The sequence below is a fragment of the Setaria italica genome, chromosome V, assembly GCF_000263155.2.
Source record: "Setaria italica strain Yugu1 chromosome V, Setaria_italica_v2.0, whole genome shotgun sequence".
In the NCBI taxonomy this organism is placed as follows: domain Eukaryota; kingdom Viridiplantae; phylum Streptophyta; class Magnoliopsida; order Poales; family Poaceae; genus Setaria; species Setaria italica.
Genome location: NC_028454.1, coordinates 8,754,870 through 8,814,277, shown reverse-complemented (window position 1 = coordinate 8,814,277; position 59,408 = coordinate 8,754,870). Strand labels below are relative to the sequence as shown.

General features: G+C 45.0%; 9 protein-coding genes across 16 annotated transcripts in view; 3 read left to right on the top strand and 6 right to left on the bottom strand.

The window, feature by feature from the left end:
• Window positions 1-952, bottom strand: part of LOC101786065 — a 4,580-nt gene extending 3,628 nt beyond the window's left edge. Inside the window, exon 1 of the mRNA XM_004968168.4 lies at window positions 726-952. Within this exon, the coding sequence (XP_004968225.1) occupies window positions 726-834 (109 nt within the window). The 5' untranslated portion in view covers window positions 835-952. The remainder of the gene's footprint in view (window positions 1-725) is intronic.
• A 3,287-nt stretch (window positions 953-4,239) lies between these two features.
• On the bottom strand, window positions 4,240-8,817 carry LOC101785132 (glutathione hydrolase 3). Of its 3 annotated transcripts, none has more exons than XM_004968166.4 (7): window positions 8,176-8,816; window positions 6,085-6,603; window positions 5,757-5,992; window positions 5,373-5,640; window positions 5,143-5,280; window positions 4,766-5,051; window positions 4,240-4,658 (listed from the first exon to the last, which is right to left on the bottom strand). In XM_004968166.4, exons 1-6 carry the CDS (start codon window positions 8,665-8,667, stop codon window positions 4,803-4,805), a joined length of 1,902 nt encoding a protein of 633 aa, XP_004968223.1. In that variant the 5' UTR covers window positions 8,668-8,816; the 3' UTR covers window positions 4,240-4,658; window positions 4,766-4,802. The 3 variants fall into 3 exon arrangements, with proteins under 3 accessions (XP_004968223.1, XP_004968224.1, XP_014660807.1); XM_004968167.4 differs by having other exon boundaries at window positions 4,240-4,655; XM_014805321.2 differs by lacking the exon at window positions 4,240-4,658 and having other exon boundaries at window positions 4,676-5,051; window positions 8,176-8,817.
• A 1,091-nt stretch (window positions 8,818-9,908) lies between these two features.
• LOC101784339 (inner membrane protein ALBINO3, chloroplastic) lies at window positions 9,909-14,971 on the bottom strand. 3 transcript variants are annotated; one of them, XR_215172.4, is made up of 12 exons: window positions 14,455-14,971; window positions 13,644-13,754; window positions 13,478-13,552; window positions 13,294-13,354; window positions 13,025-13,098; window positions 12,843-12,947; window positions 12,308-12,415; window positions 12,116-12,219; window positions 11,081-11,224; window positions 10,876-11,005; window positions 10,568-10,732; window positions 9,909-10,314 (listed from the first exon to the last, which is right to left on the bottom strand). XR_215172.4 is itself a non-coding variant. In XM_004968164.4 (12 exons), the coding sequence occupies exons 1-11, from the start codon at window positions 14,806-14,808 to the stop codon at window positions 10,628-10,630; spliced, it is 1,371 nt and encodes a 456-aa protein (XP_004968221.1). In that variant the 5' UTR covers window positions 14,809-14,971; the 3' UTR covers window positions 9,909-10,327; window positions 10,589-10,627. The 3 variants fall into 3 exon arrangements, 2 of the variants coding, with proteins under 2 accessions (XP_004968221.1, XP_004968220.1); XM_004968164.4 differs by having other exon boundaries at window positions 9,909-10,327; window positions 10,589-10,732; XM_004968163.3 differs by having other exon boundaries at window positions 10,589-10,732; window positions 14,455-14,970.
• Window positions 14,972-21,194: 6,223 nt separating this feature from the next.
• On the bottom strand, window positions 21,195-23,947 carry LOC101783934. The gene is made up of 2 exons (XM_004968162.4): window positions 23,787-23,947; window positions 21,195-23,438 (listed from the first exon to the last, which is right to left on the bottom strand). The coding sequence occupies exon 2, from the start codon at window positions 23,158-23,160 to the stop codon at window positions 21,547-21,549; it is 1,614 nt and encodes a 537-aa protein (XP_004968219.1). The 5' UTR covers window positions 23,161-23,438; window positions 23,787-23,947; the 3' UTR covers window positions 21,195-21,546.
• A 2,926-nt stretch (window positions 23,948-26,873) lies between these two features.
• On the bottom strand, window positions 26,874-30,565 carry LOC101783244 (very-long-chain (3R)-3-hydroxyacyl-CoA dehydratase PASTICCINO 2A). 2 transcript variants are annotated; one of them, XM_004968160.3, is made up of 9 exons: window positions 30,418-30,565; window positions 30,190-30,301; window positions 29,274-29,292; window positions 28,380-28,468; window positions 28,005-28,058; window positions 27,624-27,704; window positions 27,412-27,493; window positions 27,277-27,325; window positions 26,874-27,173 (listed from the first exon to the last, which is right to left on the bottom strand). In XM_004968160.3, exons 1-9 carry the CDS (start codon window positions 30,486-30,488, stop codon window positions 27,098-27,100), a joined length of 633 nt encoding a protein of 210 aa, XP_004968217.1. In that variant the 5' UTR covers window positions 30,489-30,565; the 3' UTR covers window positions 26,874-27,097. The 2 variants fall into 2 exon arrangements, with proteins under 2 accessions (XP_004968217.1, XP_004968218.1); XM_004968161.4 differs by having other exon boundaries at window positions 27,624-27,694.
• A 980-nt stretch (window positions 30,566-31,545) lies between these two features.
• LOC101782441 (geranylgeranyl transferase type-1 subunit beta) lies at window positions 31,546-39,704 on the bottom strand. Its single transcript, XM_004968158.3, has 20 exons — window positions 39,357-39,704; window positions 38,121-38,196; window positions 37,995-38,053; window positions 37,764-37,903; window positions 37,171-37,226; window positions 37,017-37,093; window positions 36,872-36,917; window positions 36,583-36,707; window positions 36,288-36,355; window positions 36,115-36,202; window positions 35,872-36,011; window positions 35,395-35,401; window positions 34,763-34,914; window positions 34,522-34,633; window positions 33,275-33,382; window positions 32,746-32,799; window positions 32,505-32,575; window positions 32,300-32,381; window positions 32,108-32,204; window positions 31,546-32,006 (listed from the first exon to the last, which is right to left on the bottom strand). The coding sequence occupies exons 1-20, from the start codon at window positions 39,510-39,512 to the stop codon at window positions 31,936-31,938; spliced, it is 1,785 nt and encodes a 594-aa protein (XP_004968215.2). The 5' UTR covers window positions 39,513-39,704; the 3' UTR covers window positions 31,546-31,935.
• A 3,161-nt stretch (window positions 39,705-42,865) lies between these two features.
• On the top strand, window positions 42,866-43,853 carry LOC111257310. Its single transcript, XM_022826628.1, has 2 exons — window positions 42,866-43,012; window positions 43,326-43,853. The coding sequence occupies exons 1-2, from the start codon at window positions 42,866-42,868 to the stop codon at window positions 43,851-43,853; spliced, it is 675 nt and encodes a 224-aa protein (XP_022682363.1).
• Window positions 43,854-45,092: 1,239 nt separating this feature from the next.
• On the top strand, window positions 45,093-49,010 carry LOC101781761 (very-long-chain enoyl-CoA reductase). Its single transcript, XM_004968157.3, has 4 exons — window positions 45,093-45,283; window positions 45,433-45,472; window positions 47,789-48,543; window positions 48,628-49,010. Exons 1-4 carry the CDS (start codon window positions 45,215-45,217, stop codon window positions 48,694-48,696), a joined length of 933 nt encoding a protein of 310 aa, XP_004968214.1. The 5' UTR covers window positions 45,093-45,214; the 3' UTR covers window positions 48,697-49,010.
• A 3,242-nt stretch (window positions 49,011-52,252) lies between these two features.
• Window positions 52,253-57,615, top strand: LOC101780826. Of its 3 annotated transcripts, none has more exons than XM_022827124.1 (5): window positions 52,253-52,481; window positions 54,121-54,375; window positions 54,653-54,729; window positions 55,131-56,349; window positions 56,673-57,615. In XM_022827124.1, the coding sequence occupies exons 2-5, from the start codon at window positions 54,219-54,221 to the stop codon at window positions 57,293-57,295; spliced, it is 2,076 nt and encodes a 691-aa protein (XP_022682859.1). In that variant the 5' UTR covers window positions 52,253-52,481; window positions 54,121-54,218; the 3' UTR covers window positions 57,296-57,615. The 3 variants fall into 3 exon arrangements, with proteins under 3 accessions (XP_022682859.1, XP_004968211.1, XP_004968210.1); XM_004968154.2 differs by having other exon boundaries at window positions 55,131-56,496; XM_004968153.2 differs by having other exon boundaries at window positions 52,253-52,684; window positions 55,131-56,496.
• The last annotated feature ends 1,793 nt before the right edge of the window (window positions 57,616-59,408 follow it).

The following is a 59,408-nucleotide window of genomic DNA, read 5'->3' as shown; positions in this document are numbered from 1 at the left end:
ACATCATGATCTTAACCACTCAAACTCCAGAGCACACATATGTGCTACAAATGTGTCATCCTTTCTATTGGAATTAGTATTTCTTAATTGCAGATATCGGCATCAGAGGATAACATTGTTGCTTTTCTGCCAATAAAATCATCATACAGCATAACAATCTATGCTATACAGATGGCTGCAACAGAAGAGAAGTCCTGATTTTAAGGTAAGTTCAAGAAATTGACTAACATAGCTGTCGGTTTTTGAAAGGATAACCATCTATGCTATGCAGATGGCTGCAACAAAAGAGAAATCATGATTTTAAAGCTAACTTCGAAAAATTGACTTAACATAGCTGTCGTGATGTACAACTTGTGGTACTCAGCGAGAGTAGCACAAGAAGGAGGTCAGCACTCAGCAGGTCCATGTTCCTTTCCTCCTGTCTCGCCGCTGCCGCCGAACACAGCACGGCCTCACCACGGTGCATCCGCACGGGACTCTAACCGCCGCGCATCTCGCCTATCCCCACAGGCTACAGGCACCCCCGCTCCCCCTCCCCGCCACTCCTCTTCCTCCCGCCACCGCCCATGGATCCTCGTGAAGCCGCGAAAGCCCACGGTACGCGAGCCATTAAGCCTCAATCACCCGCGCCGAGCAAAAAATGACGGAAATTTCAGCGACCCTAACAGCCCCCGGGGCACGAAACGGACATCGCAACAAATCAGAGCAGCGAGCGCCCCCCGAGCCCCGCGCAGGGATTTCCAAAAGGCGAGCCCCGGTCGGTACCTTCTGCAGCTTGCGCTCGATCTCGAGGGAGAGCGCCTCGAGGCGGTCGGAGGAGCCCCGGCTCCGCATGGCCGCGGCCGCCGGAGGTGATCGCCGGAGGGCGGGGAGGGGACGCGGTGGGCGGTGGCGCGGTCCTGCGAATTAAGCGGTGGAACTGGTCAAAAAAAAAAAACTGGATGGATATGGATAGCGGAAAGTGGACACGCACGGGATGGGGAGGCCCGGATCTGCTGCTGCTGCTGTCACGCTCGGGGACACGTGCCAGCCGTCGGATCCGCGGCGCCGGGTTGCTCTCGCCTTGCTGTCGGTCGCCGGTGATGGACCGATGAGCCGAACCATCCAGAACGGGCAGCCTCCGTCTGATGAGTGAGTTTGTCAAATTTGAACGAATTTGGGCGAGAATTTAGAGTCTGTTTGGGACATCCGCACGAAAATGTGATATGCAGTTTAGTGATTCTTGCCTCGCCCACAGGTTGGAGTTGGACTGCGCGAGGAGAAGCGCATCCGGCGACAAACCACTAATGAAATGAAATGAAATTTCGATTCGCTTTTTTTCAAGTAAAAAAAATGTTGAATTGCTTTTGGTTACTAGAGTCTGTGGCCCGTGGGCCGTACCATATATATGGCAAGGACGCGGCGGCCCACGGTCCATGGATCACATCCGTTAGGCCCATACGTAAGATTGGGCGGCCCTATCTACATGGTTGATGCAGCTGGAACAGGCCTTGGGCCACGAGCCCACGAATGCATCTCCCTCCTGGACCACATTGTGTGGCCCAGTAAAAAATTCACAAAAAAGAAGTTCAGAGTATAAGAACACAGTCCCCATACTTTTGGGAAAGAGAGATCAAACTTGGAACCGACTCCATCGAGTTCGAACTAGTAGAATCATCAAAATTCTGTCATCTTTGGCTCACTGTCCGTGTGAATGGACAAGGGCAATGTAGTACTGCGTCCTTCGTCGGCGCCCGCCTCCGCTGCTCGCGGACCACTGCGTCCTCGACTCCCCCGACGGGCTCCTCCTCCTGCAGCGCGACGCGGACACCGCCGTCCGCCTCCTCCACCCCTTCACCGGCGACCTCCACGAACTCCCGCCTCTGACGTCCCTGATCCCGCAGCTCGACCGCCGCACGGACCACCGGCCGCGGCTCGACGCCAACGAGCACAAGGTGCAGTCATTCCGCCGGATCTCCGCGGCCGTCTCCGTTGCCCCGACGGCGGGCACCGTCACGGTCTTGCTCGCGCTCGAGCACATCTGCCGCTTCGCCCACGCGTCCACCGGCGACCGGAGGTGGACGCTCACGAGCTGGAGCGAGAACCGCGTGGCCAGAACGCTGGGGTTCCATGGCAGCCTGTACCTGACCTGCTGGGGCCATGAGGAATCAAGCATTCTGCGCCTAGACCCGCCGCCGCCACTCGTTGACAACGACGGCGTGGAACTACTACCGCCGCGGACCATCGCCACGGTGCCATCCAATGCAACCTGATGATCTTGCCGCAGCTGGTGGAGTGTGACTCGGAGATCCTGGTGGCACCGACACATCTCCCGTTCACACCTCGTGGTTGCCAGGCTCACTCACCGACCTCCTCTCCGGAGAGCCAGCCGCGCCAATGGCGAGCATCGGCGAGCACTGCCTCCTCTTCGGCATGCGCAGTCTGGCCGTCTCCTCCGGGGGACTGCCTTCGGTCGCCGGCAACTTCATTGTTCTCTGTGACCGCATACCAGATCGCCTGATGCAGTACAACCTCGGCGACGACACCTTGTCGCCGGCGTGCGACGGGGACATCGTTAAGAGCCCCCCGCCCAGTCCCCGCAGCATTGTCCACCACCTCGTCGCCTGCTGCTACCGCTACTTCTGGAACAAAGGCCTGATATATTGCTCCAGAACAAAGCCTTCATGGGGGACGAAACGCAAGTGGCGGTTGGGGGGCTTGAGCTCTCATCAGTCTTTGGTTGCTTGAAGCAGGAATACAAATGCTTCCTTGCTGCCATTTAGAAATTACAAAGTCTGTTCTGGAATCAAGGAAATTGACATGTTGATTCAGTTTACTTCTGATGTAGTACTGTGCTGTGTTTATAAATTGAGCATATGTATTTATTTTCACCAAAGAAACACAAAAATATTGGCTCCACATTGTGCTTGTTTCCTAGGACAATGTTGTATGACACCTCTGTCTTGCATCTAATTTCGAACAATCGAGCTCGAACAAGAATCGCCAAAATTCTTCATAACAACATCGGTGTGATTGACAACTGATACCCCATCTGGGCTCCTTTCATCGGTGCTTCATTCAGCCATGCCAACTTCACCAAGTGACCAAGAATACACGGTGTGCCACTGTCAACTGTCTGCTGTTCAAATCATCAGAAATCTGGGCATGGATGGACCAAAAGGAGCTAGCATTCAGTATCGTTGAGGGGGTGTTTGGATACGAGGTGCTAAACTTTAACAGTGTCACATTCGGATGCTAATTAGAAGAACTAAACATGAGCTAATTATAAAACTAATTGCAGAACTCCGTGCTAATTCGTGAAACGAATCTATTAAGCCTAATTAATTCATCATTAACAAATGGTTACTGTAATACCACATTGTCAAATTATGGACTAATTAGGCTTAATAGATTCGTCTCGCGAATTACACTCCATCTGTGCAATTAGTTTTGTAATTACTCTATATTTAATACTACTAATTAGCATCCAAACATCCAATGTGACGAGTGTTAAACTTTAACACCATGGAGCCAAAAAGGCCCTCAGGAAAAAGGAAAAAGGAAACCATGCAGGGTGATCTGAATGATCACAAAATCATAACTACTCATCATAGCACTACTCATCATGCCTGGGCTAGCAGCCACCGTCGCCGGCCGCGATTGTCCCGGGGTGCTCGAGTCACTTCTTCGCTGAAGGGAGAGGGTGGCGGGGGAAGAAACGAATGAAATGCTCACCCCACTGCTCTCTGCAGCGATGGATCCACGGGCAGTTCTTCTGGTTGTTTGATTGATCACGAACCAAATCCATTCGATTGTCAGGTCCGGCAGACGGAGAAACAAACGTTTCATGGGATAGCTCAGATCCACCTCTCATGGCGCCATGGCGGAGGTAGCAGCCACCGTCGCAGCATCGGGACAGGTGCGCGGTTGCGGCGCAGGGTCCCACGAATAGAGACGACGGCCGCGCAGGCTGCCGTGTCCCGGAAGGCGACGACGCCACCGTGCCCGCCTGCGTGTGCTCACGCGCCCCCGGCTTCTCGCTCGGCGCCGATGGGCGCGACGATCTGCGCGCGCGTATTGCTGCCGGATGAGTGAGGAGTCGAGAGCTCGTGCTAGGGCTGCAGGGCCTGTTCGAGGGGTGGTTCTCTGCGCTTCCGGATGGAACAGGACGTGAGGAGGGCGGCGGCGGCGGCGGCGGCGGCGGCGGCGGGCGCCGGTGGACCGGCGGGCATCGAGCTGGCCCGAACGAATCAGGGGTCCTTTCAAAAATTATGCGTTCCGGAATTTTGCAAATGTACCCTCAATCGGATCGCGATTCAAATAAGGGGCATTTCGTAAATAATTAATCCTACAATTTACAAAAGGACCCCAATTTGGATCGTGACTATTAATCGCGATCCAAACAGGGGGTATTTTGAAAACAAATCCTGGGCGGCGCCGGAGCAGCTGACGAGGCCACGCTGCCGCCGGCCATCGGCGCTAACCCCGCGCAAGCCTTCGTCGATACTCTCTCGCCTACGCCTCGCCGTTCCCCCTGCTCCCCGCGCGCGCCGCTCGAATCCAAGCTCCTACGGATGTGCTGCTGGCGCGGCGGCAGCGGCGGCTCGGGGGGTCGGGAGCTGGAGGCGGCTAGCCTGGGCCATCTCTTGCTCTTTCGTTGCTTCAGAGGAGAGACGCTGCTGCGAAGAGATCGGCATTAACAGCGACTCAGAACCAGAACCAGCCTGTTGATCCTGATGACAGGATTCGTGTGAATGGACAAGAACAATGCACGATGCGGACGTACATGGAGGAGATCGACGGAACCAGCAGCTAGCACGGTCTCACAACCCCGCAGGGCTGCCGTCCTTCCTGGGGTCGCTGACGGCGGTGAGCCTCCCGCGGAACACGCCGCCGCCCGACGCGGGCGGCTCCGCCAGCTGGTGCACGATGAACTGGCACACAGCCCCCGAGTCCGTGCTCCGCAGCCGGTGCCCCCTCTGCTCCAGGAACGCCTTCGCCCCGTCGCTCAGCGCGATCACCTCGCCGTCGACCGCCGTCTCGTCCTCGTACGTCACCACGTTCGGGATCAGCTGTGCAGGAAGAACGCACAACGCTCAGGAACACACGATTGCATTTGTCACTCTCTCGTCGGAGCAGGGATCAAGATTCAAGAGGCTGTACCTTGTGGTAGACCCTGGGCTGCTGGACGGCGGCGAGAGGATCCATGCCGACGATGAAGTGGTTCAGGAAGACCTGGGTCACCGTGGCGATGATGTTCGTGCCGCCGCTGCCGCCCACGACGCCGGCGAGCTGACCGTTCTGCAGCGACACCACATGAGGTCCACAGCTTTCAGTATGGCATCGAGACGTGTCGGTGTCGGGATGTGTCCAAGCTAGATGGCACGCGATACCTTGAGAATGATCAGTGGTGTCATGGAGGACAGGGGCCGTTTGCCCGGCGCGATGAAGTTGGCCGGCGCCGGTGGGAGATGGTCAGGGGCGAGCTTCACGGCGGGGACGGAGAAGTCGTCCATCTCGTTGTTGAGCACGATGCCCGTCGACGGCGACAGGACCTTGCCGCCGAAGTAGTAGTTCACCGTCGTCGTCATCGCCACCGCGTTCCGGTCGCTGTCCACCACGCACAGGTGGCTCGTGCCGTGGTCATCCAGCTGCCTCCACCTGATCGCCGAGGCCATCAACCACAAGAGAATTGCATCAATCAGTGCTCTAAAGACCCTGGCAATCAGGACTCGGGAGATGTTGTGAAGGTGCAATTAAGAAGGACGCGTGCATACTTTGGGAGGTAGTAGCCGGGAGGGAACGTCGTGTTGTCGGCGATCCTCTGCCGGATCCTGTCGGCGAACGGCAGCGACAGCATCTCGGCGACGTCGCCGGTCACGTTCACGAAGTCGGGGTCGCCGAGGTCCATCCGGGTCGCCAGCATGTGCTTGATCGCTTCGATGAGCCGGTGGACGCCGAGGAACCCTTTCAAGAACTCGAGCGACTTGTACCCACCCAACACGTTCAGTATCTGCAACGACCCCAAGTGAGAAGAAATCTTGTAGACAACCAGTTGGAGGCCAAGATCAATTCGAGCTCTGCAAACAAGGGCACTGATCTGACCATCGCCATCCCGACAGTGCCGCTCGACGGCGGCGGCATGCCGAGGAAGGTGTACCCCATGGCGTCGGCGCGCATGGCGTCGCTCACCTCCACCCTGTACCCGCTCAGGTCCCCCGCCGTCACGATCCCGCCCGCCGCCCTGACGTCGCGGACGAACGCCTCCCCGACGGCGCCGCCGTAGAACGCCGCGGCGCCCTCCTCGGCGACGCGCTCCAGCGCCTCGGCCAGCGCCGGGTTGCGGCACGTCTCGCCGGCCGCCAGCACCCGCCCCGCCGGCGCGAACACGGCGCGCAGGCCGGGGTCGGCGAGTACGTCGGCCTCGCTGAGCTTGAGCGCGCGGGCCACGTACGCCACCACCTCGTAGCCGTCGCGGGCGAGGCGGATCGCCGGCGCGACGAGGTCCCGCCAGGGGAGCCGGCCGTACCGGGACCACGCCGCGTGGAGGCCCGCGAGCTCCCCCGGGACGCCCATGGCGAGCGCGCCCTTGTACTTCGTCGTCGGGTCCGCCGCGTACATGTCCTGGTGTTTGGCAAGCACAAGAGCAAGTTTTGCAGTTGCAGTAAGAACAAGTTGCGAAATTTCACTGCTGTTTGTTAAAATTTCGTTTCTTTCTCTTTATTTTGGAATTTGTGAAAAATTTCAAACTGCTGAAAATTACTGAAAACGGTAATTTTACTGATAATTTCAAACAGAGCTTGTTCTTCAGTTGGAACAGCAAAATGATCGCAGTGGTCTAAAGCCGTCCGACAATATGATGGCAAACAAGACAGGCAACTGACTTGCCAATTGCCATCCTCCGATCTCTGAAATTCTGGTTGCTGGGCAGGGCAAATAATTTTGCAGAAAAGCTAGCACATGCGAAGCACTCCTGGAGATGTATGATAAAAAAATGCTAAAGCATTCCCCTGATCTCTGATCTCGCGTGCAACCTTCCATTCTGAATTTCTGATGGATTGCTTCAGACTGCGCTGCGCTGTTCGGATCTTGGGTCATGTTTAGTTCACTCCAAATTTCCAACTTTGACACTATGCAAAAAGAAGATTCCCCACCACATCAAACTTGTGATACGTACATGGAGTACTGAATGTAGACGAAATCAAAAACTAATTGCACAGTTTTGTTGTACTTTGCGAGGCGAATCTTTTGAGCCTAATTAGTCAATATTTGAACAATAATTCACAAATACAAACGAAACGCTACAGTGTTGCTACAGTAATTTTGGTTGCCCAAAGTTGGGCAACTAAACAAGGTTTTGGACGTGCTTGGGACAGTTGAACCATGTGTGGTGTGGCTATAGTAGAAAAATTAAAAAAAAGGCAGATCACACTCGATGAGATCCTGATGGCCTACTGTCTGGATTAGTGCTCTGTTCGCTTCAGCTTATCAGCCGGCTTATCAGCTACCAAACATTAATTTTTCTCTCACAATAAATCAGCCGTTTCAGCTTTTCAACCGGCTTATAAGTCTAACCGAACATACCGTTGGTTTCAGATGAGATTTTGCGGCTAGTTTTTAAGTGATGGGATATAGGCTTTTATGAACTACTATTAACAATTCAATGATGCACTTATACCTGTATATACTAGATTATTATTTTCATGAGAAAATAAGTTTCCTCACCATCTTCTAAATACGTGGGAAAGCTATGTATAGGAAAAATATATAAAAATCGGAATAGCATCTATTAAATCTTAATGAAGTTTTTTTTGAAAAAAAAACAACCTGATACCTAGCTCTATTTGTCCATGATTAAGTTTCTTATAGTTTGATTCACTATGATTTTTAAAACTTTGCTTTTTAAGGCAATGCTGCGAAGCAAAAAAAAAACCTCATAGTAGTCATCTACCACTTGCGGGAGCACGGCTGGCCCACCAGACAGCGACGCGCGCACAACCAACCGTCCAACCCAATCGGACCCAACTAATGCTTGCCAGGTGTCACGCGGCCCCACATGTCATGGACTGGAGCAGTTCGAGCTCGCGGTCGCATCCTCTCCTTACCGGCGCGCTTGCTGCCGCTGCTGCTGATTGTAACAAGGACGAGTAGGACGGGGTCGTGATGCCGTGATGGTGATGGGGGGCTAGGACGTACCGGCGTGGCCGCGGCCGGCGCGGTCTCCCTGGCGTCGAAGGCAACGGCCTCGCCGGAGGCGGCGTCCCTGACGACGATGAAGGCGCCCCCGCCGACGCCGCTCGACATCGGGTGCACCACGCCGAGGCAGAGCGCGGCGGCCACGGCGGCGTCCACCGCGTGCCCGCCCGCCCGCAGCGCCGCCGCGCCCACCTCCGAGCACCGCGCGTCGTCCGCCGCCGCCGCGCCCACCCCGGATTCCACCTCGTGCCGGCTCCGCAACCGCGCGCCGGCGGCGACGGCCTTGGGACGACGGGCAGCAGCAGCGCCGGCGCCAGCGTCCCGGCCGGAGGAGCTCAGGAACAGCATCAGGACGCCGGCCAGGGCGAGGAGCGCCGCGGCGATGGCCAGCGCGGTCCACGTCCGGCTGCTCCGGCGGCCATGGGGAAGGTCCTGGGAGACCGTTCCGGTGGCCCCGAGCAGAGGACCCTTCAGGCCGCCACGCGCGGCCATGGCCTGCTCACGCCTGGGAGATTCCGGCCGTTTTTCCTGGACAGGACGTGAGCGGGGGAGAGGGGAGGGATTGTGGGATTCTTGGATGGCGACTTGGCGAGAGGCGGAGCCGGAGAGCTCGGTCGTTTGTTCTTGGCGGGGGCGAGCTGCAAGCAATTATATAGACAGTCCGGCCAATGAGACGTCTCTGTTAGCGCCGATTTTTTATCTCTCCCTCTTACAGTCACACTCTCTGAAACGGCGCCGTTGAAGAAGAGGCTGATCAGTTTTTGTCCATAGTTCACCTCACCGATTAAATTAAACGCGCAATTTGTAAGTTGTATAAGAAGATGGATCGTGATGTGATCTTACCCCGTGCGATTAGCGCCTTTCAGCAGCGACAGACTGGCGCTAATAGAATAATAGGGCACATGCGAAGTAGTGTTAAGAACTGACCACAGGCTCTGTTTGCAAATTGCAACTCGAGAGGTGCACGTGCGGCTGGAGTAAGTTTTTATTTTACCTATAAGTAGTGTTTCAGAGCATCTTCTTCTTTTGCCTCCGAGAAGAGCTAATGCAGCCTGCAGGATAAAAACAGATGGAGAGCGAGTGGTGCCGCCTGCCCTGATGCGAGGAGCATCCGACCGTGGATGGATGAAACGAAAACGACCTGCAGCCGAACCTGCTCGATCGCCTTCCTTCCTTCATGGCATGACGTGATGCGAGGGACGAATGCGAATCATGAATTAGGCGTGCGGTGATGCTGGGATAACGTGTGTACAGTACATCCCACGGACGTGATGGAGTGCAGGCGCAATGCAAGTGGCCCATGCAAGTGGCCAATGCAAGTGGAATGCACTACAAATTTGAGGGCACTATGCGGGAAAACGATGCTATTATTTGTGCATCAAACGACATAAACAAATGCTCGAGTTGATGAAGCTGTCGTGCGACGGAGTTCAGGTGCGGCTGGATGGACTCGGTTACGACGGGACGGGAATGGAAGTCGTTGTTGCCTCGGTCAGGTCACGGTCCGGTCCGGGACGGGGTGACGGCACGGCACGGACTACGGTGAATCTTTCTTGCACGCCTCGCCGGCTCCTCCTATTCCCTTGAGCGCACCAACTCTTGGGGTCAGCCTTTCTTTCATTCAGCTTCCTAATCGAGTCCATACTGTCGCTGCTATCGCGCGGCCAGAGATCAACACAACAACTACTTCACCAAAGCTCATTTCCACAAGTCCAGTTTTTTTTTCCTCAAAATACAGTGCCAAAAGTTGTATTAAAACTCATTTAATTTGTATGACTGGATGGTTGTGAGCTTACGCAATATACCCCCCCAAACAATGGTTTAATAGGTTACATGAGAAGAAAAGGAATGCATACCGATAGTCTGGAATATCCAGATTCGGCCCAATTTGGGAACCCAGCTTACAGCATACACGAGTATCTCTTATCTACTTCTACAGATCCTTTCTCTCTGCTTGTCCATATACTCGACTCCTGTTCTCCTGTCCATTACCCTCTCAAAGCCTAGCATATACTGAGCATATACGTGTGACCCCCAGAAATGGCCTATTTGTCAGCACCTCAAATTTAGGCCTCCAAGAGACCATCAAAATTGTCTGCTGAGATCAACTGTGCCACTGAACTGGTCAACTGAATTAACCTGCAACAACGAACTATTATTAGATAAGACTTGGGGAGCCATCTTGCTCACTTTTCTAGCACAAAAAAAAAATCAAAAGTACAACTGTCGGTTGTTTTTATATGATTTGGATGCGATCATTAAGTATTTAGTAAGAGCTCCAAGGAATTTTGAATTTACTGGAAAAAAGACCAGTAAGGAACTAGCTATCAATTTTGCAAAACGGGAAAGTTCAACCCTGGTTCTTTGTGACATGCTTCATTATGGGGACTACCTGAGGGTCAAGAGCAGTTACCAGTTGCAACAAAACTGACATCCAATTAGGTTGTAACGATTACTGCACCATGCGCTTCCTTTTCGATCTTTTGCCCTTCTTCCCTGAGTAACTCGGAAGTTTCTTGTCACTCCCAGTACTGGATGCTTTCTCCACAGGTCCTCCCTGTTGCAGGTTTACATGAGTAACACAGGAGGAACTTACATTTTTCAGGTGGTGTAATGGCAAGGAGGATTTTCCAATACAATTAGCCTCACGATGTCCTACTATGTAAAGATATATAAGTAACTGAAAAGGGTCAAGAGTACCTCCTCTGTGGTCTCATCATCTGACTCTTCATCGTCTGAGTCATACGTTGATGCCGATGCTTTTGAATCTCCTGCAGCAAGTGCTTTGTTGAGTTTTCTCCTGTTCTCTTCTTCTTTTAGCTCCCTAAACCTGCTTGCCAGATTGTATGTGAAAAATGGAACCAAAACAGAAAAAGTCTAAGTATTAAAATGAAGTCCAGAGCACCTTTCCCCAGCTGGTTGAGCATTAGAGCGTTTTGCACGTCCCGCTGTAATTATTCCGCTACCTCCCTCACTGACTGCAGGCTTTGCTCCCCCCATTTTCCGTAACCACACCTGCTGGGCTGTGCTGAGGACATTGTTTGTAAACCTAATGAAAAAATGGAAGTCAATACACGACGATAGCTGTGGATTCTATATACATACATATACTAAAGTTCCTAAATTTGGAGGCTCCTCATGCATCTTGGGCCCACGTGGGACCCACATATTGTTTAGGTGGGACCCATGTAGGACCCACACTCTTCAGGTGCGACCCACGTGAGACCCACATACAATTCAGTAGGACCCACACACTGTTTGGTGGGACCCACGGTAGTATTGAGTGGGTCCCATGACCTTTTCTTTAAAAATATATATATTAAATTTTAATCGCTGGCAGTTACATTGTATTAAAAGTATACAATATATTTAATTTTTACTATGTATAAAAACAATAACTAAACTTTGTATACTACATTCACTTATGGTAGTTCTACTACTTTTTGGACTTTGCTTTCAAATCATAAACATGCAAAATATGATTGAATCATTCATTCATTGCTAATTTTATTTTTATTTCTATCAAAACTAAGAATCAGTGTAACCTAGCACGTCAATCCGTTAGTCATATCTACTAACACCCAAAAGACAGTAAATTTCTATGAAAAAATTATACAGTGCTCGAATAACCATTATGATAAAAAAAATGTTTCAATTTAACATTGGATGCGATCAATTTGATTTTAGATTATGTTTCTTTATTTGGTTCAATGCGATGCTGCTTTGAGCATAGTAAGATAACAATTCGCATTTCATCACTATTTCAGGTTAATCTCTTCCGTATAGGCACGCATCGCGCGCCAATCTAAATAGTTTAATTAATCTTTTAAGAATTAAGTGAATAGGGAAGGGGTCATGAAATTGTGGGAAGCAACCAGCGCTGTAACTTGAAATAAATACGAACACATATGAAACTAAAAAAGATGACTGATGCACATACCAATAAATGGACAATCCTGATGGCACTGATAAAGAGAAATATCCAATCATAAATGGAAGAAATTTCAAAACGAGCAGGCTGGTTTTCTGTGATGGGTCATCGCTCTGTAGCAGACCACAGATTGGAAGTTAAACCATAGCAGTGTACAATTGGCAATATGCACAATGAAAAAGTATATAGGGAAGCATTCACCTGGGGTGGCTTCATTATCTCCATAGAGACAAACTGAGAAGCAACAAGTAGCACAGGCAACACAAGATAACATATTGTGTCATGCCAACCTAATGGAGGATGACCGTCCTGCATAGTTTGTTTGTAAGGTTAGAGCTAATTTTAGGATTTTAGCATATCTGCATGACCATTGCATTCAGGCTCTGAGATACGGGAATAATAAATTGATAGAATGTGATCCTATACTATCCAAACAAAAGTAGTTTGCTGCATGACACTATTTCTGTCACAGTATCAAAGAGGTAATGGAATCTGAATTAGGGAAATGCATATGTCAAAGCTTCCTGAGTTCCTGTTGCCTGAGTGCTATCCAATGTGTTCCCTATTTGGCTATGCAAATAAACATGCCACTGTTCCAACACATTCCTTTGACCTAAACCTGGCTAAATTTTGTGACATGGCATTATGATCAATCAAGTGCAATAGACCAGCCTTTTTCTCAGAACCAGGAATGAAATGACTAATTGGTATGTTAATAAGAGATCAATTTCAATACCACAAATGGGAAGAGCCATGAAATCCCAGCACCACTTTGCCGAGCTGCAATTGTTGTAGGGCCTCCCAATGATGGAATCCAGAAAAATCCTTCTGTCAACAGCCCCTTCATGTCATATAAAAGACACTCAGTCCAAAAAGCCACTTAATCAAGCCAGCTTCAAGGAGTTGGACTTAACTTACCTCATTTGCTACATTTGAAAGGGCTTGGTAAAGACCAATCCAGACAGGTATTGTTGCCAATGTTGGAAAACATCCTGTCAGAGAAAGTGTAAGATCATGATACTATGTCATAAACGCATGGTTTTGTATGGCAGCAATGGATTCTATCAGAAAAACAATATGTAAAATACTCAAATGACATGATTCCTTTTCAGCAACCAAGTACAAAGTAAAATAGCAAAAAAAAAACTGTCAGAACAGTATGGTTTAGGAGGGAAAATTCAAGCAACCTGCTAACGGGTTGACTCCAGCTTGCCTATATAACCGAGCAGTCTCTAGCTGTATCCTTTCCTAATAAGAATTATATAGAAGCAGGAAATCAAAATACGCAAAGAATTAAGTCTGAAAACGTAAGGCTAAAAAAATTGTAAAAGAGCATAATCAATGAATCAAATTTGCAACAGCTATACAAACCTGGTTGCCTGCATATCTCTGCTGGATTGCCTTAATCTGCGGCTGCAAATTCTGCATCGCCAGAGTTGATTCCACCTGAAATAGACGAGTAACTCAGCAATCAATCCACGAATTTCGTAAGAACCAGACGTGGGGCGATTTTATTCAGATTGGTCAGAACATTCACCTGTTTTTTGGTTAGAGGCAACGTCGCAGCCTTAACAATGATGGTCAGCAGAATGATTGCAAACCCATAAGAGTACGGCACATGGACTGCTGACAGACCATCCTTGAGCACCTGTATGGTCAGGCTTAGATTGCATCAGCATTTCAATGCTTTCAGTATTGTGAACATTAATGTTCTAGTAAGTCCTAGTTAGTGAAAATAACAGTACAACACCACATAACACTTAAATTCTAGCATTTTGTGTCAAAAGCCTTAGGGGCTAAATGCCTACACATGCATGTGGAACTGCTTTCAGAAATCAGAATAATCACAGACCCGTATGGCACATGAACTGCTGACAGACCATCCTTCAGCACCTGAATGATGAGGCTCGGATAGCATCAGCATTCCAACGCTTTCAGTTCAATGAAACCTAGTATCCTAACTAGTGAATTGAGCATGGAACCACGTAAGTCTGAAATTCTAGCATTTCCTGTCAAAAGCCTTGCGCTAAATGCCTAAACACGCATGTGGAACTGCACGGGCTTCCTGAACACCCATTTCCATGTCAAAGCAGCCCTAAACAATAAAACAACACCACAAACTGGTATGGGATTGGCAAGGTCCATAGACGACGAGAGCATGGAAGCGTAAAGAGCAGCGTACACACCCCCAGTCAACAGTCATCACTGTTACTAACTGTCCAGGCAGTTGCACTTCCATAACCCATACTGAAGTCATACCTCGGGCACACTCAATTCTCCCAGAATCGCCGTCAACCGTGAGACTGGCAACAGGCGCAAAGGACCACCGCTGATTACGCAATCATTACCTTGAGCACGACCTCGAGGGCCTCGGAGATGAAGCCGAACCAGCCGCCGTTCTTCTGCACCGCCGTCACCGCCTCCCCGGCGTCCCCTCCTCCCGCCGCCGCGTCGGCCGCGACGACCGCGGCGTCGGCGAGCGTGTAGAGCGCGGCCTCGGCGCGCTCCAGCGCGGCCTGGAGGTGGGGTCCCGCGAGCGAGTCCAGCCCGTGGAGGCCCGCCCTCACCGCGCACGCCGCGGCGCGCCGGCGGCCCCCGCGCCGCAGCCGGAGCGGCGGGAGCAGGCTCGCGGCGCCGGCCCCGCCGGCGCGGGGCAGCGCGGGGAGCAGGGAGGAGGAGGAGGAGAGCAGCGCCTTGGCCATCGCGGAGGGGATGGCTCGGGGAGGATGAGGGGGTTTAGGGTTAGGGTTTCATGCACGGGGGAGGGGAAGCGCGTGGCCGGGAGAGGAGGTGCGGTGGCGGTGGAGGTGGAGGTGGGAAGGGAAGAGGAGCTGCTGAGGAGGTGGAGGTTGTCGTTGGAGGAGGAGAGGAGGTGGGGGACGTTTTATCCGCTTCGGTGCTCGTGGACTCGGCGCACCACAACTATCGGTTCGTTCAGAACTGATTTTTAGTTCAGTGGCATTGCTGTTCCTCTCTCCACTTTGCTCCCCACTCCATTTCTTCTTTCTTTCTTTCTTTTTTTATCACCGATGTAAATGCGGCAGCTTTATTTTTTCCCAAAACATTTCTTTCTGTGAAATAAATAAAGTCAAACCTTCTCAGTTAATCCGGTTCAATGTACTTCTTTAATCCCTCCAATGCAAAGTAGGGTGTTTGAATCCCGAGCTAAACTTTAGTCCCTGTCACATCGAATGTTTAGATACTAATTAGGAGTATTAAACATAGACTATTTACAAAACTCATTGTAATTAGGCTTAATAGATTCGTCTCGCCGTTTAGCCTCCACCTGTGTAATTAGTTTTATAATTAACTCATATTTAGTCCTAATTTAGTTCTCCTAATTAGCCTCCGAATATTCGATGTGACACGGACTAAACTTTAGCTCTAGAATCCACACGCACCCCTAAATCATTTTAGGATTCCTACCGGTCAAAATCCGTATTGATTGATATGCTGAAGTTTATTTTGTTGCTCATCATGAAAAAATACTTTCACAATGTGCAATTTTTTTGTTGAGGTAGTATTTTTTTAGATATTATTAATTAAAATGGCACCTTGTATTAGACCATTTCAATATTTTATTAAATGGTTTGTTGTGGGAGCCTAGAGATAGTTTACCTTTTTCTAATGTCAATTCATTGAGGCAATTATCTGTTTCTTTATGCAATGGACACATGATACTATAACAACAATATAGTCTCAATTCTAAGGAAGTTAGGGTAAGCTAGAGTTGAAACCCAACAAGAGCCACAAATCAAGGTTCGGGCACATAAATAGCTGTTTTCCAAATACTCCTATCCAGAACTAAATCTTTAGATATATTCCATCCCTTCAAATCTCCTTTTATTGCCTCTTCTCATGTCAATTTTGATCTTCCTCTGCCTCTCTTCACATTATTGTCACGCCTTAAGGTTCCATTACGCACCGATACCTCCGGAGTTCTTCGTTGAACATGTCCAAACCATCTCAGCTGGTGTTGGATAAACTTTTCTTCAATTGGTGCTACCCCTTACCTGTCACGTATATCCTTATTTCGGACTCGATCTCTTCTTGTATGACCCCAAATCCAACGCAACATACGCATTTCCGCAACACTTATCTGCTGGACATGTCGTCTTTTTGTAGGCCAACATTCTGCACCATACAGCATTGCAGGTCTAATCGCCGTCCTATCAAACTTGCCTTTTAGCTTCAATGGTACCCTCTTATCATATAAAAGTCCTGATGCTTGGCGCCACTTCATCCACCCCGATTTGATTCTATGACTAACATCCTCATCAATATCCCCATCTCGTTGTAGTATTGATCCTAAATATCGAAATGTATCCTTCCTGGGCACTACTTGGCTTTCCAATCTGACATCTCCCACCTCATGTGTAGTAGTGCCAAAGTCATATTTTATTTTAGTTCTGCTGAGTTTAAAACCTTTTGACTCTAGGTCTCCCGCCACAACTCCAGTTTCCTATTTACTCTTACTCGACTTTCATCAACTAGCACTATATCATCCGTGAAGAGCATACACTAAGGTATATCCCCTTGAATGTCCCCTGTTACCTCATCCATCACCAAGTCAAATAGATAAGGGCTCAAAGCAAAACCTTGATGCAGTCCTGTTCTAATCACAAAGTCATCTGTGTCGCCATCACTTGTTCAGGCTCTAGTTATAACATTGTTGTACATGTCGTTAATAAGTTCAACGTACTTCGTTGGGACTTTATGTTTGTCCAAAGTCCACCACATAATATTTCTTGGTATTTTGTCATACGCTTTCTCCAAGTCAATGAAAACTATGTGTAAATTCTTCTTCTTCTCTCTATACCGCTCCATAACTTGTCTTATTAAGAAAATAGCTTCCATGGTTGACCTTCCAGGCATGAAACCAAATTGGTTCATAGAGACCCATGTTATCTTTCTCAAATGATGCTCGATAACTCTCTCCCATAGCTTCATAGTATGGCTCAACAACTTAATTCATCGGTAATTAGTATAGCTTTGAATATCTCCCTTATTCTTGTATATTGGTACCAATATACTTCTCCACTCTTTTGGCATCTTGTTCGACTGAAAAAATATGGTTGAACAACTTGGTTAGCTATACTATGGCTATATCCCAAGGCATCTCCACACCTTAATTGGGATACCATCTGGACCCATTGCCTTACCACTTTTCATCCTTTTCAACGCCTCTCTCACCTCAGATTCTTGGATCTTCCACACAAAATGCCTGTTGGTGTCATCAAAAGAGTCATTCAACTGTAAGGTTGTGTTCTCATTCTTACCATTGAACAATTTGTCAAAATACTCTTGCCATCTATGTTTGATCTTATTCTCCTTTACCAAGATGTTCTTCATTTCATCCATAATGCACTTAACTTGGTTGAAGTCCCTCGTCTTTCTCTCACGAACCTTAGCCATCCTATAGATGTCCTCCTCTCCTTCCTTCGTACCTAATAGTTGGTAAAGATCCTCATACACCCTACCCTTTATCACACTTACAGCTCGCTTTGCGATTTTCTTTGCCTCCTTGTACTTCTCTATGTTGTCCATACTTCTATTATGGAACAAGTGCCTATAACATTCTTTCTTCTCCTTAATTATCATTTGGACTTCCTCATTTCATCACCAAGTATCTTTTATCTACGCTTCTACCCCCTGGTCACTCCAAGCACCTCCAAGGCCACCTTCTGAATACAGTTTGCCATCTTCTCCCATATATTGTTTGCGTCCTCTCCTTCCTTCCAAGGTTCCTTTTTTATTACTCTTTCCTTGAAGACCTCTGACATCTCCTCTTTCAGTTTCCATCACTTTATTCTTGCAATCTTAGCTTGTTTATCCCTGCGTACGCGCATCTGAAAACGAAAGTCCGTCACGACAAGCTTATGTTGAGAAACAACACATTCCCCTAGTACCACCTTGCACTCCAAGCATGCCCGCTTATCCTCTATTCTTGTGAGGATAACTACTAAAAGTCACTAAATGGGGCCGTCTCTTCCTAAAGAAAGTGTTCGCTATCATCAAGTCAAAAGTTACTGCAAAGTTCAAGACTTCCTCTCCCTCCTGATTCCTACTATCATACCCAAAATCTCCATGAACCGTCTCGAATCCTGCACTTGTTGTACCTACATGCCCATTAAGATCTTCTCGCTAGAAGGTACAGTTCTAACCAGACTATCTAAATCTTCCCAGAAAAATCTCTTAGTACTCTCATCGTGGCCTACTTGGGGGCATATGCACTAATTACGTTCAGGACCATATCACCAACGACAAGCCTAGTTAGGATAATCCTATCCCTTTGCCTTCTCATGTCCACCACTCTATCCTTGAGACTCTTAATCAAAACTCCCACTTTATTTCTATTTGCAAGTGTCCCTGTGTACCAAAGCTTGAAACCGGTATTGTCCACCTCCTTCGCCTTCTGGCCCTTCCATTTAGTCTCTTGAACGCATAAGATATTTACACGCCTCCTAGACACTACATCAACTAAGTCTCTTAACTTACCTATAAGAGACCCTACATTCCAACTACCTACACAAATCCTAGTTGGTTCAACTAGCTTCCTTGCCCTTCTTACCCGTCGAGAGAGATGTGAAGACACTCGGGCGCCGATGTAGCGCGCCACTAAGGAAATGACGACCCGATCCTTACTCACTTGACACCATATCCAAATCGTGACACGACACGTCACCAAGGGGGAGACGACCCGGTCCTTGCGCATTTAACACCATACCATGGTTTCGATATGGCGCATCGCTAAGAGTGTTACGCCCCAACGGATTTCTCTTGGGTTTCATCTCCATTAGAATGGCTAGGTTTAACGTTAGCTCATCAAGCCTATCACAACCCTCGGGCTTGGGACCTGCTATGTTGAGACAACATAGGCGGAGTTATGCAATAGACACATGCGCAGTAAAAAAAAATCAGCGCTATTACTCGTGGTTTTACTAGACAAGTTAAACCTCGCCTTCAAGGTTGTCGGGGATAGATCCCCAGTACCCGCAAGGAAGGAAGAAGACGGACTCCTACTAGGATTGCTCTGTAATCCTACTAGGACTCATACCATGTAATCCTATTAGGACTCATACCTTGTAACGGACTAGTAATCCCGCCCCTCTGAAGTATATAAAGGAGGGCAGGGGTACTTAGATCGGTAGACCAACAGAGGCGAAGACCTCAGAGAACCACAATAGAGGACCAAATCCTCAATACCAAACAACACCCAAGTGCAGGGCGTAATATACAATACCCAAAACAGGACGTAGGGTATTACGCTACTCTGGCGATCCGAATCTGTATAAATATGTGTCTTGTGTCCTCGCTTTTACCATTAAGTTACAGGTCCGGCGATTCTCCACCAACCAATCTATTACCTCGGGATACCCCTCGGTAGGTTGCCGGGTATAAAACACCGACAAAGGCTTCAACTTACCATTAGTCAAAATATATACACGTTTATTATGCTTTTACATAAATAGTTTCTACTCAAAATTGAAGTTTTTAAAGACTTCCTCACCTTCCATTGATGAACACGGGAAGTACATCTTTGCTTTTATTCTCATATTGATTAGTGCCAAACATTTTATAAGACTCCTCTTAGGACGTGTTTGGTGGAAATTTGGCTTTTAAAAACCACCTTTATAGGGTGCTGGAAAAGCTAGTTTTGTAAAAGTTGTATTTATGCATTAATAAAGTGTATAATACATATAGTACCCATCAAAATAGCATCATCTAAAATTTAGCAAAAAGCACATCCAAACCTGCTTTTGGCTTATATATAAATAAAGCTTTCGTTTCTCAAAAGCCAATTTAAAAAGCTAGTTGTTTGTTTCAACTTAAAGCTTTTGGCTAGAAGCCAAAAGCTAAAAGCTAAAAGCTAAAAGAAATATGGCCTTAGTATTAAGGTGACTTTTCAAAAGTAATATTTTTCGAACACGCAAAAGCTTTGCATGTCAATTTTATACGAGAAAAGACCGCAGACGGATGGAGTACAAAGCGTTAAGGCTACCGCTAACATGCCGCTAAATTGAGGCTATTTTACACAGGATCAAAAGTACGCTTAAAGCTAGTTACAAGAATCTTCTTACAAGGCATGACTAGTAGAATTAATAAGAAACATATCGTGGCAAATTGGATTCCGTAGCGCATGGAGCGTGTCACAGCAAAAAAAAAAAAAGCTTTCAATTCATCCACAAATATTAACTAAAGAGGGGGATTGTTATGAACTTGATACAGTAAACAGTTAATGATTACTTCAAATCATCAAATGTTTAACTGGAAAACCAAAATGTTTCAGGATGCCGAAAGACTCGGGTACTCTCAAAGCGACACGCATCTCCCTTCTGAGTCCTGAAGAATCTAATACTAATTGGCGCTGAGCAGAAAGGCATCTGTCTTTGCCAGGTTACACTTGCTCAGAATCTTGCTTCAGAGGTCGTATGAGCTACAGTAGTTTGCTGCTGGCACTTGATAGTTCTTACTTTCAGCTCTGGCCTCTGGGCACAAAATCCAGTCCCAGAATCGGTGCCAACTCGGAGTTTCTGAATTCAGCAAAAGATGGTCGAATCTGACGCGCCGACTGGAAGCACAAACTAGGCCCGTTTCAGGCTCTCGATCTGCCATTCTGCCACCCGGGCATCCACTCGCCTCCGCGGAAGCTCCTGGCCACAGAGAACCACCAGCTGCGAGCATATTCGCCGTTGCTTTCTCCATGCCGGCACAAATCTCCCATGGGAAGAGGATCATTACATGGCTCTCTACTGGCCACACGAAAGCCTGAAAAATATCCTGCTTCTCAAGTAGAGAGAGATCTTTCTGCAGCACAGGTTAAGGCATCACAATTCACAGCATTCAGGTTGTCCACAAAATTACAGGTCGGGCTTACCTGAAAAAGGACGAGACCTGTTAACTGTTTGCAAAAGCACAAGTCTCTCACCAGCAGTTCAGTACCATGGTAACCAAGATTCAGTCGAAATGATGATGCACATATATGAGTGCATCAATCATGAATACATCAACACATCAGATACTGATTTGGTTTCGGATGAAAGCGAGACAGCCACATTAAAACGGTTAAGGCAATGATTACAGACAATTTGTCGAAATCGACTGCGCGATTCCAAACCTCACAATCATAGGTAGTAGACATCAACATTATTATGGCCAGATCATCTCAATATACACAGAATCTTAACTAGCCGCCTTTCAGATAGTCAAGGAGATCACCAATATAGTGATGGGTAACAGAGGTACAGAGGGGAATTAACGGAGGTAAACTTTTGCCTAAATCACCAACTTTTATGGGGGGAAACAGAAGTTCATCAACTTATAACTACATGTTTAGCAGCAAAAGATGATGGATTTGACTGATCCATGGCACGACCTGTTACATTCTGGTATCTCATGGCAAGATACCAGAAGATCTATAGGCTAACTGTTCCTCTCTTCTATGATAAAACAAGATCGTTGTCGCCAAGGTGCGGGGGCCTCATGCACACCTGAACTTCATGCTCCTCTGGTCCAACCCGGTGCTTTGGAACCATGATTTCTAGTCCAGTTCCTGTCTCATCATAATACGCCTCAATCTTTGCATCTTCTGGAATCCGGGTGGCCAGAGGTATCTCCCTCACAAACTCGCCGGGAGGGCAGTGCTCGGGGAAAGGGTCTGTCAGCTTGAATGTCCTGTCATGCCTCTTGATAACGGGCATACGGGCGGTGCTCACGCATGTTATCTTCACAATGCCATGAGTCAGCGTGTTCCTCCAAGTCACCCTGACACTGTGTGGGTCGGAGAAGAGCATGCTCACCACGATTAAGTAACCTTCATCATCCTCATATATCGTCTTGGCAGCAGTGACAGGCCCGCTTGCATGTTTTGCAACACCAGTGAACTCATGCATCCATGATGGCTCGCCAGTATGAGCTTCTACCTCTTGCTCTCTGTCAGAACACGAATTGTTTGCCATCACACAGTCCTCCTCCACACCATGGCCAAAGAAATCCTTGCGCCGTTTGGCACATTTGGGTGAAAGGTCCATCCCATCATCTGATGATGGTGGAGTTGATAGGTTGAGACCTGAACCATTCAGTCCCTTCTTGTGACTATGAGATCCATGTGCGGCACTCTTTGATGCCGGTGGATGTGGCCTGTCAAGTTCAAAATCAGTGCTCGGAAGATTCCTCCATGACTCAAAGTCACTGGCTTCAGATGGTATTGAGAAATTAAGTTCCCTGCCTGTAAGTTCAGCCCACCTCTTCAATTCGGCTTCAGGAACTGCTGATAAATTTGGTGAGACCACAATTTCAATCCCATGAAGGCACTGCGGGTTTGACAGCCCTCGGTAATGCTTTCTCTGCATGCGGTGTGACCTTGCAAAGCCCTTGTCAGCACTGAATGGGAAAGAGGGCTCCCCATGCTTGGAATGCCCATTCATGAAACTCCGGAGCTGCATCTTGCCAAGGGCATTGTCAGGCCGCTCCTTGAAAACCCACATGTACATGTTCTCCATGTCGTGCTGCACCAGGAAGACATCGAGGCGGAGGTCAGACTTGTCGAAGCCCGAGATGCACCCGGACGCGTCTCGTGTCACCTTGCCCTTTGGCTTCTCCACAAGCGCAGGCCTGAAGTAGTGATTGAAGAAGAACCATGCACCCCAAATGCTGTCTCCTCGCTTAGCACACTTCCTCGCGCCGACACCGACAGTGGCACTGCCATTGCCAGTCGACTTTGGAAGTGTAAGCACAACCTCAGATTCATAGTTATGTGTTCCAAGAGTGACATCAAGTATCTCGAACGCGTCAAGGCTCCACGATGGAGGTGGCTGGGAGGGATCTGCAGAAAGCGGGAGGTTGATGTCTGGCGCACCAGGGCGCGCCGACTCACGCAGAGGAATGACGAAGGGTTCCCTGTCACCACCACTACCAACCCCATTGGTGGCACCGCCGCCACCGGAGGACCCAGTGGAGGCCGGGTGCGAGCCTGCAGGGTCCATGGAGAGGCGCGTGCAGGGGTGGCTGTTGCTGTTCTCCATGGAGAGGGAGGTGAGGAGGGGCTCCCCCATGGAGAGCTCCCTCCTCTCCTTCTCCTTCGTCCTTCCTATTGTTGCCTACTTCTCAGCTACCTCTTCTTCTTGCTCTGTCACCTCCTGCTGGCTGCTGCCCCTTCTCGCCTGATGCGCCAATCAAGGTTCACCACGACCATGGGAGGCCCACGGGTTTTCCGCAGCCTCGTCTCATCAAAGATGGAGCTCTCTATCACCAGTAGATCGGGATTTGTGGTGAGAAACCCCTTCTTCGGAATAAAATTGAGATCTCTCAGGCCAATCTGATAGGAACAACCCTGAAAACGGATGGAATTGAAAATTAATTTTCACCCTCGTCAAATTAACACTGACAACTGCATAGGAATCAACATCTAAACCGCGGAAACGAAACGAAAATTTCCTCTTTTCTATCGTTAGCAACTCGGAGTTTCTGCCACAAGAACTCGATAACTATTTTTACCAAATTGAAACAAAGGAACAAAATTTCTCCAAACCACACCAGATAAGATCTCGAAAGCCCCACTATCCAACCAAAAATTTTCATGGGATGGTACAAAAAGAAAGGAGAGGAAATAATAGATGGGAAAACAGAGCAGTAGGTGGGTCGGGGGGAGGAAGAAGGGAAGTCCTTGCCCTGATCTAACCTTGGGGGAGGAAGAACCTTCCGGAAGCCCCTTGTTTCCCCGGGGAGAAGCTCTCCTGCGGGGGCTGCGGCGTCTCCGCCCGAGCTCTCGCCGGCGACGGGGAGGGAGAGGGGTAGGCCGGAAGGGGAGGAGGAGGAGAAAGGGGAGGACAGGTAGGGAGGGCCCAGAGAAGAAGAGGCAACAGGGGTCCGGGGTGTCAACGGGTTTCGGGTCCCGCAAGTCCGTTGCGGGTCGCAACCTGCAACCGCGTTTCCGTTTCGTTCCTTCTCCTCCAATCCAAGGAACGGTGCAGGTGGCCCTGGCTGGATCCTCGCTAAAATCCACGGGAAAGTCATCAACCCCTCGTAGATGCGAGCGAGGGCCTTGTTGTCCAACTTTGGACAACCAAAATTACTGCAGTAGCACTGTAGCGTTCGTTTGTATTTGTGAATTATTGTCCAAATATTAACTAATTAGGCTCAAAAGATTCGTCTCGCAAAGTACAACAAAACTGTGCAATTAGTTTTTGATTTCGTCTACATTCAGTACTCCATGCATGTACCGCAAGTTTGATGTGATGGAGAATCTTCTTTTTGCATAGTGCTAAAGTTGGGATTTTGAGGGAACTAAACATGACCTAGGTAAACATGGCCAGGTGAACTCAAATCATGATCTTTAGCCACATGACGTGTTATCATTATCTTAAGACAAATGACGTATCATCATTATCATATTTCGGTGTTTGGATCTACTTAGAGAGCGTGAAAAACTTGAAATTGTTGCTATTGAATGTTAATAGTCTATGATGCTGTTAGCTAAATGTCAATTAGCCCCTCTTCCGAATGCTGGGATAGGTGGATAATAATGGCAGGTAATTCCTCGAAAATTTCAATGAACAATGTGGTCTTTCGCGATGAACAAGCTGGTAAGAGTTTGTCGTAGGATTGTTAACAATCTAGGCTTAAAAGCTAAAATTTAAAACGCTGACATATTTATATTAGGTAGAGCCTTTTAAACTTACCATCCACAATCTCTAGATGATCTAAACATAGCCTTAGTTTATTTTCAGATTTATTCGGTTATTGTTAAGCCTACCTAGTTGATAATAATTGTAAAATATACTTATGCTACCATCTACATTTGGAATTATAATGTATGAACTGTAGCATCTTTTGCATTTGACCATCCCTTCCACATCCGAATTCTAAGAATGTTGGACCTTCATTAGGTTTAATCTAACGGCAGCTCTTCTTAATTATTTGTTCCTCTTTTTTCTTCTCCCGCCATAAACCTGGAGAGTAGCCCATCCATCCTCCTTCTCTTATCTTTGCTGCCATATCCATCACTGCTTTGGACGCATTGGAGCGAGTTGTACTCATCCAATGATGGAGGCAGAAACTTAAAATTTACCTTGTTAATTAGAAGTGCTAATAGTGTTAAAATTTAGACAAAATTTGAATTTCTTAGTGGAAATTTGCATGGCTTGGGGAGGGGGGCCTATGCCTCCACCACTGTACCCATCCTGACCCACTCCAGTACTATCATCTGCCACCCTGTCAAATGACATCCGCACCGCCCCACTGCCTACCCACCAAATGCTTTGGTTGCGGACACGACTTCCTCTCCCATCCTTAACTTTAAAGTCAACATCTTCAAACCCGTAACTATTACCAAAAGAGATAGATAAGATAGGATGGATCTACTAGGATCATGGAGACGAGGGTAAAGTTCATATTTCGCCAGCGATGATGAATCATTGGGTGAACATGGGGAAGGAAAAAAAACTAAACTACGATATGGACGAGGAATGGCATATCCGACCATGGAATAGCATTTTGGATAATATATAATAACCAGATTTGGTGTCCATTTTATTCTTGTTAGTGTGAGGATTATCACTTTTGAATCTTCAAGTCCGGCTACGGTTCTTATTGATGTAACCATTAACTTTCGAACCCTAACATGGTTCTCTATTAAATATTAATCGGTGTACAACTTCGGCGCAAAGCATGATAATGGTTATAAAACTGACATGGATCATGGTTTTGGTTGATATGCAGAACTGTGGGCAGTGCAGCAAACAGATTACAAAATGTTAAGAGTCCATGTCAGGCAGACTTGACTAATAAAAATCCACGTAGACGAAAACCACCGCGACATCAGCCAAAAAAGTCGAGGCATACTATTTAGTACGTAAAGAACTTTCTTGTTGTGGATTAATTAACAAATAATGAAACCGGAGCAAGACATGAAAAAACAAAGACTAAACAAACTGGGCTTCTTCCTATAGTACAAAGTTATTACATCATAGTTAATTTCTTAATTAGGCAGAGATATCCAAAGTCCCAGCCGTTGGTTTCCTACACCTGCATCAGGCAGGTTTCCTGAATTCTTTAACAGTTGATGTAGCATGCGGTCAAGTAGATGTAGCCGTTAGTACCATCTCATTGGGCATTCATACGGCTGACATACAATTCAATTTTTCCCATTTTGTTTTCTTATTTTTCTGCGATTTAATCGCACTGGTAAACGATCTCCTCCGCCAAAATTCTTCATTTCATTTCGTATCCCAGCTGAACAACTAAGCCGGCAGCTCAACATGGCACACTTAGCTTGGAAGTGTAAACAGAACACAAGATTTGAGTGGTGGTTAGGATTACGATGCTCACGCACTGCCACTTGAAAAGCATGGACAGGTTGTGACACCAGACGTACGGGCAGGACGATCTGGAAAAGCATGCGCAATTTGCATAAATAAACTGGAGAACAAGTACACCGGGCGAAAAAGGAGTAGAGGCATGCACCACGTTTACGATTTTCCGGCATGCAACTGGACGACGGGAAGGTAGAGAGAAAGTACTGATCGGAAGGGCACATCACATCGTACCTACCAGCTGAAGAAAGATCTCCTTTCATCGGTCATCTCAATCTCTGATCTCTCTGCCTACCCTTACTTATCAGCTATAGATCCTCTCTTTTTACTTTCCAGGTGAGTGAGTAGCCACTGCATGTCTAGTTTGCCTAAAACGAATGGTGACTGTATCCTCTCTTGCTTCTTTCTATTGAGGTATATTTTTTTAAAAGAAACAAAAAGAAAATTAGGCCTAATTCAAAAGCTTTTTAGAAGCAGTGTCCCCTCTTATGATTTTATTTCTGTTTAACAATGGAAAAGCTAATTGATATTCCTTGATACAGCCATGCTCTTAATATTCTAACATTCTACGGTCCATAAGGTTCCTCTTTTTTAGAAGAACTAACATGAGGTGTTGAGTGCATCCTCGAGATACACTGGTTATTGTGGGGCTGGCGAAGCTCGTGCGGAGTAGTATTAGCTAGGTTATGCGGTTTTCGCCTTCGACAAGGCCTTCTTCCGCTGGGAGAGCATGTAACAGTACATGTAGGGGAATCCTGAGAGCAAACAAAAAAAAATGAAACAACAGTGCCATGTCAGATCCTACTTTGCTAAAATGAAGATCACAGAATGGATGTCGGAAATAGTGAGGCAGGGTACCTGGAATGTAGAGAAAGGTTAAAGGAACCCATATTAATAGTAGACTTCCCTGTAAAGTTGTTGCCAAAGTAAGTCAACCTCGTTGCCAGATGAGCAACATGGGCTCCTGGTTTCCTTTAGGTACTCAAAGTTTACCTTCATGTGAGGCATGGCAGTGAAGATTAAGCCAACCTCGCTGATAAGCCCAATAGGGTAGAGCACCGTGAAAGTGGTGTACCTTTAACAAGATGGGAATTGAAAATAACAAGATGCAATCCACGTCAATGACAAATTTGCAGAAACAAAAGGAAATCAGTTTCTCTGAAGTTTGAGTGTAATAGTGGGATGGATTCGGAACCTGTACTTACCTGAGCCATAGGAGCCAGAAAGGTGTAATTCCAAATGCCTCCCTCAAACCAAAGAATGAATATCTGATGACCTGCATTCAACTAGCAAATTTCTATAAACTATACTCTAAAATGAAGAAAATACCAATTTCTTACACCAAGATCATCATGAGGATTTCTTCAAAAAACAGATCATCATAAGAAACTTCAAAACACGACCTCTTTAATTTTACTTTCGGGAACGAACTAAGGGTAACAGTAGGTGATATGATGAACATTTCTTTCTTTTTTGGGAGGGAATAACGGGAGAACTAGAGCCCCACTTGGACACTTGATTAATTGACACAGGGGTCAAAGGAGTGTACGAAGTTATGCTTAACATTTGTTGCAAGTAGTATGTACCTCAGTGATGGACCAGCTTAAGACCAAGGAAGTAATGAGGATGTGAGAATGTGTCTGCAAGACAAACATGCACATTGACAACACATTATTACTGAGAAACTAACCAAATAAGTCTTTACTTAGAAACTGGGGGTACAACAAACAATAAGTTAAATGAAGAAAAAATAGCATTATCTTATATTTTTCTAAGATGCACTTGTGATGTCTACCGGCGGTTGTCCTATGATTAGAAGTTAAACATAATTGACAGTTTACTAGTTTAGAAGTTGACCAAATAACTATGTTTCCTTTTATTCAGCACGTCCTTTCAAATCCAACTTGTCTAATGTTTATGGAATTTGAAAAGATCAAGAGCTAATGATGAGCCGATGATACCTCAGGATAGGTCCACACGATGGCCCAGGTAACTAAGGTTCTTGCACAAACTTGGGTAGAAGTTGCAATGACTGGAGATCTCACAAACCCTTTGAGCAGTTCATGTATCATTGCAGAATAAATAAACGAGTTAAGAGGAAAGAAATATTGTTTTTAAACATAATTGAAACTGACATGGCAATTTCTGAAATTTAATACTTGCCATAGATGTGTTCAAAATTTAAGCTGCTCCTTGTATCATATATTAGAGCATAGATCGAAAGTATAGGCTATCGAGAAAAAGCAATAACAGTTTATGCACTCACAACTTTTTGTTGTGCAGCATTTGAAAGGATCTCTTTACATATGAACGAATCTAGTATATGGACCAACTGCTGTGCAAAATATTTATTTATTTTACTTTTTTATCTAATATTTAAATATTAGTTCTAGGTGGCTTATTATTAAATAAAATACATAAAATGTTATTTTTTTAAAGAATATGGTACATCATAGGACTGAAGTATTTCCTAGCTACTAACTTTTTTCACCAAGCGCCAGGTGCATGTTTTTTTTTTTGAAACAAAGGTGCATGGCTTTCAAGACTCAATAAAAAAGATCTATTTATGCCTCTTTCTTTATGAAGGAAAAGGTTAAAAACAATTAAATACATGCAGTAACGAGTTCTAAGTTATGTTTTTACATTATATTTAAATTTATGTTTTTTTATATCCCGACTTATGTCTGGCCAACTTATTTTCCATTGATGATATACTTTCACGCAGAATTTCTTTTAGAGGCGCTAGGTTCATACAGAAAGCCAGTTAATAAAAATTGCACGAAATAACCACAATTAAGATTAACAAAGGATAGTGAAAAAAAGACATAAATGGGAGAAAAGGAAAAGCCTCTTACCTAGAATAGAATGAAGAATCTGTACTACCAGCGACACCATCACCAGTCAAACACAAATTATTTAGTACACATGTGCAAACAAATATAAAAAACTGAGATAATCCGTAATTAGAAGGCTTCAAGGAACTCTACAAAGTTTCTTCTAGGGCCACAAATATAAAAGATAACAATGAAGTTGGAAGATTGATAGAAACCCTCTCTTCTTATTGTTAGTAAAGAAATGGATAAAATGCTTCAATGGGAATTGTTCTCCGAATATTGGCATAAATACACACATAGATTCTACGGATACTATTGAATATCTTCGTCCCGTACAAAAAATTTGTGCAGCTGTTTTACCAACTCATGCTTGGTCATTTTTTTCACATATTAACTGCAATATTTCCTTTCCCGAAAATATGTCCCGGTGCTTGGTAATGATTGAAACAAATACATTCCAATGACCACTCAGTTGGGCAATCTTGCAGTACCAAAGTATGTAATTGATCCAGTAAGCCTTATAGAGCGCTTTCCTTGGATCTGGTCTGTGTTTAATATTTAGTGTTTAAATCCATTTTTTATGTGCGCCTGTTGGACGAATACATATGTTTATCGTTGGGTCGTCATAGCAGTATACTATACTATACTATACAAAGAAGTTTGTCGTTGGAATATATCTGTCCAAGTGTTACCCTGCACTAGCACATATTTCAAACATGTTACATCGACCATGTGCTAAAGATGGCTGGTACCATATTGGTAAGCTTGATACAATTTTTTTTAATTAAGACTAAAAATTACTGAATCTGTTTACCAAATCTGTGTGGGTTTTTATGTCAATGACGGCAGAGAGTTTCAAATTCTAGATTTTACTTGTCACCTTATCTAGGATCGCATCAAGGTGTTGGATAAATTATATGACTACACTATGATTTACCTCTGTTAGCATTGCAGTTTGTGAGAACAGCAGCGGCAGCTTGACAGCAGCATAGACAGTCTCATGCCCACCGCCTAACAGTGCCAAGGTTGCATAGTATAGCACCTGCGCCCTGTAAAATTCAAATCCGACAAGAGGCCCATGTCCAATCCAACAGACCTCCCACCAATCAAAATGCAAGAAGCGAAAAACAGATTTGGAGCTTGAACAAGCAGAGGAGCAACTGACCATCCGAAGAAGCTAACCCAGTTGTACACGGAGAGGTAGAGCCGCTGAGCCGCTGACCTGCTTTCCGCCATTGAAGAGTTGCAGGGAGGAAGACGCTCAGATGGCCATGGCTTTATTGTGGTGGCTGTGAACTAATAACATACATGAATTACATGCTTCAAATAACTATCAGCAAGTGGCAATTATGTTTGCTGCTACTGATCACCAGCCACCACCCCTGCTAAATCCAAACATGTGACTAGCAAAATTCTTCCGAATAGCGGGTGGTTATCCTGTATTCTGAAATAAAATAAAACGTGCATAGATGCCAAGCCAGGAAGAATCAGTTGAAAAGCATGTGGCAGTGTCCTTGCACTAAGACCCTGTTGACATCAGTGGTCACGTCCTAAATAAGGATGTTTTTTTTGTCATCCAGCAACTCGATTTAAAACGCATTCTCAGTTCAGACTTCAGAGGTTAGCCTGCCACAATGAACAGTAGAAGCTCTGCGGACAATGCCATGCATAAGAGAGGTAAAACACACAGATGCTAGGTTGGTGATCAGAGAGCTCAAGCAATGGCAATGGATACATACAGACGATCGTAGCTGAAGCAGCGGCGATCAGAGATTTGCGCAGCAAGGCCTACATACCTGTCGTTGTCGACCGATTCCTGGGCATTACTGCATTAGGGCGGCGCTTCCGCTGACGCGGCCGCTGCAGAACGGTGGTGATAGGAGTAGAAGCCTAGAAGGGGTGGTCTGAGGCTTAGTGTTAATGCAAGTGCAATTCAGGGGTGCTTGATACGAGGTGCTAAACTTTAGCAGGGTTATATCGGAGGTTCGGATGCTAATTAGGAGAACTAAACATAAGCTAATTACAAAACTAATTGCACAGATGGAGTAATTCGCAAGACGAATCTATTAAGACTAATTAATCCATCATTAGCTAATGGTTACTGTAGCACCACATTGTCAAATCCTGGACCAATTAGGCTTAATAGATTCGTCTCGCGATTTAGACTATATCTGTGCAATTATTTTTGTAATTAGACTATATTTAATAATATCCAAACATACGATATGACATTTGCTAAAATTTAGCAGGTTGTTTCCAAACACCCCCTCATATCCATTCAAGTGTCACCGTCTCAAGACATAAAAATGTTTACTGAAAAGGCAGTAGATGATACTACTGGCACAAGAAGGAAAAAGTTCGTGGACACTGGACAACCAATCATGTATTGTTGTCCAAATCCGAGCGACACAGTACAACAGCACATCTAGCAAGATATATGAGGGATAAGCATTAATCCAAACATAGGCACCAAATCACATGGAAATTCACCCTGTTATGGGCGATTTTGGATCAACAACACGTACTGATCAGGCAATTCATGGCGAAGTTCCATTCCAACCCCCCCCCCCCCCCCCCCCCCCCCCCCCCAATCGCTAACTTCTACCGAAAGAGTTGGAAACTCGAGCCATTAGGTACACATTCTGACATCACACGAGCCCTTCTACAAAGCTCTTGAGCAGCATCACGCAGTCTTGGCCTTCGACAGGGCCTTCTTGCGCTGCGAGAGCATGTAGCCGAACATGTGCGGGCTTCCTGCAGCCATCCAAAGTGAAACAATATGCTTTCTTGTAAGACCCTAATTGCTTCTGAGTGTTGGTATCAAAACGGGCGGCAATTGAGGAGGGAAGGGTTACCTGGAATGTAGATCACGAGGGCAAGAATAGATGTGTAGAGATAATCGTACGAGAAATTCCACTTGTTAGGCATCCTAAAGCTGTATTTCTCTGTCGCCTGAAAATTAGTCACCCATAAAAAAGAAACAGTTAAGAGAGATGGTTATAAGATGATGAATATGGAGCTGTTCATTTTTTAGTTGTTTCCATTACCTGCATGTAAGGCAATGCGGTGTATATGAGGCCTACTTCACTAGAGATACCAGTAGGATACAGGAGCATAAAGGTGCTGTACCTGCAAGCAATCAGTGCCACAAAAATGAAACGAAACACTTTTGAAGGAAAAAGGTATTGATAAAACTCCTCTCTAAATTTGGAGCGAATTGTGAGATGCCTTTTCTGAAGGAGAAGTACTAACCTAAGCCACAGGAGCCATGAAGGTGCAGATCCAAACGCCTCCTTCATCCCAAAGAAGGAGTATCTGATGATCTGCAGTAAACAACAGTTTCTCATAAGGTTACTTTGAAATGCAGAAAATGGTGAAAATAAGATGCTACTATTTAGGTTTTAGCATCATGTGCTTAAGCACTTCATTTTGAGTTGTGAGTTATAGGAATTTCGAGCGAGTATTTTGGAGAATCGCGTCAAGTAATAAGTACCTCAGTGATCGACCAGCTGATGACCAGTGTGGAAACAAGGATGTGGGACTGGGTCTGCAAAACAAGGTCCATATTGTCAAGAAACCAAGTGGGTGTTTACTTTCCATGAAACAAAATTGGAAAAAAGGGATGCAAAAGATAAGAGCACTATTGATCGTTTTCTAATATGCTTGCATATCAGCTCTATCAGGTTAGTCACCAGTACAATGCTCACTCATAGTTACACATTCCATTATATCAGACATAAAACCTACAGAATTGGCTAATGTCGAACTACTTGTCCTAAATGTCACAACATCATCAAGTACATGTGTTCTCTATTTCTAGCAAATGCTCTCAAACCTAGATAGACCATGTCATAATTCAAGGTCCCAGCAAAACAGCCATGCTTCGAAACAGGTATCTAACTTACTGTTCAAAGTTACAAATAGAAGCTGTGAAGTTCATGAACGAAATAATACATGTCTTTATATTTCTACAGAATGGATACATCATATAAGAAACACGAACACTTGCTAGTGGACATTACCTCGGGAAAACTCCACAACACACCCCATGTCAGGAACAACCTGGATCCAATTTGAGGAAGGGTTGCAGAGACTGGAGACCTCACCAGCCCTACAAGGCCGTGCAGAATCTGTCCCACCATTATTGTTGCAACAAGAGAAACATAGAGAGTTAAGTACCTCAAAATCTCCATGTGGCAAGAAATTAAGAAAAAGAACACTGAATATTGAACTATGGCACTAGAAGAAATTTCAGAGTTCATCTAGCACAGAAAAAGCATATCAGTGAAGTGGAATCACCGCGGTATTTTGCTACAGCCCTGAGTACATCTATGTTAGTATGCATAAAAGTTCAATGGATTTGAAGTTCTTTCTGCTCAGAACCACAAGAAGAGAATTTTGTTTGTATCCTTACCCAAACTTCGCAGCGGTAAAATCCTACTAGGGTAGACCCTGACTACAACTAATGAGCTGAACAAAAATTCGCAATTGCGCCAAGTTTATAGCTTTACTGTGTCAGAGCAAGAACTGAAGCGCACAATTATATGAAAATGAACACTAAATCATGAACTATGGCACTAGAAGAAATTTCATACAGAGTTCATCTAGCACAGCGAAACCAAATGGCAGAACATGAATCACCACGGTATTTTGCTACGGTCCTAAGTAACATCTCTGTTAACATACATATCATTTTGTTGATTTGCAGTTCTTTCTGCCTAGAACCCCAATATAATTTTGCTTGTATCCTTACCCCAAACTTCACAGCAGTAATCATGGTAGACCCAGACTAGAGACTACAACTAATGAGCTGAATAAAAATCTACAATTGCGCCAAGTTTATAGCTTTACTGTATCAGATCAAGAACTGAAGTGCACAATTAAATGAAAATGAACACTGAATCTTGAACTACGGTACTAGAAGAAATTTCACAGAGTTCATCTAGTCCATCAAAGCCAAATCACTGAAGTTGAATACCGCGGTGGTTTGCTACAGCCCCAAGTAACATCTCTTTTAACATACATATCAGTTTTTTTTATTTGCAGACTTGCAGTTCTTTCTGCCTACAACCCCAAGAAAATTTTGCCTGTATGGCTGTATCCTTAGTTCCTTACCCAAACTTCACAGCAGTAATCATGGGTAGACCCAGACTACAACTAATGAGCTGAAAAAAAAAATACCCAATTGCGCCAAGTTTACAGCTTTACCGTGACAAAGCAAGAACTGAAGTGCAACACTAAATGCAAATGGAGGAAGAAAAATGCAGACCTCCATGATGGCGGCGGTCTGCGCGAACTGCAGCGGGCGCTCGACGGCGGCGTAGACGGCCTCGTGCCCGCTCTCCCGCAGCGCCAGGACCGCGTAGTACAGCACCTGCGCCCTGCAAGACCCCGAGATCCAAGAAACGCCCCATATCAGACCAAGAAACGGCCAACGAAGCAAAGACGCGAAAGATCCATCAAGAACCCCAAGAACAGCAGGAGCAGGCGGCGGGGGTAAGGTAACGGACCATCCGAAGAAGACGACCCAGTTGTACACGGAGAGGTAGAGCCGCCGCAGCGCCGAGCCGACGCCCGCCATCGCCGGAGCCGCAGTGAGGAGTGGAGGAACAAGACGCCGCGACGGGGATGTCCTTGGCTGCTCCGACAGGGGTGCAGGTGCTCACCTCGCTATAGTAGCACGCCGCACGCACCAGAACGGGTGGCGTAATAAGCTTGGGCGTCTTGGCGGTGAGCTGCACGGACGACCGGACGGGGGAGTTCGATTCGATCTGGCAGCGGCGGGCCAACCACTGGTCGGATCGGATTGAATTTGGAATTGAATTGGGGATCGGATCGGGGCCGATGGAGGACAGGTGAGCCGGTGGGCAGCGGGGGAGTTATTGCCGCTGCAGCTGCATAACTGCCCGCCCGCCGCCCGCGCCAATCCCGTCCGTGTGAACCAGCAATCCTCTGTCACACAGTGCAATGAACATGCCCTTTCTATTTTCTTCCTCTTTTCAGCAGCTCTCCAAGAAAAATTACATCTTTTTTTTATTATCCTCCATGAGCAGTCATCAATCTTTATATTCAATGTCATGGTAATTCTGTGATCAAAACAGTAGTTAATTTTATCCAGAGCTCCAGATGTTTCTTTTTTTACCGGAATTCTGAAAGAAAAGTGAAGAGTGCAAGTGTAACTGAAACATAAAGTAGTGATGAACTATGCTACATGAAGCTGTTCACGTCAGTACTCGAAAGTCATATAATAGTTATGCCAAACAGATGCAAAAGAAACATCGAACATTCGTGTAGCTTTCCAAGTGATAATAAAACCGTTCAGCTAACTCAACTGTCAACAATTAGCTCAACCAACTGGGACGATGACAGTTCGGTTAGCATGTCCATTGCACTCCTTTACAGCCAAACTATCACATATCTTTAGAACACCCAAAACTATTGTTATATGATCTGCCCATCCAAAGAAGCACACTGATAAAAAACAGACCAACTTACTCCATCTGTAAATTACTTCCTCGGCTTTCAGCTGTATAGCCTGTATATGGTACTACATTACAAGACTTGACTTTCAAAAACACTGTATAGACTAATCAGATTCGCTAGAAATGCAAATTTCTACAATGCAGCGGAGAGGATCCCCAGTTCAACGCAGAGGGGTTCGAGCCCTTCCTCTTCCAACAAGGCAAGGGCGGCCAGGCCGTAGTAAGAATGGTAGATGTCTGGGATCCGAATGTGCGGAAATTTTGTAAAGCCTCCATACTGTTGTGCCATCAAACAAAGACCAAGTAAGGAAAAAAAAAGAGCAAACTGACCAATCTGAGAATGCAACTTATAGTTGGCAGAAGTGGTCTTAGGTTATTACAGGTGACTGGCAGGTCAGCAAAAATTCCCGAAGAGCACAACGATCAATCAAATGGTAAGCGCCAATGATCTTCAGTACACCACCAACCCTATCAAGTGAAATGGAAGCAAGAACGTTAGCCAGAGTTCTTGTTGCTTGTCAGGCAACTACACAGATGGGTGAAATATACTTGCCAAAAAGCATAGCAGGTATCACTGGGCTTGTTTCTTCTCCCTTGGAATCCTCCATCAGTCACTTGTCTCTGCACAATAATAGCACAATCACTTTGTAAGGTTCAACAGTGGTAAAGGCGATTAACCTTTCATCGCTTTCTTTTCCATTACTCGTTTTCAAATTCTTTCTCCACCATGGGTAAAAAAGGGCATATTTACACATAGTGGATAAGAAATATCTTATATTGCTATAAATCAGATAAGAGGGCAATTTTTGACAGATAATTGCAGAGATGTGATTGAGCCCAAGTTTAACCTGTAGACACCACTCAAGGAGCATGCGTATGTCAATAGAGGCAGAATCTCGTAAGTTAGATGCCAAATCTTCTTGCAGAAAGCCCATTAGATGAAGAGCTGCAACAGCACAAAAAGTTCCTCCACCTGACTCACTAACGCAAAGACAAATGATTAGAACCAAAAATCCATTGCAAAGTAGCAAGAAAATATTAAATAAACTCAGCTGCCACATAATCAAATGATAACTTCCAAATGTCAATGACAAACAAAGTAGGTAAAGCAAAAAAGGTCAAATGAAAATTCCTTACCATGAGATTCGGAGTCAGGAACCATGCCAAAGCCTCCATCATATGACTGCATATGATAGCAACAAGAATTAGGCATTGCAGCTGTATGTATGGCCTTTGCTATCTGAATGCAAAATGCGGTACGTTTTACATTTTCAAAATCAACCTGGCAGTTAAGAATGTATTCCTTTGCCTTTAACTTGTCCATTCCTGTCCAGTCACCTAGCATTGAGCAGATTGCAGCTGAAAAGACAGATCATATACGCTAAGTTACAACAAAAAGATTCAAACTAACGTGAACAAAGGGCAGTGATCCTCACCTGCACAGTACACAAAGCGCAGGTCCGTTTCTGCACCAATATGAATAGGCATGAAGCTACAAAAGGTGCTTGTCAAGTAAGCCAAGTATTAAGCAAGACATGTTGTTCATAAAACGAAGCCCTCCTAGCTGACTAACAACCAATCAAAAGCTCACTGATAAGCAAGATCATATGCACAGACAAGAACCACCTAGAATGCATGCATCACTCAGATCATAGCATCCTAATATTCTGTCGTGTGGCATCAACTAATGTGAAGTAATAAGAGTCAAGAGAACATAAATTGGGCGCAGAGAAAAAGTTTTTTTTTTTTGAGCGGATCGGCAGGGGGCTAGCCCCCTACCTATTTTTTTCAGGGCGCAGAGAAAAAGTTGAGTGCAGCATATGAAAAAGGTAGCAAACATATATATTCCTGAACCTCAAATACAATCAGGGATGTGAACCAACTGCAGGACATCACAAAAATCATAAAAGAGAATGTAAGGTAGGTGAAGCTATTCTCTTGATAATGTGAGCAGATGTTGGAGCATAGATACTTCCAGGGCCAATGTACAAGTCTAGTAATCATGAGATGGGAGACTGAATCTACCTACCTTCCATCTGGTTGCTGGAGCTTTTTCATAGATGATAGAAGTGCCTTGCTATCAATATTTGCTAGATCATAGCCTACAATCTTCAGGATAGAGAGGGCAGAATAAGTGCTTGCAAGATGACTACCACTGTGGCAAGGTTCCTGTAACAGAGCATGCTTTTAAGATATTTTTTTGGGGGAAAAAACTATCGAAACACAAATGTGAAAATCTAGAAGCATTTGCCACCCATACCTTCACATTAGGCAAAGGAAACTTAGTTGATCCAGAACCACAGAATCCATAAAACAGCCCTAGAAACATATGAATTGTTACATAATGACCATATTGCAGCTGGAAATAATTATCAAGGAAACTTACCATTGTCCTCATCACCATGTGCCTCAGGATGAACTTGAAAAGACAAAACCCATTTGGCTATTTCATCCTTGTTAACCTAAAGCAAAAAAAAGCAGATACACAACTTCTCAATTAATCAGTTTATCACATTACTTCTTACTGAAGAATCAAGGTATCGAAAGAGTACTGTAGGCTACATTTCACTCCTTCAGCTGACTATGCTGAATCTGAGGTTATCATACTTCACATAAGCAATCAAAATTGACTAGGATAGACTTAGTCAGTAACCATATAGGCAGCAACCAACTGCACAAAGCATTCAGGCAACTGATGCTGCCTAAACAGAGACAGGGAAAATTTAGACTACAAGATCGGCATTAAGGGCAATCGCGGCTTGCGCCGCTTTGCTGCTATAGAGTCAACATCACATGGGCTCCATTTGTCCAACATGTATTTCCCATGAATCAAATCACGGTGAACATAGTTCTGACATGTACATGTCAAGAAGAGGTAAACAGTATCCTCTAGTGATCTAGTCTCAGTCACTTGTAACTTGTAAGGCCATAACCACCACGAATAGACTAATTAACTAACAGGTCAGATGATAACATCACTCATAGAAGCCTTCGGAAACATTGAGAAGTCCACCCGGCCATCCATCCGTCCATATAAGTGGTATTCCGCTATCTCCATACTTGCAACCTCTTGCATTTATCGCTATCTTCATATTTGCAACCTCCTACATTTATCATTATGAATGCTACTTGTGCTACCAGTATGAATTCTTCAACTAATTTATTTAATACTACTTGTACTCATTGTCCCAATTTAATGACATTTAATAAATTGCAAAGAGATCTATAATTCTTTCATCTTTCTTTCTGTCACAAGCTTTGGATGTTCCTCTTCTACCTCCTTGTCCTAGGTACCACCTTCTAACCAGCCTACCATCTAAAAGCTACTTTCCAAGAAAATTATTAATTGCTCGGGAGGAGAATGTTATACAGCCATATCCTCATTTCCAAAGGCACAGATCTGCTGCCGCCTGGATCTATGTTACGGAGTATTTTGCATATAAGCTACACTAACTGCGATCAAAACAACCGCCGGACGCCCTACCAAGTACAATCAAGATCCAATTTTTTGCAAGCAGGCGCATCCACTGGAAGAATAAAATTACGAAACATATAAACTTTCGCGTAAATGTTCGAGCGGAACGATAGAAGGCGCGTCGCGGCGGAGCAGGCGGGATCTTACCCGGTCGAGCTCCCGAAGGAGCGAGAGGCCGCCAACGGCGAAGTAACCGAGTGTGAGGTGGTTGACCTCCTGCGAGGCATAGTCGTCGGGGAGCTCGGTGGCCATGGCATCGAAAAACGCCACGTGGTGCGCGCGCGCAAAATCCCGCATCCCCATCTCCGGCTCCTCGTCGCCGCCGCCGCCGGCGGCGCTGCTTCCAAGATCCTGTTTGACCAACGTCCTCGCTTCTCCAGACCCCGCTGGAGTCGGAGCCGCCGCGGCCGGATCCGCTGCCTGACTGCCTTGGTCCGCGATGGACCGATGGTGCCAAGAACCGGGGACCAGCGCCCGGCCGTGCGCGAACTGTTTCGTTAGGACTTGAACTCGCCGCTTCACCGGTCGAACTTGAGTGGTAATTGGGTTGGGTTGAATTCAGGGAAATTTTGCATGCTTCCTAATCCTTACTCACTCAGAGTTTGAAGCAAACATGAGTATAATTTGGATTATTATGCTTCGAGTTTGAAGCGGACACAAACAAACTAGCGGAAGCGTCTTTTCCTACGCTACGTATTTATTCATCAGAAAATCGAATAGCCTGAGTAGATTATCAAAGAAAATAGAGTTCAGTTTTACTTTGGAACTCTTTTGCACATCAATACTATCAATACGTTAGCATCTTTTGTGTATCCTAAGCCTGGAAAACTTACCGCGTGACATTAGACTGAAAAGAAGATCCATTCTGAGCTAGTGATAGAATTGGAGTTTGCAATAATTTTTATAATTTTTTTTGATAGTTCAATTCAAACAAAAATTAATATTATACAACAAGACGAAACTTTGAAAGACAAATCGCAAACATGTTAAACCTATTTTTTTATTTACTCAAGATTATTTATTATCCTCATTGGTGAATGCAGAACCAAAGTGTGTCCATATGGGGGTGGGGGGTGGGGTGGGGGGGTGTTGAGCACCCGGCCCTTGTGTTGAATCCACCCTCAGGTATTTTTGAGAGATTGCCGGTATAGACTCATTATCATCAAATATTTTCAGATTATATGTGATCCATATGAGGCACAGAGGTGCATCATTCATCATTATGCAACATTGTATGTCTAGTTGACAACAAAAGTCTAATAAAAGTGTACGAGGCCCGTACGATTTAGAAGAATTAATCACTGACTATTAGTTACTAAAGTAGCAAAACTAACCGCAAACCCGCTTGGCGGCCACGATTTGTTGGCTGCAGAAGGCAATAAGCTGAACCAAAACAACTGATTCTCCTGTCTAAGGGTGTGTTTAGATGACTTCTAAAACTTGTTTGATCGCAGTACGCCATGGTACTTTCTTAGACCTTTGTTTGTTTTGTAATCTGAGGCTTTGGAATCCCATGCAATTGCGAGCTTCTTAACTAGAATTATAATACATTTCTTTTTATATCGGACTGTATGGGGAGAATTGTTGGTGCTTTAGTTAGACCCGAGCATTTCGAGCCCAGTCCGACCTGACCTGACCTGAGCCTGGTGGGTTTTGGCCTACCCATGCTAGCTACCGGGCCGGACGTGGTCAACGAAAATTAAGCTCGAAGAAAAAGTCGGGCCAACTCAAACCCGTCCAATCAATTAATTCCATTTATTTTTCGAAAAAAAGAAAAGGAAGCTCGAGCCCAGCTCGAAAATTTAACCCGATAATGCCCATGAGGCTATGTGAGCATAAATTTTCAGTTCAAAATAAACTTGACTTTTTTCAGTCCAGACTGAGCCTAGCCTTTCGTGCAGCCTTTCCCGCCTGGAGCACCGTGAACGAACGAATCATTTGCCACAGAGTGTCTCGCGACCGAAAGCTTAGAGCAACTCTAGCAAGGATCCTACACAAGCCCCTACTCAAGAAGTAAGGACCGAGGGCAAAAAAACCATTTCAGCAGGGTCTCTACTCGGGTCCCTAGAGTAGGAAAACACCCAAATCCCCCGCTCCAGCCCCTTGTCCCACGGGTGGGTAGGGAGGCCCCTACTCGGTCATTTCTTCTGTTTGACCCGCGTGCCTTCGTTTTCCTCTCCCTCGCTCGCTTCTACCCCCAGTGCCGCTAGCCTACGACCTCCACCACGGGCTCCGGCCAGCCCCCTCTGACCTCCACAACAACGGATCTGTTGTCACCGCATGAAATTTACTTGTCGGCAGATCGATTCCACCCCCACGCGCACCCCAATAGCCCTCTACCCTCACGCATTGTTGGAGCTCGGGGTCCTCCCTCCGCTGCCGGTGACACAACGTTGCCCAGCTCAAAGCCGCTCATCGCGCAGCTGCAAGAGCGACCCGTCGTGCGGCTGTAACTTGTCGTCGAGCCCCGAGCGCTTCTGCCCCACGCACTGCCGGTCATCCCTTTGCCGTCAATAACCCGGCCTCGAGCGTTGCTTGATTCTTCCCCACGTGTTGCCGGCCTTGAGCTTCTCATCCACCACACGCGACACTAGTGCCGAGCCCCTCACAAGCCGACCCTGATTTGTCCCAAGGTAGTTGTTCTCTCTCTTTTTTTCTTCTATTTTTCAGTACCATTTGTATGTGTGGATGAAAACTTCTATTAACGAGCATATGTGAATTTGAACTGTGAACGCATGAGCTTCTGAATGTGAATGCGATTTGTCCATCAATTTTATTTGTAATGCACCTGATCTCTTTTGATATATCTTAGCAATAGACAATAGCAGTTCTGTATTATTTGTTCAGTTTTTTCCCCATCTATATGTTTAGTAGAACCATGCTACTCTGTGTCAGGCAGAAACGAGTACTCTAGTTTCCTTTGTAGCCACTGAAGTGACTGAACTGAACATCCTAACCAAAAATTATTGGTCAGTTGTTGAACGTAACTGCTAAGTTCAGTTTGGTGAGATTGAAATGAAAGTAGCCATAACTGCACTTCCAGTTTATCTCCACCATGAGCATCATTTATGTTGAGCTTAAGAGTAGTACATGCACCCATTCAATTTTGCTTACTCAATGCGTAACTTCTTCTCATCACCTGAGAAAGACAACTAGTTAACAAAATGTTTACTCCTATTGTCAATTTACCTACTATGTTTTCCTGTTGCATATACCATTGGATAATTGAGTGCTTTGTTCATTAAGTGCCTTGTCAAGTTATAATTCTTAAACTTGCTGAAACTAATGACATTTTCGGATCTGCAATTTTCAGAGAATTGTGAAGATAGTGTTCTCCGACAATGATGATCTCATAGATCAATTTTGGGAGGAAGAGGATGAATATGAGTCCGAATCTGAGTCTGACCATGATGACAATGATGACCTCATTGCAATTCTTATGCTTGCCGACATAGACCATGAGAGGCGCAAGAGGAAGCGTTGAGGTTCAGTCTCTGGATGCTAGGTAGTTCTTAGGGACATATCTAGTGGCAATTTGCGCATAGTGGCTGATTATTTCACAGATCCTCCAGTATACAATGTCAAATTCTTTCGAAGGAGGTTTAGGATGTCAAAAGACCTTTTCTTACGCATAGTGGAGGGTGTGGAGGCACACGATGACTACTTCAAGCAAAAACCAAAATGCATTAGGTCTTCTCGGTGCAGCTGCATTACAAAAGGTGTTTGGATCATTCCGCATGCTTACATATGATGTTCCAGCTGATTCAATGGATGAAGTTGTGAGGATTGCAGAGAGCACCATGGTAGAGGCTTTTCACCACTTGTGCGGGCTATGGTTGAGGTGTTTGGGGAGTAGTACTTGAGGCCACCTACTATTGAGGACATTGTAAGGTTGATGGCTATGAACACTAAGAGGGGATAGCCTGGCATGCTTGGTTACATCGACTGTATGCATTGGAGATGGAAGAATTGCCCAACGACATGGAAAGGACAATACTTAGGACATGTGGATGGGCCAACGATGATCCTTGAAGCTGTTGCATCTGAAGATTTGTGGATTTGGCATCCCTTCTTTGGTCTTCCGAGCTCTCTAAATGATATCAATGTCTTACAAAGGTCACCACTATTTCAGAGGCTAAAATCAGGGACATCACCACCCGTGAGTGCGTGATCAATGGTAACAAGTACACCATGGGATACTACCTTATAGATGGGATCTACCCTACTTGGGCAACTTTTGTGAAGAGCTATAACAATCCTCAAGGGAACAAGAGAGTACAGTTTACAAAAGCTCAAGAAGCGGTGAGAAAGGATGTGGAGAGAGCATTTGGTGTCCTTCAAGCACGATTTGCTATGGTGAGGGGTCCTACTAGATTTTGGGATAAGGACACTTTATGGTACATAATGACATCTGCTGTTATCTTGCACAACATGATCATTAAGAATGAGCGAGACGAAGAAGTGGATTACGACTATAATCAAGATGGTGGTGAAGTGCTCAGGCCAGAGGAATACCAACATCGCCATCCACTTGTAATTGAGAACTTCCTAAAGATACATCTTGAGATTGAGGACAAGGAGACTCGTGTGAAGCTTCGAGATGATCTCGTGGAACATTTGTGGGCACATCATAGCGCTAGCTAGTATGATTCATTGCAGTGTGATCCTAATTTTTTGTGCACCATGTTGCGAGATGATCCTAATTCTATATGACTATGTGTTTTTATGTTTGGAAAAAATAAATTTGAATTTCAATCGTGGTGTTTGAAATTATGAATTTAAATATGGTTCATTTGTATTCATTATAAATATTTTATTTGAAATGTTGTTGTATAAAATAAAGATTATGTGTAGAGTATGTACGAAAATAGAAGAGAAAAATAAGTAGGGGTTGAGAAGTAGAGGCCCATGAAGTTGTGTGCAAAAAGTAGACTTCAGAAAAGTAGGAAGAGTTCCTACTCAGAAAGTAGGAGTCCTGGAGTAGAGATTATTGTTGAAGTTGCTCTTAGCGTGGGCTGACGGGTAGGGCCAAATTTTGGCTCGCATGAAGCGTTGGTCATCTATGCTGGCCCTCCACTCATACGCCCGGAGTGCTTTGTGAACCAGCCAGATCAGAACCCCGCCTTGCCAAGGACTCGGGTAGTGGGCTAGCGTGCGTCGGAGATGGATTATGGCATCATTAATTAATTTACCATGTCATCGTATATGCTGAGGTGTCATTGTATTTTATGTGCACTATAAAATTTGAACTGGGATTATTCTAAGTACAGCAGACGTGCAGGCGGCACCAAGGACCGCGGCCGGCCGGCAAGGACACGGGATCGATGGAGCGGCACGGCAAGAGCGTGCGCGCGCGGGGTCAGTCGAGGTTGGAAGACCGTTGGGCCGCTCGCTCTACTCCCCAACCAACCAACTTGCCAAGCAGCAGCAGTCAGCCTCCCTCCCTGCGGGCCTCTTTACTCCGCTCGCCGCCGATGATGGCCTGCTCCCGTGCACGTGCACCCGGTCCACCATGCACCGGCTGACAATGATGCATCGCATGCTCTACCGTACTAGTTCCGTTCCAACAAAAACATCAGTCTACGGTTCAACTGCAACGGTGTTGCACGATTCGACCGACCTTTTTACCAAGGAGAATGCTAGCATTTGACCTGGATCATCAGCAGAGCAGCTTGAATTTGAACAACAAGTTCACTGTTCACAAGCTTCGCAACTTGTACACCGAGTTTTATACAACTGTACACTGCTCAGGGACGCCCATGGACCCGGTCCACACCAAGAAGTTGAGCCACATAACTCCGGTGGGTCCAACGCCCCCCACCTGCACGCGGGCCCACCCAGCCCCCGCGCCCCGCCGCGCAGCGGGATCAAATACGCCACCTCCCTCCGTCCACTCCCCCTCGCCGCCCCGTCTGTCTCCACCTCCTCTCCACACCTCCTCCTCGGCCACACCGCCACGCCTTGCCTCGCTACTGCTGCTGCTTCCACCAGCGGGAGTGGGCGGGATGAAGGTCACCGTCGTGTCCCGGAGCGGCCGGGAGGTCGTCAAGGGCGGCATCGACCTCAAGGACTCGGTACGTGCTCCCGCCGCCGGCTCTTGATTCCGGCCGGGGGTTGGGTTCCTTTGCCCTGCCTTCCTGGGGGGAGGTTTTGTTTCCTCGTTGGGGTTTAAGATCTCGCGGAAAGGTTTGAATTTTGATTGCCTTCTCGGCCCCGTTTGCAGGCCAAGGTCGCGGATCTGCAGGAGGCCATCCATGCCAGGAGTAAGTGGACTCGCTTGCTAAAATCTAACCTCTTGCTCGCGCTTTCTGCAGTTTCTGTATTCCATTTATGCGTTGCTGTGTTTCATTATGACTTGTGAGGAACAACTCTGTGTGTTCTGGAGTTATGAACGAACTTGAGCTGCTTGCTGTGTGCCAGTGTCGTTGCCAAGTAAGAATCTGTGGGCACTTCCTGCTCTAGTTGCGGCTAGTAATCTTTGCAGGGGTCACGTACAAGTACCTTTTATGCTCTTCCAATAGACCAATAGTTTAGTGCTGCTGTGTTGATTCTAGAAAATATGGGAAGGAAATGATCAAGTTAGCTGCTTTGCTAACAATTCAATCTGTAGCCTAATAGCCTTCTATTCTAGAGGCTTCATGTTACTATAAACCGCATCATTGCCTTTAAAAAAAAAATCCTGTGCGTTCAATTTGCAAACTTTTTTTTTAGCAAATTCTAAGCTTCAGTGATTGCCTGATCTGATGCCCAGTTAAGTGCAGATGCTTCTGTGAGATGGCAGGTTTATCCTGCTCTCTGTAATTTTCTGTGTTTTGGGCACAATAGTGCTTAGGGGTGACTTGGTATGCAGTTTGTGTGTTAGTCTTTCATTCCAGTCTTGCAAGGAAACAGGAAAAGTGAGGGAAGCTGTAGTGGATACATGATGCTTTGCACTAGCATTCATAGGGTTGAAGAGGCTAACTTAGCAAACAACTCGTTCAATACTATGCTGCAGCCATACCCAGCTTGTGATTCAATCCACACGACCACATGTCAACAACTCTAGTTAACCTTGGATCTTTTTAAATGCTTGCTCTCCTTAGTTGCCCAGTTTGGTATGGATTCTTTTTGGGATTTTGGTTCTACAGGTCGTTAGGATCTGTTTAGGTAGGAGGGAGTTGGCCATCAGCATCAACTCACAACCTTTGGCTTTTATTTTTCTTCTCTAAAAAATTGCACACACTTTTGTAACTCGTGAGCTGTGGAAAAAGAAATCTTAAGGGACAAATTAGATGGGAAGAAGTGTAGCTGAGCAGTATTGTTGAAGTTGGTTTTGGGACATGTTCTTGGGTTTTCAACTGTATTTGGAAATAGCTTCCGTACTGCATTCTATCAACGTTCATAATGTTCAGCACTGTTTAATTCAAAGTATGTAAGCATAGCTGTTTATGTCAAAAACACATTTAATAGGAAAAGTATGTACTCTGCAGTTTGCACAAATGCTCTCCTTAATATGGTTGTTCCTCTGGGGTTAATGTAACCTTCTTGCTATTGGTTGACAGAACCAGAAAGTATTTTTAAGATCTACATTCCTTCTTTATACGTTGTTTTCTGTTTTTTCAAGCCCAAGTGCTGTCAGGATTATAATTTCTGTATGTTAAATTGTTAACCTTCTGGAGCATTGTCGATGAGCATAGCCATGTTTACTTCTTGAAATATCACATCTTAGCCTCACATGTGATAAAAGTTTAAGATGCATCTTGTGCCCTTATGGTTTTATTGTCACATTTATAGGCACCGCCTTCTCAGTTGTACACTCTGCATAGTGTAGTAGATCTGCATGTTAGTCTATTTACTTACCATAATATTATCCTGAGGTGGTGTGCACAAGCACTTATTGTTCATGTTGGACCACTAAAGAAGGTTTCCTGGCATGCACCATGTGGTTGGGTGAGACTAGAGTATATCATCATGTGTGGTTATGCAGTGCAGTTTAAATGCTTCAAATGCTACTAACATGGATTGCTGAGCTGCAATATGGCAACTTGCAGTGGTGTGATTATATGCCCTCAACTTTTAAACCTGAATCATAGGGCTAATTTACTTCCAGATTTGGTTGAATGTGTCGGAATAACAAACACTTCCTAAACTGGCATGCAAATTTGCAGCTTGTATACATATTCTAAAGTAGCTTCATGATGCTCTACCAAAGGTATATGAACCAGAAAAGGTGACTGAGAAGGGAGAACTGGTATCTTTCTAAGTGGGTCTAGTAATCATTACAAGATCTCTAAAATTAGGAGTCAGGTTACTGCAAAGCTAAGTGTAGTTTGTTTTATTGGATGCAACCGGATACTGTTTTAACTTCAAGCTTGTACCACTCATTGGTAATATTGAGAATAATGTTATAGTTTGCATCTACTAAAATGTTCTGTGTCAATCTGGTTGGATGAAAGTATGAAACTGTGTCTGGGTTGGATGAAAATATTTGATCATGTATTAGTCTCGTTTTGCTGTCTCCTGGCACACATTCCTCCTAATGTACAGTTTTTCTCTTTATGATGTACGGTTTGCTAACTGCTTGTCTCTGCACAATGCAGCTAAGAAGTATTATCCTGCTAGACAGCGGCTCACCCTCCCTCTTCAACCTGGAAAAGGTGGAAAGCCAGTTGTCCTCAATCCAAAAGCCAGCCTATCAGAATACTGTGAGAAGGGTTCCGGGTCACTGACTGTAGTCTTCAAAGATTTAGGCCCACAAGTCTACTACAGCACACTCTTCTTCTTTGAGTACTTGGGTCCTCTTATCATCTACCCCATGTTCTATTATCTGCCTGTCTACAAATTCTTTGGGTACGAGGGGGAACGGGTCATCCACCCTGTCCAGACCTATGCCATGTACTACTGGTGCTTCCACTACTTCAAGAGGATCATGGAGACATTCTTCGTGCACCGTTTCAGCCACGCGACATCACCTCTGTCAAACGTCTTCAGGAACTGTGCCTACTACTGGACTTTCGGCGCTTACATCGCTTACTACTGCAACCACCCGCTCTACACCCCAGTGAGTGAACTGCAGATGAAGATTGGGTTTGGCTTCGGGATCATCTGCCAGATTGCAAACTTCTACTGCCACATCCTGCTGAGGAACCTCAGAAGCCCAAGTGGTAGCGGTGGTTACCAGATCCCTCGTGGTTTCTTGTTCAACATTGTGACCTGCGCCAACTACACCACCGAGATCTACCAGTGGGTTGGGTTCAACATTGCTACTCAGACTGTAGCAGGCTACATCTTCCTCGTGGTGGCTGCAAGCATCATGACCAACTGGGCGCTAGGCAAGCACAGCCGCTTGAAGAAGGCAAGTTGTGCTTCCCCTGATATAGCTTTACTGACCAATTACCACGCATGTTTCATATCTTTACTGACAATGCTTCTTCTGCAGCTGTTTGATGGCAAGGACGGGAGGCCGAAGTATCCTCGCCGCTGGGTGATTCTCCCTCCATTCCTGTGAAGAGGTGATGATTGCGATTGCTGCTGGCCTGTCACGAATGCAATACCTTCTGCGTTCCAGTGTTCAGAAGAAGTTCCAAGTCATGAATACCATGCAAACATTTGTACTAAATCACGCCTTGTACCAGTGGAACTTCGATTCCGGAGTCTGAAATTTCTAATCCGAAAGATGGATGCTAAATTTTTCTTCGATATTCTGTCACAATGTCATGTGTTCCTGTCGTAATAGTAATACATTGGAAGGTTCATCTGATGTTAGCTTCTTTTCGCCCCCATTTGTCCAAGCAGAAGTAAATGCAAACATAACTTCATTTTGATGCTTGCCATTGCTGTCCTATGATCCTGCATATCTCATCTGAAACTTGCATATCCTGATGCTTGACATTGTTGCCGTCAATTTGATTGCACGGCATACAGGGCAGCTTCATGGCGAATGATTTCTTGCTGATTTTTGCGGTTCCGGTGATGTTGGATTCCTAGATGGCACAGCTATCATGTTGAGTACCAACGACATCTACTTTTGAGCTTGCCATCCTCGTCACCAAGACCAAGCACATAGAATTCTTTCGCAACTGCACATGTGGACGTTCTGCAGGCCCCATTTTGTTTTGCTTCAAGTATGGGCCTCCATGTCCATGGGGTCAATTACTACCAGATCTCACCATGATGAATGAATTGTGTGTCACACAGCTCTCTTTTCAAGGAAAAAATGTTTATTTTTGTGACATTAAGCATTATTTTACGACATTGTTTTGGTACAGATCAATATTAGAATTATATTATGTTCTATGAAGGAATCCCCTATCCCCATACAAACGAATTGCGTAAGACCTAAGACGTTTGGTGGCAGTACACCAATTAGACCGGAAACTTTCTTGCTGACCATCACTTTCGTTCACGGCGTGCTCCCTTGTAGCCGGTCTCTTGCGACCACTGACCCGTACTGCTTGTATTGTCAGCTACGGCTGCAAAGCGACAAGGTAGGAGAGCAGTGACCAGTCAATTGCAGTGTCGTCTCTAACGGCAGCCTTTCAGCTCCGACATCTGTACTGGAAGTTTTCCATGCTCCATTTGACGCTTCAGGTCATCTCAAAGAATCCACAGCCACAAGATCTTAGGATTTTTTTTCTTTTCTTATTTTTTGTTTTTCTTTAGGTTATCGGATGATGAAGGATCGTCGGAGTTTGACCGGGTTGACCGGTTGATCCGGTCATTTGCTTCTGAAACTTCTTTGTGATCGGTACACTGAAAAGTTCAGCTTGAGCAAGATATGACCCTAGAATGTCTGTAGCGATTCCAAGGTTGACTTTATCACATTATATTTCCGTTATGCTCCATCACTGGTAGTAGCAGTCGGAGCCCAAAAGATGCTCAAGCATCAGCATGCCCATCACAAGTAGTCATGGGTAAGTGAGAACTCTTTATGACATCACTAGCTGTGGCAGCGATCTCGAAGCTGACTTCACACGAGAATTTCACATGAGAATTGAGAGTTAGACACATACTTGGTTCACGCCTTTCATGGTCGATGGGAGTTCAGTTGTTGTGCAAAAAGGACTGAAGCTTTCTCATCCGTTTCACAAAACACAAGTAGGGATTCCACAAGAATTTTTGGATGATTTCACTAGAAGTTGGTTGATGAAGGTACCTTGTTTTTTATTTTTTGCGAGGTAATCGTACCTTGATTTCATGTTAACCCTGTTTTATTTTTTATTTTTGCAAGGTAATTGTACCTTAATGCCAAGTTGCAAATTGACACATTTTAGAGAGCCCGGAATATAATGCAATTTATATGGAGGAAGCAAGGGATATTGAAAAGGTCAGCACAAGACCGCCCAACTTTATCCTTTCCTACCATTTTCTTTTATTTCTTTTATTTCATGATGAAGACCTACCTTTGACACTCCAATGATAGCTTCGCAGCCAATAAGAATCAGCCAAAAATCATGCCAAGTCTGATTGGCACTGCTGCAGGCATTGACTAGGTATTTTTACCCTTCACTTGTTCTTCTGAAATCATTACTCGCTGATTTTTTAATTGGGAAAAAAATCTCTTGGGAGGGGTCAAATTCACACAGACATTTTCCTCTGGCCCACCACGATGCCAACGAGTAGTACGCACGGTGAAGTCTACGAAAAGGGGTCTGAATTCAAGGAGGAACATGAGGCTTTGGAACACAAAAGCAAATGGTTTTATCACTCCAAAAGCCAGGCAATAAAGCCCGTTTGGCTGGACGACAACGCGGTTCTATGTACTTTCACCATACCTTGCCTTGCTTTATGCGTTTGTTGGTGTCCTTAGTTTGCTCGCTATGCAGTTGACAATGATAGCCACCATCCCATATATCATCGTCTTTTGGATTTAGTTCTCAGGACAAGCTTAAGTTTAATCACCTAAGCTAAGATGATGCTAGAGCAAATAGATACAGAAAGAGACAAATTTCAATCATAGACCCTCATGAGTTCGTGTTTAAAAAGAAGAATTCGTGAGTTCAGATTAATTTCTATTATAACTTGTTAGATAATTTTAAAAGAAACTATATAAAGTTATTTCCTTTCGATTTCTATGCATAATTCATGCACATATACGTGAACAAGCCGGAACATATGCTGACATGCAGTTTAGTGACCTTAAGATGATGCTATTATTCAAGGGATTGAAAATAACCTCTTTCATGGGGATAAAAGAACACTTCTTATATTAGATCCTGATCAGACGGTGGGTTCTCTTTCTTCTTCATCTAGCTCGTCCGCTGTGTCTTCTTCTCCCCCCGCCATTGCCTCCTACCTTCAGCGGTACACCACAATCGTCACCATCCACGGAGCAAAGGCCTCTCCACTTGCCGCCCCTAGCACCACATGTGCAAGGCTCCTATACCCTCACCTCACCGTTGGAAACGCTCTCTACAACCCTGTCAGTGTTTAAATTCAGCAAGGGTTGCTCAAGGTAGTGTTTTGGTTAACTCGAAGGTAAACACAGATACACGATTTAGACAGGTTCGAGCCGCTAGATTGCGTAATACTCTACGTCATGTGTGTTGGTTGGATTGAATTGCTTTAGAGGGGGTCCCCGCTTCATCTTATATTGCTGAGAGTAGGGTTACAAGTCGGTTGGTTACAATTACAACGAGGATTTTACTAATCCTCGACTAGTTTCTGTCTTTCCATGTAGGCTACGTCATCCTGCGCCATGATATTCATGTCAAATGCGTTTCGGTATCTAATCTCATATTTAAGGTTGTCAAATATTCTGGTGGATCCATAGACGAGTAAGACACACCGCCACTATTCCTAATCACGATCTTCTTCCCACGGCTGATTTATAAAAATCATTCATACGATGATATACGATGTCAAATCACCATACGATATCAAATCACCATTAACGTACAAAGATCAAACCGAAAAGAATCCATATTTTCACCGCCGAATTTGTCACAATTATTCTAGGATTAACCTATATAACAGAAACAACAACAAAATAAACTAATCCTCGTAAAAAGAAATAAAAACCTAACTGTCCAAGCGGCGGAAGTTTTCAACTACCAACACCCGCCATCCAGGCATCCGGGCAGGGGCCGCCACGGACCAGAATTTAACGGAAACCCCCCTTTCATTTCCTCTTCCTCGCTTCCCGGATCCATCCGTTTCTTTCCATACTCAATTCATTCCCGTTTCGTTCCTCACCAACTCCTCCCTCCTTCCAGAATCCAGAGTCTCCGATCCTCGGTTCAAAACCTACCAGATTTGAGTCTGCAGGCGGCGCCGTCGTCGTATGAACCCAAGGTCAGTTTCGGAGGAGAAAAAGCGAATCTTTGGGCCCTTTTTTGCTGCGTGTTTCGCGAATTCTGGGTGGCTGGGTTCCATGGCGGCGCTGCTTTGCGTGCGCGTTTAATCTGTTCGTGGAAAGGCGTCCATACGTTTCTGCTGGTTTCATCGACCAACAGGAGTCGGAGTGCTGCGAACGCTGTCAGCTCACGAGTCTGGAGGTGATTTTGTTTTTCCATCCGTGTTCTTCAGGACGCGTTTTTATTCATCCGTGCTTTGGTTGCGTTTCGTTCCGCGCTGATTTTGCTGGGAAGAGAAGAGATGCCTTTTCTCTTCGTCGTTTTTGTTTGGATCGTAGAGAGCATGTTTAGAGATGTCACGTTTAGGCACTGCCGACTGAAATTTGTTTAGTGCTTTTCATTTCTGTTTGTATGCCCATCAGGATTATTCCCTGCTGCTTATGAATTATGATTGTTTTCGAGTCCTAAGCCTGACGGGTCAGTAACCACTAATTCATAAATCTTGTCACGTTTTTTGGATCCTGTTGGAGACATGGGGCTGAAAGGTGATTTATTTTTATTTTTTTTACCTTTTCATGGTTCGAGGTACATGTGGATTGTAGAGTCATGTATTTGCTCCTCTGAAGTATTTTCTCGCTCTTGGAAAGCATTGAGAAATCATCCTGGTGCCTTTTTTTTCTCCCCCTTGAACTTGTTGAAGATGGATTTCTGGCACTTCATGATTTGATTGATTGATGAAGTGGTGATTATATTAGGCTATTAGCCAGTACAGTTACAAAAGGTTGCCCTTTAATTCACAGCGGGAAATTTCCCTTAGAAGTTGAAAGAAATTATGTAGCTTAGCACTGTTTCAATGGACTTAGTTCTTTATTAGAAGGGTTGTGATGCTATAGTATAGGTTCACATTTCTGCTTTGCTTTCTTTTGCCCCTCAATTTTCAATTGTTAGTAATGTTTAGGTAGACATTTTTATTGTTAACTCATGAGAAATTTACCCACTTCCGTTTGTTGTTTCTTGTGCGTGTTAATTTTCCCCTTTTTGTTGTACTGAGGATGTTTGTCCATGAATTGTATACTGTTAAAAAAGGACTTACAATCACTATTTTCTTCTTTATCTCGGTGGCATATACCTTTCATTCCTCTATAATCACCTAGTTATTCATTAGCAATGGAGACGCTAATCTGAGTATTCATTAGCAAGGGATACACTAACTAACACGGATATGGAAAGATATCTTATATTTGGTCTGTCTTAATAAATGCCTCCATTGCAGTTGGTGGATTTCTGCCTGCGTGTTTCTGGGAAGAGGAGTGTTGCGTCAGCATCTTTCGTTCATTAGTCTAGGAAAAGGTCGAAAAGCCCTGTTAAGATGGCTTTTTTTGCACGTTCATAGATTATGGTGCAAATGATTTTTTTTATGCTACTTTGTGCATTTTGTCAGCATTATTATCTTACTTTAGCTTGTTAATATTGTGGGTTTGGTACTTTGGTTGGAGACCATCTTTTCCTGTATTAAATTTGTCTGGTGCATATACGCCTTTCAATATGGTCTGGAGGCAATGATTTATTCAGGTTGGAAAGGCATTAGGTGTGTTATCTGCGAGGTTGTTAATCAGCGGACAGTCTGTTCATGACAGGTGGGCAAGTTGAGCAAAGCTGAAGGCCTGTCCCTTATTTTGCAAGGGTGGTGCTCATAAGGAACCACCCCTCTTCTTTGCTGGCGAGCAAACACCAAATGGCCCAGCTGTTGCACCACCAGGATTCCGCGTTCTATGGCAAGGAATTACATGGGTGCCGATGGGGCATTCTTCAGTTCTTTGGATTTCGGGGTCGCCTGCGGTCCATGAAGATGCTAGCTGACAAGAAACATGGTCAGCGGAAAAGCAGTGGTGGTAAGTTCTCGAGTCCTTCATTGTTTGATACTTGTGAAATGGACTTGGATATTAGCATAAGGTAGTGGAGTGCAATTGAGAATTCATATATTGGAAGCTGTTTATGTTTGATCATCAAGACAACCTGTACAGATAATGATGCAATGTAAATATAACTGGTTACTATTTCGCTTTTTCAGTGCTGGTATTTATTTGTCATTATGTGGACTTAACCAAAACTGTACTTTGAATTCGTGTGAACAAATAATAATTATAGAAATTATGCTCATCAATGTAGGAGGTAGACGCCGAAGCTGCTATGCGCCATTGAAAAACGAAGACAGTGGCACCATGGATGATGAGAAAAATACTGAAGTATGTCGAATAACCCATCCTTACTTTAAAATCGTGTTTTCCTTGAATAATACTTATTTTTATTTTTCTATGATCTCCTGGTCTGTCATCAATAAACCATCTTCACTTCCTATTTGCTGCTTGATGGTTAAGCACTTAAAAATGCATTGCCGCGCCCTCCGTTTTTTCCCTTTTAGTTCAAATGAGTACTATTTTTTCTGAAACTGTCTGCTTACTATTTCTACGCATTTATTGCGGAGCTGTAAGGTTGGCATTAGTATACACATATATTCTTTGGATACATGCATGTAGTGTTTAATACAAGCAGTATATAGAAGTGCCTTCTAAAACTACACAGTCCTAAACAGACAACTGAACCATTTGAAGTTTAACTTAATTTATTCCTTTCATTTCTATTCCAGATTAGAAAAAAACAGAAGGCCTCAAAAAAGAATTCTGGTAAAGCTAGTTTGAGGTCCTTTATTCTAAAGAAATTATATGGAAAGGAAGGTCAGAAAGAAAAGATGCTTCCTGTTGCACCAAAGCTATTGCGCACCATTTCGATACACTATTTGGAAAGCAACGAATATGTTATTGATGGTGAATCCGCTTCCAGTGGTGATGGCTCTTCACATAGTACTAAATTGTCACTACAAAATGCTACCGACACAAACTTGCGCCATTCTACATCTAGCATCCCAGATGGTTGTGTTAGTGATTTAAGTTCTTCACTGCTCCTAAAAAGAGATGACAGTCGTGTGAAGCGAAAGAGCCACCGTAGCATTTCAATGGATGGAGTTCTTCATAAGGTCCCTTATGGAAAGAAGGTGTGCGGAGATATAATCAGTGAAGGTCTCCCCCGATCAGCCTCTGCCACGTATGATAGGGATGGTCTGAAACCTTATATTGGTACTGCTGCAAAGAGGCATGTAAATCAAGGTTTTCGGCGTTCACGTTCACTCAATGAATCTTTGGAAGATTACTCTCGTTTACTTGATGCCATTTCAAGTAGTGAATCCAAAAGAATACTGACTAGCTCTAAGTCTACTCGGGATCATTCTCTGGACGCCCCTGGTGTCATGACTTCATTGCAAAGAGCTTCTGAAGTTGAACTCAGATCACAAGGTTTGGGTAGACTAGATGAAAATCCTGTAACTGCAGAAGATGCCTTGGCACCGCATGTTCAAGAGAAAACTGATGCTGATGGAGATGCTGAAGTTACTATGGATGACAGTTCTGGTGATGTAGTTGCTGGTGACCCTGAAAAACCTGCTTTTCTTGAAGAACACATGAATGAGGAAAAGGGTGATGTTGCTGTTTCAGCTCAAGAAGATTCTTATATTGTTCCTTCACCTTCAGAAGTCGTTGATACTTCAGAAGAACAGGCAGCAACCTGTGATAATAATGATCAGGTTCCCTCATCAGCTGAATTTGAGTTGTGTGCTGCCCATTCAATGTCAGAAGAAGTTGGCATCCTAGAAGAGCATGTAGAAACCTGTCATGATGCTCAGATCCACTCTTCAGTACAAGCAGATTCATGCACTACTCTTCTTTCAGAGTACACCAACATTGCAGAAGAACAAACACCAACTTCTCAAGACAACCAAATGCACGCGTTCCAGATTCAAAAATCAATAAAAGGTACTTCTTGTGTTCCTGATCCCAGTCACGAATTCGAAGCTGACATAAGTCTAAGTTGCAAGCAAGAATCTGAAAGTCCAATATCTGTTCTTGACGTGGCCTTCTCAGATGATCCTGCTAGTCCGATGAAATATACACTGCTGGATGGTGAGATTTATATTTAGTATTCAGAAACATAATCATGGCCCAGTTATTAAACTAGTGTAAAAAATCACCAGTGACAGTAACACTTCTAGATCTTGAATTTACTTTTGCGCTACTCTTGTTGCAAGCACTAGTTACAATTCTTTTATTTACATTTTCTTTGTTTTTGCCTCTTGCAGATACATCACTGAAGCCAAGAATTCTCCATTTAAATGATGCTGATGTTTCAGTTGACACTGATATTGTGCAAGAAAGTGACTTTGGCAACCTGAATGGCTTCGAAGTAGATCCAATCCACGAAGCAGAGTTCAACTATGTGAAGGATATATTCAAGAAGTCGAGCTTCAGCAATGAAATACTACTTGATGAATGGTACGCACAGAATATCGGAGCTCTCCAAGAAGAGGATTGCCAACACTACGAAGCTGCTGCAGCAGTATGTGACTTCACTGATATATCTACTGATCAGTTGCTTCTGTTTGATTTGACAAACGAAGCGTTGCTCGACATCTACAAGAAATATTCTGTTTCCAAGTCCAGATTCTCCTGGTTCTCATCTTCCGGTAGACCAAAACCCGTGGGACACCGTGGCCTCAAGGAGTTGTGGTCTAGAGTGAGCTGTCGTCTAGATGAACGACCATGGTCAAGCATCGAAGTCGACAGTATTTTGTCGAAGGACCTAGCAAAGAGCGACCACTGGATGAATTTTGAGAAAGATGCTGATAATATGGGGAACAAGGTGGCAGACTTTGTGTTTGACAAGCTTCTGACAGAGCTCGTTCTTCAGCTTGCAGAGTTTTGAGTCTAGCTAGTTATTTTTTGTCCCGTTACATTTTTTGGGGGGTTAGGAATTCTATATTGAGCAAAGGCTTGGAATCATTCTGATGTACATACTACAGATTCTTTTTGCATCGGTGGAGGAAAACATAATCTGGGGATTGGGGAGTACTGTTGTTAGGTGTTAGGAATTCAATTCATGTGCTAGAAAGTTTTGCATGCTGGTTACTATAAATGAATGGAGGAAATGTTCTTAAGTACTATTTGTATGTATAATCTTGATAAATATGATTATTTGTCACCTTGTCAGGTAGGCAAAGGCAGAAAGAAATGGCAGTTCGTGAATCGGTTCTAAAAAAAAAAGCGCTTACAAAGCTCTACTCTGCTCAAACCACTGGTGATTTTGTGGCTGCATATTGCTGAGTTTGCTTCCACTGATCGGATCCATTCTCCTGAGATCGTCTGATACTCTGATGCCATGAACGTGACGCCAAAGAGACTTGAGCCATGTGGGCTTTTCTGGGCTGATATACTGAGCCGGTCCATGACGATGGTTCAAACTTCAAAGCCTGATGGGCCCTAGTCATCAGACTGCGATTGTTCCTGCTCGGGGCGGGGTGCTCCTGGATTAGGCCCAGATAATAAGCTTGGAGATCCCAAAGGTAAAAACCCCGATGCTCTAGCTTTTCTTTTTCTTTTCTTTTTTTTTTAAAAAAGGCGTTGTGGTAGTGGTGTACACATACCGCTGGTTTTGCTGCAGTAAGTCTGTGTATGTAGTTGGGTGACTCACCGTACATTTGTACGTGGTATGATCTGAGACCTTGTTTAGTTGTCAAAGTTTGGAGGTGCCAAATTACTGTTACAGCACTGTAGCACACTGCAGCGTTTCGTTTGTATTTGTATTATCCAAACATTGACTAATTAGGCTTAAAAGATTTGTCTCGCAAAGTACAACAAAATTATGCAATTAGCTTTTAATTTCGTCTACATTTAGTACTTCATGCATGTATCGCAAGTTTGATGTGATGAGGAATTTTTTTTTTTGCATAGTGCTAAAGTTGGGAGCGGGTGTGAAAAACAAGGCTGAAGCGAAGACAAGCATCCCGGGAGGTCTACCTCTCTGATGAAGTCTGAGCACTTGGCCAGTCTGAACTCGAAACCTGTTTGACAAACGAGTCCTTTCCGTATCTCGAACTTTCTTCAGTTATCCTGTGCACATCTCCAGATCTCTCTCCAATTCTCCGAATTTCGTAGGAAACAATGAACAAAAGGTATAATTCAAAATTTTTATTCTCTTCCACGCATGAGTGCATGACATTGACACCAGATATTTTCTGCACCATGCATCAGGATGGTTCCAGAGCCTTCAATCATGGTGCCCAAGAAGGTGGCAGTACCTGACGCCCACACACGCACTGCAGAGACGGCACACATGGGACATGATCTACTCGTAGAAGCGTTAGAAGACTTTTTCGCCACCTCCTGTACGAAACGATTCGTAGCGAAAATCTTATCCACGAGCAGGCCCGTTTGACATGATTTCTTCCTCCTTTGCTGAAACACAGCACAGCACAAACAGAGAAAAGATAGCAAATGGATGGATAAGAGGTAAAGCCCGTGAAGGGAATATGGTAGGCACATGCCTACCCAGCAGCACGGTGCAGTAGCAGCCGAATGGCGCGGCAATGGCCGGCCTGTTGCTTTTTTCCCTTTTTGTTCCTTTTCAAGACAGTGACGTTTCATTCGTAGGGCACCAAAAAATTGTGATCAAACTGAGAATCATATGATCAATTGTTGTAGGAGAGGAAAGCACTGGTGTACGTGTTTCTTTTCGTTTGTTTTTTGGTCTTCTACGAGACCACACAAATACACAATGCATGCAAATTCCCAGCAAGTCAATGATGCGGGCATGGTAGGGCAGGACTGGTTTTTAACCTGTTGCCACCCGACAGCGACATGCTTGCGTGCAGTTCAGGGCATGTGCATGCGCGCCACCTCAAGAAGGCTCTAGTCTAATCAAACATTTTTTACAGCTACACACACGGTGCCGTAAAAAAAGTATAATCTGCTGCTATTACTCTGATGGGCATGTAATTTTACTGCGAGACACAGGCGGGGGTGGCGTCCCTGTCCAAAAA

Coding starts and splice junctions, on each gene's coding strand:
- LOC101785132 (XM_014805321.2), bottom strand. CDS start 8,667: ATGGCCGCGCGTGGCGGCCTGAAGGGTCCTCTGCTCGGGGCCACCGGA. Junction 5,641..5,756: donor CCCGGCTACTACCTCCCAAA/GTATGCACGCGT, acceptor CTCGGCGATCAG/GTGGAGGCAGCTGGATGACC. Junction 5,052..5,142: donor AGCCCAGGGTCTACCACAAG/GTACAGCCTCTT, acceptor CTTCCTGCACAG/CTGATCCCGAACGTGGTGAC.
- LOC101784339 (XM_004968164.4), bottom strand. CDS start 14,808: ATGGCCAAGGCGCTGCTCTCCTCCTCCTCCTCCCTGCTCCCCGCGCTG. Junction 12,948..13,024: donor TTTCAAATGTAGCAAATGAG/GTAAGTTAAGTC, acceptor TATGACATGAAG/GGGCTGTTGACAGAAGGATT. Junction 12,416..12,842: donor CATGGCTCTTCCCATTTGTG/GTATTGAAATTG, acceptor CAAACTATGCAG/GACGGTCATCCTCCATTAGG.
- LOC101783934 (XM_004968162.4), bottom strand. CDS start 23,160: ATGGGGGAGCCCCTCCTCACCTCCCTCTCCATGGAGAACAGCAACAGC.
- LOC101783244 (XM_004968160.3), bottom strand. CDS start 30,488: ATGGCGGAAAGCAGGTCAGCGGCTCAGCGGCTCTACCTCTCCGTGTAC. Junction 27,705..28,004: donor TAAGCTGGTCCATCACTGAG/GTACATACTACT, acceptor GAAATTTGCTAG/TTGAATGCAGGTCATCAGAT. Junction 27,174..27,276: donor AACCTTTCTCTACATTCCAG/GTACCCTGCCTC, acceptor GTTTGCTCTCAG/GATTCCCCTACATGTACTGT.
- LOC101782441 (XM_004968158.3), bottom strand. CDS start 39,512: ATGGGGATGCGGGATTTTGCGCGCGCGCACCACGTGGCGTTTTTCGAT. Junction 34,634..34,762: donor TGGGTCGTCTTCTTCGGATG/GTCCGTTACCTT, acceptor GGGGTCTTGCAG/GGCGCAGGTGCTGTACTACG. Junction 32,576..32,745: donor TCAGCTGGTCGATCACTGAG/GTACTTATTACT, acceptor TGTTTACTGCAG/ATCATCAGATACTCCTTCTT.
- LOC111257310 (XM_022826628.1), top strand. CDS start 42,866: ATGACTACTTCAAGCAAAAACCAAAATGCATTAGGTCTTCTCGGTGCA. Junction 43,013..43,325: donor GGATTGCAGAGAGCACCATG/GTAGAGGCTTTT, acceptor TGTCTTACAAAG/GTCACCACTATTTCAGAGGC.
- LOC101781761 (XM_004968157.3), top strand. CDS start 45,215: ATGAAGGTCACCGTCGTGTCCCGGAGCGGCCGGGAGGTCGTCAAGGGC. Junction 45,473..47,788: donor GGAGGCCATCCATGCCAGGA/GTAAGTGGACTC, acceptor TGCACAATGCAG/CTAAGAAGTATTATCCTGCT. Junction 48,544..48,627: donor AGCACAGCCGCTTGAAGAAG/GCAAGTTGTGCT, acceptor CTTCTTCTGCAG/CTGTTTGATGGCAAGGACGG.
- LOC101780826 (XM_004968154.2), top strand. CDS start 54,219: ATGGCCCAGCTGTTGCACCACCAGGATTCCGCGTTCTATGGCAAGGAA. Junction 54,376..54,652: donor TCAGCGGAAAAGCAGTGGTG/GTAAGTTCTCGA, acceptor TCATCAATGTAG/GAGGTAGACGCCGAAGCTGC. Junction 56,497..56,672: donor GAAATATACACTGCTGGATG/GTGAGATTTATA, acceptor TGCCTCTTGCAG/ATACATCACTGAAGCCAAGA.